A 65,979-nucleotide genomic window follows, 5' to 3' on the forward strand; every position below is an offset into this window, starting at 1 on the left:
TGTCTTTGCTTTGGATTTTAGCCATTATAATAGGTGTGTAGATTGACCTTTTTTTAACTCACTAATTCCATTCCATTTAGAATGATCTTCAAGGCCCACTTCAAAGACTACCTCCCTTGTGAAGTCATCCCTAGTGCTGCCCCCAGCACAGCCCTCGCTGGTCCTGAGGTGCTCTCTTTCTTTTTGAAATCCTCTTTCTGTTCCTTCTGTCTTCTTCGCAGTTTACGTAACTAAGATACTATCTCCACAGCAGAGTCCATCCAGAGCTCCTGCACAATGTCTGAGGGTTCCTGGGCCATTACTGTCTTGTCACCCCCCAACCCCCGCTCTGTCTGGCTCTTGGCCTGTCTTCATCTTCCCTTGAGTCAACCAAGACATGAAACTCAGCTCCTCCTTTCGCAGGAAAGCCGACCATCCCAAAGACTGTGTGAGTGACAGCTTAATGCGGAGGGATCAGAGAGAAATACTCATGACCTCCTGACTAGGTCTCTCCTTTTTTCTCCTCACTCTCTTTCTGCAGGAAGAAATATTTCTCTTTTTTGTCCATGTGTAATTGTTTAACATCCTTTTTTTTTTTAAGCTTTTGGGGTTGCCAACATGCATGTCCCACATGGGTGAACTTATTGTAAGGTGAAATATCTAGACATGTTGGTCACAAAAGCATCTGTCCCTCAGGTAGAGGGAGTTTTTTTCCTACCAACTGCTAAGAAAATACAATTTATCTCATCACATTGTATGTAGTTCTTTTCTTTTCTTTTTTTAAATATATCTTTATTGATTTCAGAGAGAGGAAGGGAGAGGGAGAGAGAGAGAGAAACATCAATGATGAGAGTCATTGATCGGCTGCCTCCTGCACGCCCCCTGCTGGGGATTGAGTCCGCAGCCCGGGCATGTGCCCTGACCAGGAATCGAACCGAGATCTCCTGGATCCTAGGTCGATGCTCAACCGCTGAGCCACGCCCGGCCGGGCTGTATGTAGCTATTTTCACACATGTTCTTTTTCTTTCTGGATAGTAAGGTCCTCAAGAATAAGGCTTAATTCTTCATCTTTCTAATTTACGTGATCCCTGTTTTAGAAGTGGTCAATAAATTTTTATTGAATGAATACACTATATGGCTTCAGTTTCTTTTAAAAAGAAACAAGTGTATTTCTTACAAGTCGGCATTCTTGAACTATAAGCAGTTAACCCATTTTATGTACAAGTAGAGACACTGACCAGGATTTCGTTGCCTAGTATATAACATTTATTAAGAAATGACAGAAGACACTGAATCACAGATATAATTAAATAGCCAACAGGAAAGATCATTATGATCCCCCCCAAAAGGGATAGAATCAGATGTTGAAATATGGAAAAGACTAGTCTACTTCTTAGAAGCTGAATGCTGGTTGAAGAGCTTTCATTCTCTCTGGTGACATCTGAGGAATGTCACTTGGCTATACATGGATGCCTCTAATGTTGGAAAATTTTTTAGGTAAACAGAAGCTAAAAATAGATCACAGTGCAGGAGAAAATAAGTCTTGTGGACAGTTCTCAATGATGAAATCCACAATATGGCAGTAATTTCCAACCCTGCTGGAAAATCAGGAGTAGTATATCCAAAGCAATTTGATGATCAGCAGGGGGGCTCACAGCATTTCTGGGACTGAAGTGGAGAGTCAAGGTGTTCATTGTAGAGTGGAATCAGAGAGAACTCATCTGCTTGGTAGCCCCCATCACAGAAACCCAAATAGAAGTCTAATAACTTGTTAGTGGTTCAGGGGTTGTTGAGGAGATAGATTGTTCAGATACCATGTCCTGAGCAATTGAAAATCAGCAAACTGGCATTTAGCAGGTGGGCTCACAGCAGTAGCAGCAGCAGGCTGGGCGGCAGCAGGACTGTCCACAGTAGGATGGGCGGCAGCAGGAGGCCTGGGCATGGTGCAGCTGGCAGCAGGTTGGGGGGGTGCAGCTCACCACACAGCAGGGGGGCACGCAGGTGTCCTCCACGCGGCAGTCAGGGCGGCACCACCTGGTGCGGCAGCTCACGCCTCCACAGCAGCCACCCTGGCCACAGCCAGTGCCACAGCAGGTCCCACAGCCTGTCCCGCAGCTGGTCCCACAGCAGCTGGTCGGGCAGCAGGTTGGCTGGCAGCAGCTGGGCTGGCAGCAGCTGGAGCCACAGTTCCCAGCAGTGGAGCAGCTGGGAAATCCACAGAAGCTAGTTTGACAGCAGGCCATGGTGTCAGGAGTTGGGTTGCTTGGCAGAGTTTGGGTGGTAGGAACTATGTCGGGCCTTTTATATACTCTGGCCAGCTGCTATTTATACAATTCTTAAGATACCTTCCTTGTTTTTGTTTAAATTCGTTCCTCAGTGAGCCTCTGATTGGCTTATATTGAAAAATGTATGACACATTCTGAGCAACAGTTTAGAAATTACTTTGTTTTATAGTGTCATTTGGACTCCTCATATCAGTCTTCTGCTCTTTGGAATAGGTTTGTGGTTTTCCATGTTCAAAGAGTCCTCCTATTTTTGTCCATGTCAACACATATGCTTTATAGAGGCATTTATTCCACATGACACTGTCCAGACCTCCCAGGCTAAGGATAATTGTGCGCTTTTTTTTAAACTATTATTTTTCCTTCTGGATATATAGACTAAATACTCTAGGACATCAGGACATCCACTGAACTGAAAGAGTACCTTCTGCCATGTATAATTCCCAAGTTATTTACTCCGACATCATGATATCAAATTCCCATTATAGTTCCTTTATTTCAACCAATTTGAAATGTGTAAATGTTACTTGTGTTTCAGGCAAAAAATCCTTTTTTGTGAACCAAATGAGATAGTATATATGAAAGTATCTAGCAGAGTGCTTAACTTCTGGTAGTACCTGAATGTTGACTAAATATGATTTTGAATGGGTGGCATAAAAGGCATGATTCCTGGATGCCTGTACCACTTAATAATGATTTAAGTAGAACTTTCAAGCTGAGCACCTCTCATGAAGGAGTCATTACTGTCAAAAGAGACCAGGAAATGCTGAATTTTTTTTCTGTGCTTGGTACTTGAACCAAGGCTCAGGAAAAACATTTGGGAGTTATGACATTTTGAAGAATACACTGCCTTTTACTTTATTCTGCTACTAATTAGATGATAGAGGTATGTGCTGGGAGCTTGTAAATAACTCAGCAAAGGCTTGTCTTAAAGTATCTGATATCTTGTCATGTTGTATTTTGTATATTGCTCTCAAATACCTAAGAATAATTGAAAAATTAATGGGTAAATGGTATTTTTGGTCTAGATTTGTGCTGACTTCTTTATTTTATTTTATTTTTCTCCTCGCCTGAGGATATTTTTTCCATTGCTTTTTCAGAGAGTGGAAAGGGGGGGGTAGAGAGAAAGAGACAGAAACATTGATGTGAGAAAAAAACATCGATTGGTTGCTTCCTGCACGTTTTCCAACCTGGGCCCAGGATTGAGCTCTGCAACCATAATATGTGCTCTGGACCAGAATCAAACCCAGGACCTTTCAGTCTGCAGGCCGACACTCTAACCACTGAGCCGAACTGGGTAGGGCTATGCTAACTTCTTAAGAGAACATCTTTCAAATTGGATTGCAAAATGCAAAATATATAGTTTCATATTTCTAATGCATTTGTCTGACAAATGGCGATGGAACTCATTGGGCATCTACATAGCTGTCTATTCTAATTCCATTTAGACCAATGATACACCTTATACATACTTATAATAAATGGAGGGGAGTACTGGGAGTTGAAGCTTAGAGATCAATTTGGGGATCAGTAGGAAGACTATAATAGGCTAAGGCATAGGAATTAAAACCTAAATGCTCTTGGAAAATAGTGTCTGATAGACAGTACCTGGTACATATTTTAAAATCCATTTAGTCATTAATACAATTTCTTTAGGTACTGGGCATGCATGAAGGAGAACATCTAGTATATTAAAGGGAAGGAGATTAAAAATGATAGAAGCACATCTAGGTAGAAATCCCCTAGCTTTGATCAACCTGAAAATTTTAGCTGAAATTGGCCTTATTGGTTTAGACCTAATCATAATAGATTGGAGCATGTAAGTATTTGAATAACTAAAAACATTATTTAATGCATGGAACATTTCATCAGCTGTGGATGGAAGCAGAATATATCTATATTTAATCTTTCTGGTTTAGACTTTATGCCTTAGAGTGCAAATTCAGTTTCTTGAATTTCGGCTAAAGGTGGACAAGCTAAATGATAGAAGGAAGAAAATGAATCAGTTTGCTTAACACATTTAAACATTTTATTTGAAATTTACAGAGGATATTCAAGGAGAAAGCAGACCTGAAAATGTATGGGGATCAAGAGGTAGGGAGGAGAACAGAGCCATCACTCGTTTGGCCCTCTGATTGATACACATTTTCAGTGGGCTAATTCAGCAACTCAGGAGGGCCCTCAGACTTATTTCTCAGCGGCTTAGAAACATCCTGATACTTAGCATCCAAGTAAAGTCCACACTTCTTCAGAGATCAAGGCAGTTTTCCTGTGCTTCCCTTTTCATTCTTGAAGTAATCAGCAACCTCCCTTTTAGCAGGTGGGCTCACAGCAGTAGCAGCAGCAGGCTGGGCGGCAGCAGGACTGTCCACAGTAGGATGGGCGGCAGCAGGAGGCCTGGGCATGGTGCAGCTGGCAGCAGGTTGGGGGGGTGCAGCTCACCACACAGCAGGGGGGCACGCAGGTGTCCTCCACGCGGCAGTCAGGGCGGCACCACCTGGTGCGGCAGCTCACGCCTCCACAGCAGCCACCCTGGCCACAGCCAGTGCCACAGCAGCTGGTCTGGCAGCAGGTTGGCTGGCAGCAGCTGGTCTGGCAGCAGGTGGGCTGGCAGCACGTTGGCTGGCAGCAGCTGGAGCCACAGGGCCCACAGGAACAGCTGGGAAATCCACAGAAGCTAGTTTGACAGCAGGCCATGGTATCAGGAGTTGAGTTGAGAGGTGTGTTGTTAGGAGATGTTTTTGAGTTTTGGCTGCACCTTCTACATCTGGCCTTTTATATAGTCCCTTGAGACACCTAATTCCCTAAAATTTAGCATATTTCCTTGACACTATTTGCAGACTCAGTCTCTGATTGGCTAATACCTGAGTTGTTTAGAAAGTTATAAATAGCATTTCAATGGCCTGTTTTGGTCATTGCTCAATTAAGTCTCATTATGTTTCGTCTTTGCCCCGTGGATCAATTGAAGGCTCATTTTGGAAGCCAATCATGGCAGCTCCTCTTTATGTTAGTCACATGAGAGACAAAACTTGAGCCAACCACTGCCCTGGCTTGCTTTGTCGAACCTGTCCTTTGATAACCTTTAGGCAGAGTTTGTTTAAACTGAACGTATCCTTATAGGTGGTCACTCAATTAGGACCATGATTTCATAAACAAGTTGTCTAGACTTGGAATAACTAACAGTAGTGTCATCGTGAGTGCTCACTTGATTCATCAACATAGAAATATGCCTCTCTGTGGTCAGCGCGCACGAGTTATAGGGTCCCCAGGGCTCTCGAGGGCATTTGTCTTTGTTGTCATTGTACATATTCCCAACTGAGACTCTTGATGACTTTAGCTTGTAGGCTGTTTTCTGACTGTACTAAGTAAAAATGTATGCTAGCAGTGAACACACATTTTAACAAGTAAAACAGTACAAAGGCATACATACACATATATCTTCTAATTCAGTAAAGTTGGGGTCTCCTATATATATTTATTTTTAAACAATTTAATTGTAGTAAAAGCCACATAAAATTTACGATCTTAACCATTTTTAAGAGTACAGCTCACCTAGTATTAAGTAAATTCACATTGTGAATCCTTTTTATTTGCAAAGCAGAAACCCTATATCCATTAAACAGCTTTCCCATTCTCCCCTCCCCAAACCCTTGGCAACCACCATTCTACTTTGTGTCTTGATGAACTTCACCACTCTTAATACCTCATACAAGTAGAATCATACAATATTTGTCTTTTTGTGACGGGCTTATTTCACTTAGCATAATATTCTTAAGAGTTATCCATGTTTTAGAATGTGTCAGAATTTCCTTTCTTTCTAAAATTTTATTGTTGACACTATTACAGATGTCCCCTATTCACTCCTGCTTTGCCTACCTCCACCCAGCCCCACCAGCCTTCACCACACTGTTGTCTGTGTCCTTGGGCTACGTATATGTCCTTTGGCGAATCTTTTCACCTTTTTTCATCCAGTCCTGCCCGCCCCCACCCCCTCTGCCATCTGGGATATTCCTTTGTATGTATGCACTATAATTTGTTTATCCATTCATTCATCAACCCACCCTTGTTTTGTTTTCACCTTTGGCTATGTGATTAGTGCTGCTTTTAGTTTGCAAACTGGCCGACATACCCAAAGGGCAAGGAGAGACCAAAGAAAGAGGCAGACCCTTCGGTATTGTTAGGTGGCAGGTTTAAAAAGCAACAAACAACCAGTGCTGGTGAGGGTGTGGAGAAAAGGCCACCCTGGTACACTGCTGGTGGGAATGCAGACACCTCTAGGCCTAAAGCTGTGGCATTGCTCCACCAGATCATTCGTTCCTTAAGGGCACCATCTGCCCGTCTGGCTCACCTCGGTTTCCTAGATAGGACCTTCCGCGCCATCTGCGTGTAGTCCCTCGGTATGTGCTTGTTGAGTTAAAGAAGGAATGAATGGTTAGCAGTGTATGGTAATGAAAACATCCAAATCTGCCTCCTACCAAAGTCACTGTCCATTTGTTTTTCTCAGCTGGAGCTGTTAGGTAGTGATACCTGGAAGTGGTCAGTAGTTAGACTCAAAGGAGTAAGGGGACAAATGTGTCTTCATTTCTGTTCTGTTGTTCCAGGCATGTTTTTGAGATTGGATCAGGTCTCTAGTTACTGCGTCGGGGAGATTCTTTGCTTACACCTTACCCATTATTCATGCTTTCTAATTACTTGATTTTTTATTAACCCTTGAATGAATAAAGCATTGTAATTTTAACCAAAGTAATACTCTTTTTTTTATGCTCACCTAAGGATATGTTTATTGACTTTAGAGAGAGAGAAGGAGAAGAGAGAGAGAAAGAGAAAGAGAAACAATTGGTGTGAGAGAGAAGCACCTATCGGTTGCCTCCCATATGCACCCTGACTAGCAGTCGAACCCTCAACCTAGGTATGTGCCCTGACTGAGAATCGAACCCGCAACCTTTTGGTGTACAGGATGATGCTCCAACCCACTGAGCCACCCGGCCAGAGCCAAAGTAGTATTCTTTTTTTTTTTTTTTTTTAAATATATCTTTATTGATTTCAGAGAGAAGAAGGGAGAGAGAGGAAGGGAGGGAGAGAGAGAGAGACAGAAACATCAATGATGAGAGTCATTGATCGGCTGCCTTCTGCACACGCCCTGCTAGGGATCAAGCCTGCAGCCCGGGCATGTGTCCTGATGGGGAATCAAATCTTGATGTCCTGGATCCTAGGTCGATGCTCAACCCCTGAGCCATGCCAGCTGGGCCAAAGTAATATTCTTAATAAAAAAGAATACCTTCAGTTTTGTTCAGTTCTAATGCCAAGAAACCGGGAATTAATCCTGATCCTTTCCCCAAAAACACCCAAATTTGTGAAGTATTCTGTGATACTTGTGTTTAAATGTGTATAAATTCATCATATATGTGTATTTTATGTAAATGCATGTATATGTATAATAAATATATAGTTCTGTTAAGTATACATTTTAAGCCAAAGTACTTACGTTGATTCTAAAAACAGAGCAAAATCTTTGTTATCCTCACTTTCAGTTTAGAAACTGGGGAAGAAAAGTTTTTGAAGTAAAAATCTACATCTAATTCAAAGCATATTTCCTCAGAGAGGCTTCCCAACTTGTAGTTCTGTTGGTTTACTCTGCAAGACCATGTGCACATGGCACTGAGCATACACTACCAGTGTTTGAAGATTACACAAAAGAGCATCCCTCTAACAGATATGGAAAAGTAACTCATATCCTGGTGCTGGATTCAGAGGTCCTGACTTCTGTAGCTCTCTGGTTGTGAAAGCACTGTGTGAGGTCAGGATATGGTCACAGAGTGGTGCCATCTCTGAGGCCCTTGAACTGCCTTCGCTGGATCTTTTTATGGGGATTAACCTCCATTGGATCTGATCAAATTTCCTAACAGTGTGTAGGAAGAGCAGTGTGCAATAGCAAAACCAAATTAAAATATGTTGCATGATTTTCTATGAAATAAACATCATGAGCACACTCAATGAAGAAAAAGAGATATGTATGCTGCACCAGGTAGATATAGTTTATTAGACCTTGGTATAGCATTCCTCTTTTATGAGAAGTGCAGTTTGCAGGATGGTGGAGTATAGGAGGTGAACATATCTGAGAAGTACAGATAGTCCTTCCACAGCCTTGGCAGCACTGAGGCCTGGAGCGTGGGATTGTGTACTTGCTGAAGGTCAATCGCAACGCAAATTGGTTTTCCCATTTCTTGAGAGTTAAATTTGTATTTTGGTTGCCTCAGTGGGGAGACCAAGGTCTGTGAGGGAGATAGGTCTGTGAGGCTCAAGTATCTGGTAGCCCCACAACGAAAGCCAAATAAAAGTTCGAGAACTTGATCCGGGGGTGTTGAAGAGATAATTAGCTCATGGATTGAGTTGGAAGTTGAAACTTCAAGTTGAAAATCAGCAACTTGGCTTTTTAGCAGGTGGGCTCACAGCAGTAGCAGCAGCAGGCTGGGCGGCAGCAGGACTGTCCACAGTAGGATGGGCGGCAGCAGGAGGCCTGGGCATGGTGCAGCTGGCAGCAGGTTGGGGGGGTGCAGCTCACCACACAGCAGGGGGGCACGCAGGTGTCCTCCACGCGGCAGTCAGGGCGGCACCACCTGGTGCGGCAGCTCACGCCTCCACAGCAGCCACCCTGGCCACAGCCAGTGCCACAGCAGGTCCCACAGCCTGCCCCGCAGCCGGTCCCACAGCAGCTGGTCTGGCAGCAGGTTGGCTGGCAGCAGCTGGGCTGGCAGCAGCTGGGCTGGCAGCAGCTGGAGCCACAGGGCCCACAGGAACAGCTGGGAAATCCACAGAAGCTAGTTTGACAGCAGGCCATGGTGTCAGGAGTTGGATTGAGAGTTGGGTTCCTTGGAGAAATTTTTTAGTTTTGGCGAAGACTTCCACAATGGGCCTTTTATAAGCCTTGGCCAGCTATTATTTACATAATTCCCAAAGTCTCTTCCTTGTTTGTGTTTAAATAACTTGTTTCTAAATTATAATTGCCCTGTCCCTGAGTTATTTGTTCAACCTTCTGAAAGCTTTAAAAGTTGCTTTTATTTGGTCTTCAATTAGGATTCTTTACCGGCCAAGTAGTCATTAGCGTTCAGAGTATGTAAGCCCTAATTTCCCATATTTGTTACAATTTGCCCATTGCCCAAAGAATAATTGACTGATACCTCACCTTTGAGTGTCCGTATTACTCAATGTTGACCCTAATAATTGAGCTCCTGGGTTTCACACGGCAGTTTAATTCTCAGCAATGTGGCCTCCAATGTTGACAGCTGCCCCTCCTCTACTCTTTCTTTTCTTCACTTTGCCAGGGAAGCAAAGTGACTCAGCTGCCCAGAATGGAGTGGTTTCATTCGGGGCTGGGAACTATGGATGTTCCCATTTATGAAGCACTTATGTGTCCAAACAGTTCTGAGTACTTTGCTTGCATCAATGCATTTAATTTTCACAGCAATCCTATGGGGTAGGTATCATTGCTATTCCATCGTCTATATGAGGACACTGAGCCACAAACATTTAAGTCATTCACCCAAGTTCACACTAACAAATGGTGAATCTGAAATGTGAACCCATGCCATCTGAGTCTAGACTGAACCCTTTAAACCATTACAGTCAGTTCCCTCTTTTCCATGTAAGCAGGTGCTCTAGGGAAAATCAAAGAAAATTTGCCCTCTTTCTTACAGACTTTTGGAGAATAGAGGGAGGAAAGATGGAGTTGAGGGTGGGTAATAACATTGGTGATTATAGATTTCTCTGGAGATTTTATTTTTTTAAAAGCTATATAATAAGTATATTTCAAGAAAATCTTAAGTGCTGAACAAATTAACCTACTTGACTTGTGACTTCATCCAGTCTTTGATTTTAGGATACTCTATAGATTTAAATGTTCTTTTCTTAAAATGGAGATACAATTGACATGTAGCATTGTATTAGCGGTGTTTTTAGATTAAAAAAATTTTTTTAAATGTTTTTATTGATTTCAGAGAGAGGAAGAGAGAGGGAAAGAGAGAAAGAAATATCAGTGATGAGAGAGAGTCATTGATCGGCTGCCTCCTGCAAGCCCCCTACTGGGGATCCAGCACGCAACCCAGGCATGTGCCCTGACCAGGAATTGAACCGAGATCTCCTGGTTCCTGGGTGAACGCTCAACCACTGAGCCATGCTGGCTGGGCTAGCAGTGTATTAGTTTTAAGTGTACAACATAAAGTGCACTCAGGTGTGCCACCACCACACTTCTCTCCAGTTTCAGCACCCCAGAGCACTGCCCAATAACCTCTCAGTAATCACCCCTCATTCCCATCCACCTTGAGCTGTTGGCTCACCGCTTTGATTTTAAGACCCCAGTGATTTCATTTGTTTTTAACAGAAGCTCCATTACGTATCTTTCATTTCATTGTTTCATTCTAGAACTCTCTCTGGCGATCAGAATAAAAATGGGGATCGTGTATGCCAACACCACATTGGTTTAAATCCATCCCTGTAATGGACATTTATTTTCTACTTCACAGTACATGAGAGAATTGTATAGCTATTATAAAAACTTCAGTTGAAATTCCCTTTAGTCATCTTGTGAAACATATTTTGAGGAACACTGGCGTTATAGGATGTTAGCTGGTGACAAGTGAATAGAGGTTAAATCAGCCTGGGAGTGATGGTGATAGAGGTTGCTTTTTGCAGGACATCTCAGCCACTTTAATATTCTAATGTGCTTTTTATATATGAAATGGTAACACATACAATAGTTGACCATTGGCTGTCTTTTCTTTTTTGGGCATCTAAACGGATTCATTGTCACCTGTTTAGGAAATGACTTACTACCCTATGCCTGGAAGGGACATTATAAGTAGTAAAACTCCATTCTCTCATTTTCCAGGTTAGACACAGATACCCAGGCAGGTGAAGGGATTGCTCAAGAATTCATAGATTGTTAGTTACAGGGTGGGATCTGGAACTCAGGATGCCTTTACATCTTATGTATTATTGTAAAATCTTGTGTTTACTGTCTTTCCAATTATGCATTACCCCCTTTATACCCTTGCTGATAGAAAGAATTGTACACAGAACCATATATGAATGAAATGAATCGATTTGGCAGTGTTTTCAAGAAGCTAAATGTCATAAAATTCCTTTTTGTAAAATTGACCTTCTGCAACACCTAGCGGCCCAGGGGTGGGGAACATCCCGCCCAAGGACCGTATATGGCCCCCGAAATCATTTGGTCTGGCCCTACCAAGGCCTCACCAAAGAGAAGCAGTTCCAGCCATCACATTAGGGGTGAGTTAATTAAATGTTTGACCAAATATAGCAGGCTAACTTTTTAGTTGATAATTTTGTATGGCCTGGGAATGATGTCATAAATATCCAAATGGCCCTTGGCAGACAAAAGGTTCCCCACCCCTATCAATTGCACATTTGAGGACCTTAAGAAATAGTTCATAAATACTGATGTATTCTTTTAATCATATATTTTGGCTGCAGAATATTGGACCATTTAATACAAAACAAAGGAAATCCACCTTTTAAAAGACCATTATTAAAAGGCACAATAATGAAAAACCATAGTGCTACGGCACATTTATCGAGATTTTGAAAAATCCCAGTACCCTAGTGTTAATAACAAGTTCCAAAGAAAAGAACTATTCAACAATGACCTCATCACTGAAGAATGAAAAATTTTATTAAATCCCAAACCCAATGACCGGTTGAAATATTTCAGGTAATATTTACAGTAATATATTATGCACTCTTTTCACATTGTAGGACTTCTGTTGATATGCAGGTCTATGAAATATTTTTGGTCTTCTACTATAAATTCATTTACATCTTAGGAAAATTATATAGCCATGTGACAAAAGGTCGCAAGCTGAGTTATGGGTATTGGAACTCAGAAGTTTGTTGGAACTCTACATTGGTTAATTTGGATGTGCCATTTTCTTAGGATTCCCATCAGAAGAGGTTTTCAACAGGTGGGCTCACAGCAGTAGCAGCAGCAGGCTGGGCGGCAGCAGGACTGTCCACAGTAGGATGGGCGGCAGCAGGAGGCCTGGGCATGGTGCAGCTGGCAGCAGGTTGGGGGGGTGCAGCTCACCACACAGCAGGGGGGCACGCAGGTGTCCTCCACGCGGCAGTCAGGGCGGCACCACCTGGTGCGGCAGCTCACGCCTCCACAGCAGCCACCCTGGCCACAGCCAGTGCCACAGCAGGTCCCACAGCCTGCCCCGCAGCCGGTCCCACAGCAGCTGGTCTGGCAGCAGGTTGGCTGGCAGCAGCTGGGCTGGCAGCAGCTGGGCTGGCAGCAGCTGGAGCCACAGGGCCCACAGGAACAGCTGGGAAATCCACAGAAGCTAGTTTGACAGCAGGCCATGGTGTCAAGAGTTGGATTGAGAGTTGGGTTGCTTGGAGGAGTTTCTGAGTTAGGGCTGCTTGTTCCACTTGGGCCTTTTATAGGCCTTGGCCAGTTTCTGTGTGGTGGACAGCATTTTTATCTTGTTACTCTTTAAACAAGCTTTCTCTGGGCCCTCTTATTATTATTCAAATACTGAGTTATTTTAAATATATGTCCAAATTGGTTTTTCCTTATTGCTCAGCTAGTAGTACTCACCAAACATGTTCGGTAGTCCTTGGTGGAATTGTTGATCTTTTGTTTCCAAACAATGCTGTAATCGTTACCTGACAAAGTGACTCTCATTCCTGAGGGGATGAGATTTTGGGGTCCATAGTCACCAAAACTCAAGTCTTCAGGAAAAAAAATTAATCATTGACTGTTGTTGCTAACCATTGCCTTTATGCAAGGCTCTTCATACTTTTTTAGATTAATAAAATTATATTCTCTACAATCACCCAGATGGAAGCTCTGATAAACTTCATATTCATAGAAATTTACAAATCTTTCTAGAAATCAGATCTCTCCAATTTCTATGCTCTCTCCTGAACTTTACACATTCAGCCTTGAGGAAATATTTATCACTAGGAGGATGTGGAACGAAACCTGTCCCACTCCAGTTTACTATGGATATTTTGTTATCACAAGTTTAAAATAAGGGCTAAAATTCATATCCAGTAATTAGGAAAAAGATCACAAAAACTTTTAAGTGTAACTTATATTTCTATGAAACATGAAAATCACTGTTGCACAGATGATCAGGGCAGTATTGGTTTCTCAAAGGTGGGAGTCATTTCAGTTTATGTCATTTTATGTAACTGCACCTTGTATCTTATGTAAGGACATCAGACCAAAGAGCACAACCATTTAATTGACAAAGGAGAACCAATAGAAGAAAAAGCAGGAACTTGGAAATACTTTTTCTGGATCACAGTGCTTATAAGGCAGGCTAGGAAATGGATGATCAGATATTGTTCAATAAGAGCGAAGAGATTAAAATAAATTTCAGCAAAGTAAAAATGGAAACGATTCCTGGCGGTTGCTAAAAGAAAATAGGTGATTTTCCACTTTATATTTATGGTTACATGGGGGGAAATGAAAAAACAACAACACACCAGACTTTGTGGCCAAAAGAACATATTATTGCTACCTGGGTAAGCTTATTTCTTCCTTCCAACCATGAAGAGAAGCACGTAGTTAGCTTTTATGAGGCAGAGGTGTTGGTTAGTACAAGAATAGAATTAAAAAGTGATTCATGCTAGTGTCATAAAGCTGTTCATGTCATGTGATAACCATGACTGTAGGTATGAAGGTGAAAAATGGTTAGATGGAATCATTGCATATTGAAGATCAAAACCTTAATAAATCATCTTACCCAACCATTTAATTCTATAGGTACCAAAACTGACATCATTCTTTTTATATATAGCACATGTTTATTAAATCCTATCATGCATGAGGCACTAAAGTGTTATGTAGAAAGCAAGACCTAATCTGTCTGCCCCATATCTTGCTTTAGTACACAAATCAGTATACTATTGATAGGAAGGATCAATCAAGGAAAGGGTCAAATGTAGACCCTTTCAACCCCAAAGTTCTAAAGTGGAACATTGATGTTATGCTATGAATAACTTTTAATTTCCTCTGAGCATCAGTTGATGTTAGAATATGGTTGAGTCTAAGAATGGCTGCATTTTGGAGAGGTTAGTGACTTGCTCCATTCACACAGCCAATACATAGCCAGAAGAGCTGGGTATAAAACTCAATTCTTCACTTCGAAATCTGTTCATTTTATTTTATATGATGCTGTTTTCCAGGATCAGAGTTAGTAAAATTATTTGTCTTCTATTTAAGAAATATTTTATAATAGCTAAAGAATATGAATATTAGTGGAAGGCAGAATACACCATGGAGTGGCGATTTTAAACATACAGTAAATAAGTGTAAGTATGTAAAAATTCTTTCAGGTGCCTACTGACTGGAAGAGTTTCCTCTGGAACTGCAATAAGTCACATTTGCTTCCTAATTGTCTCTTGTTTCTCACATTCAGATTAGTTAATATTCCTTCAGAGTTTCTAGGTCTGCCATGCTCTTTGTGACTTCTTTATTCTATGGCCATCATCTTAGTTCAGCTCTTAATTTGTTTCTGTATAGTCGTTATATCTAGCCTTGGGCCTTCTGTTTTCATAAGCAGCAATCATAGGATTCACTCCAGTGTCCAACTCCTGTCATGCCATTCCCCTGCCTCAAGGCTTTCAAAAGCTCCTTAATGCTTATTGCTTTAAGGGCACACTCATTTGGTTAATATTCAAGCACATAAATTTTCCAAATTTACCTTCCATTATCACTCTACATATACCCAGTGCTCCCAACCAACTGTCCTCTGAACGACCTGTCTGTTCCTTTGTGCATATTGTTTCTATTGTTGAGAATGCCATTTTCCCTCAGATCTGTACCCCCGAAATCTTAACCCTTCTAAAATGCTAGCTTCTCCTTTCAGTATTTGTTCTTCCCAATCAATAGTAACTTCTCTGCTGATACCAAAGAGTGTCTTGTACTTTGATTTTTTTCATATTCTAATTTTTGGTTGAGTTATTGTTAATTTGAATCACCTTCCCGGAAGTTTCTTGAAGAGGAGATAAGTCAATTTTATTTTCTATTATATACCACACTATGTGTAACTTGCAGATGATAGTCAATTAGCACATTTTTGTTACGTTACGTTTTAATGATAAAAATTAGAATGAATAAGTAAAACCAAAGCTGAGTTTGCTAGGCCAAAGAAGAGAAGTTTATTAGAAAACAAACATGCCACAAAGGCCTAAGATCTAAGATGGAAAGAAAGAAGTTGCTACTGTTACAAAGACTTGAGAACAGCCCAAATCTTAATAGATGAGCCTGGATCTTCATGCAACCTCTGGCTAACTTGGGGTCTTAATGGCTCAGGGCTGGAGGTTTGTTGGGTTGAGAAATGGGGGTATGACTTTTTCAGAAGGCTGATTGCTTGCTCTAGATAATCACTGCACTGCTCAGCAGCAGCAGGGGTAGGTCCTGCAGGTGCTGCGGCAGGGGGCGGGCTGGCAGCAGGGGGGCCGGCAGCAGGGGGCCTGCACACAGATGGGCTGGCAGCAGGTGGAGGCCCAGCAGCAGGGGCGGCAGACAATGGCCGTGCAGGATGTGGGGCAGCAGGCGATGGGGCGGCAGCAGCCCTGCTGCAGGCCACAGGGGTCACAGCAGATGGGGCGGCGGCAGGGCTCACAGATGGGGCGCGTGCAGCGGGGCACACAGGTCACAGGGCGGCACACGGTGGTCTGGCAGCAGCAGGGGCGGCAGCAGCAGGGGTCGCGGCAGCAGCAGGGCTGGCAGCAGCAGGGCTGGCAGCAGCCTCCCCCACAGCTTGAGCAGGTGGAGCCACAGCAGGAGCCGGTCATGGTGGTGTCTGGGTCTGGGATGGTTGGACTGGTGAGAGGAGTGGGTGTTCTCAGGTGTGAATGTCTTCCTCCCCGTCTGGGCTCTTTATATACCCTGGCCGGGTGAGGATGACCCCGCTTGTTTCTCTTTTGACCAATTAAGTAGAATTTTGGTTTGACTAATAGTTGCATTGCTCATGGCATACTCATGATCTCATTAAATAACTCTTTTTGTACCCTAAATATGAATATATTCTTGTTGTTTATCATCCAAATCTAAGCACTTACAGTCATTTCAGGCGGTAGCAGCCCCTGATGCTCCTTTTTTAGTAGATAGCACCTGATCAATCCTGACAAAATGGTTCTATAGGAATTGCAATTTTTAAAGGAAATTAAACATAATATAAGGGTTTATAGAACAATGACTAGATCCTTCCTTGCCCCCCAAGAGCTCCTGACAAACCTACATGCTAATCACACAGGTATTAGACATGTCCTTCAGGGTGGACTCCTTGAAACTACATACCACTTGATAAAATGGAATGTATTTATGCCTTAAATAGGACTGCAGCTCATAGACTTGTATGGGAAGCACAAACCTTTATTTTTGTAAACCAAGTAAGTATTGGAATAAAGCATCCAAGACTGCCATCCACTTTTTAAATTTCTTTTCTCCAGTTCATGTTGTGCATGTCTCTCGTCCTTCTGACCACAGAATGCTGATCTGATCTCTGAGACGTGACATTTTTATACTTGTTTTTCTTGTGTGTGTGATAACGAATGATGTCACGAGAAGTTTGTTCTTAATTTACCTGGACACGGTGCTATGACTAAGAAGTGACAAGACAGAGGTTTTTCCACCGGCATTGCAAACATATGCAGCACACTGTGCAGAGGCAACGCTTTGGGAGGCCGCTCAGCTGCTCTGCGATGGCTCCGCTGGAAGTGCGGTGCATGCGTTTCTACGGGAGGTGGAGGCAGAGGCAGCTGAGGAATTCATGGGAACAGCCTCATTGCTTTTCAGCTTTACCCCTCCTGTTATTCTCCAGACAGGGTTTTAGATCACTTCAGGATCTTGCTCATTGTTCGAAAGAATGTGCCTGGGGCGCCAGGAGCTAAAGCTCCCTAAATGGAATTTCAAACATAATTTCAAAACTTTAAAAGGAATGTAAATTGACTAAACAGAGTCACAACTGTGGAAACAGGGGAGGGAGAAATCAAGCACAGTTCTCATCAATGAGGACCTTTGACTCGCTCACATTTTACATTCTTTCTCTTACCCATGGACACACGTGATTTTTTCAAAGCAGTAACCAGAGCCCACATAAAAACCTGTACATTCTACTCTCTCCCCCCCCCCCCAGATTTATTAAGATATAATCGACACATAACATTGAATAAATAAGGTGTGTATTGTGGTGATTTGGCACATATATGTTGCAGAATGTTCACTGCGATAGGGTTAATTAACATATCCTACACCTCACGTAATTACTTTGTTGTTGTTATGGTGGGAACATTAAAGCTCAACTTTCATAGCAACTGTCAAGTATACAATACAGTCTTGTTAACTGTAGTCATCATACTATACATTTAGATCCCCCCCAACTTCCTCATCTTTACAACTGAAAGTTTGTATCCTTTGAGCAACATCTCCCCATTTCTCCTATATCTCAGCCCCCGGCAACCACCTTCCTACGCTGTTTCTATGAGTTCTGTGTTTTTGATGACAGGTATAAGTGAGATCATACAATATCTATCTGTCTCTGTCTGACTTAGTTCACTTAGCCTAATGCCCTAAAGGTCCACCTATGGTTTCAAAAATGGCAGAATTTTCTTCCTTTTTATGGCTGAATAATATTCCACTGTGTGTATATATGTACATGAATAGATACATAGATGTAGATAGATATAGATATATCTCCTACAATTTTTTAATCTATTCATCCGTCATTAGACATTTCGGTTGAGTCCACGTCTTGGCTGTACTAACACGTGAGTGCAGATGCCTCTCTGCTGGACCATGTGGTAGTTCTAGTTCTAATTTTTTAAAGGAACCCGTATGCTTTTCCATAGTGACTGTACCTGTTTCCATTCTCATCAGCCGTGCACCACGGCTTTCTTTCCTTCACATCCTGGACAGCATTTGTTTTCTCTCTCTCTCTTTTTTTAATAACAGCCACTGTGACGTGTGTGAGACCCTATCACCTTGTGGTTTTGATTTGCATTTCCCCCGTGATTAGTCACGCTGAGCAGGTTTTTGTGTACTTGCTGGCCATTTGTAAGTCTTCTTTGGGAAATTGTCTATTCAAGTCATCTGCTCATTTTTACATTTGTTTGGTTCTTTTTTTTTGTTTTTGTTTTGCTATTGAGTTGTAGGTGTTTCTTATTTATTTTGGATATTAACCTCTCATCAGATGTGTGGTTTGCAAAACTTTCTCCCTTTCAGTAGGTTGCCTTTTCATTTTGTGGACTCTTTCTTCTGCTGTGCAGAAGCTTTTTCATTTGATGTAGTGCCGCTTGTTGAGTTTTGCTTTCGTTGCTTGTGCTTTGCTGTTCCAAGGCACATTTGAGCATAATCACCATTTCGTGTTGTGGGGGGATCTTCATGATGATCACATTTTGTGCAAAGGGAGCCTCTTCAGAAGATATGTAAAACCTCAAGTAAAAAAGACAAATTTCTCTACTCTAAGCACTTCTGACCAAAATCTCCTGAATAGATTTTCCCTCCCCTTTGTAAAAGATCCTCAAAGATAGAGTCCACCAGTCCCTCCATAAGCAATTCTAGTATTGATTCAGTCTAAGACACTCATCCTCAACCCATAGCCGAAATTTATTTCCAGGCAGGGAAAATATGGGTCATGTCTTAGTAATTCATGCCCCAGAGCTCTGTGACTTGACACTGGAGGCAAGTCATATGCTGTTCTATGCTGTGCTAATAGGTCAGTGAAAAAACCCTCTGGGAATTTCTAAGCGTCAGCCCATCTTAATGGTCATTTGGAAGATGTTTTGTGTGTCTGGAATAGTGAGTGCAAGTGACTCCATATACGTGATGAAAATCTAGCCATGCCCACCTTCCTTACTGAGCTACTTTGCCCTATGAATGCCATTTACAAGGATAGTAAGGAAACTAACTAGACTTAGATTGTTGCATAAAACAATTTAAAGGTTTATTTGGCATCTTGCTTTGAAGATCTCTGGACAAAACAGAGAGACAGAAATCTACTGAAAGGAAATATCAAAAAGACCATGATTTCTATGCAGAGAGTACGAAGTTTATTAGAAAACAGACAACATGATTTGGAGTTAGACTAGGGCCTTGAGAAGACAGGGCATTCTTCATCAGTAGTTGGCCTGAAAAGGTGTCTTCAGTGTGTACTGTGAGCTATTTGAAGAGATGAGAAATGGGCTTCTCAAGAAAAGGCATGCTGTTCTGCAGTGAAGCTAAGGGACAGCAGGATGGACCCAGCTCTGGGCAACCCTTTGCGATGAGGCACTGCTCAGCAGCAGCAGGGGTAGGTTCTGCAGGTGCTGCGGCAGGGGGCAGGCTGGCAGCAGGGCGGCCGGCAGCAGGGGGCCTGCACACAGATGGGCTGGCAGCAGGTGGAGGCCCAGCAGCAGGGGCGGCAGACAATGGCCGTGCAGGATGTGGGGCAGCAGGCGATGGGGCGGCAGCAGCCCTGCTGCAGGCCACAGGGGTCACAGCAGATGGGGCGGCGGCAGGGCTCACAGATGGGGCGCGTGCAGCGGGGCACACAGGTCACAGGGCGGCACACGGTGGTCTGGCAGCAGCAGGGGCGGCAGCAGCAGGGGTCGCGGCAGCAGCAGGGCTGGCAGCAGCAGGGCTGGCAGCAGCAGGGCTGGCAGCAGCAGGGTTGGCAGCAGCCTCCCCCACAGCTTGAGCAGGTGGAGCCACAGCAGGAGCCGGTCATGGTGGTGTCTGGGTCTGGGATGGTTGGACTGGTGAGAGGAGTGGGTGTTCTCAGGTGTGAATGTGTTCCTCCCCCTCTGGGCTCTTTATATACCCTGGCCAGGTGCTGATAACCTCCAGGAACAGGGCCATTTCCTTGTTTTTGTTTATTTTTTCTGTGTACTGGCAGGTTAGTAAGTTCTCTAGACCCTTTTTTAGGTGCTCCGGTACTCATAAAAGACTAGTTGTCTTCCCTATTTAATGGAGACTCATTATATTTTGCTATTTATGGTTCAAATATGAACTTAATGACCCTGACTTCAAAGTCTCCAATTGTCTTTGTAATTTAGTGATGTTTATACCAATTGGTGTTTTGATAGCACAGAGTAGCTGTCATGCTTTTAGGTCCCTTAAGCGAGTTGAGTGTCCTTTGCACTGCTGAGCCTCCTGGGCAAATCAAGTTCGGAAGAAGAACACAGAATATTTATAAGTTGTGGTGTGTCAGTAAAAGAAGATTTTTTTCAGTCTACTTTTTGGAGCTACAGGAATGCATCTTAGTAAACGTTTATCACCAATGTTTCTTTTTCTTACCATTTTTTAAAATTTTGGCAAAATACACAACGTAAAATTGACTGTCTTAGCCACTTTGTAGCTATAGTTCTGTGGCATTAAATACATTCATATTATTGTGCAATCATCAGCACCATCCATCTCCAGAACTCTTGCCTCTCTCAAAACTAAAACTCTACCCATTAAGCACTAACTCTCCATGATCCCCTCTCTCTAGGTCCTGGAAACCACCATTGTACTTTCTTTTAAAAAAATTACCTTCTCTTTCCCCCAGACCCAGCCTATGGTAACCACCATTCCATTCTATGAATTTGGCTTTTTTTTTGGTCTTAGATTACATGCTCACTAATTTTCATAATTATATTTTTCCATACCAAGGTGAATTTCATTATCTATAACCTTCACGATAGCCAGTGTCACTGAGTTCTAACTCTGTTCCAAGCATTATGCAAAAGAAATAAAGGTATCACTTTATTCTTTGTAAAAATCCTATGGGGTAGGTATTATTATAGTCCTCATTTTACACATAAAGAACCAGATAAGTGACTTGCCTAAGGTCATACACTTTGCAGCATAGGAACCAATACTTATTCCAAAACCATCTGTGGCAACATCATTTGTAAGCCCAAGAAGAATGGAATTATGGGTATCACATTCCTTGTCATTAAGCAGTGTCTGTTTTATTTAGGGATTTTTAACAGTGAATTTATTTTTTTAAATAGTTGTTATTTGTGAAATGGTTAATTTTTAGAGTCACCTGAAAGGACTCTATGTCTTAGCAGTATCCTCAGGAACTGGGAGAATTATCTCCCACACAGCCTTCTCAAAATTCCAGAACATACCACAAGGAGATGGTAATAAAATTGGACATCATGGAGTGGCCATGGGGCACTATGAACAAAGCCATGGTCAAGGTTGCAGTAGACCAGCATGACCAAATCCCCAGGTAGTGATCCCAGCCAGAGGGGGTCTCCAACCTGCCTTGTTCATGCCCCAGCACCTCTTGCTCCACCGTCTCCCTTGGTCCTATGCTTGAGTTTCTTCCTGCCTACAGAACCAACTATGATATTCAATGTCTCAGACTTTTGAAGCCTATTGGAGAATCCTGTCACTCAGCAATTTTGTAGCTTTAGCCTCTGGGTTTGCTTGGTTCTGACCTTTTGCTTTACAATGAAATCGGCTCCAGGTGTGTGGTTGGAGGCTCCAGTTTACGTCTCTTTCTACCAGCACAGTCTCCTGCAGCTTGCCCGGACCTCCACCAGCCACTGTGGCTGACCAGGGCATGGCGTTACTGTGGAAGCAACACAATCCAATAGTAATGATGAGTTTGGGAGAAAACGAAGCATTCTGTAGCTGAGAGAATATTGTAAGATGAGGAAGTCTCTAGAAGGCTAACAAGAAAAATTCTGGGATGGAGGAAACCAGATGAAATTAGAGAATTTTAAAAAATGGTGGTCAAGAACATGTAGAAAGAAATTGGACCTGGGAGTCTATCTATTGGTAAACTATTCAACACTTAGTAAAGAGAAAGCTCCATATGCACGTACTGACAATATTAAGCTTTTAATAAAATGGAATACCTGTTGAGAAACTTTTACCATATTTCAAGAAAAATACATTTCCTCATGAGATGGCTTGTTGTATTATTGTAAGAACGCACGTGTTGAGCGTGAGGAGATAGTCAAAATGGGATAAGCCTCTCTCTTCCAACTCATAGAACTTTTTCAATGATTCAACAAATAATTTCTGATTATATACTATATGCCAAATACTGTGCAAGTCAGTGGGAATTCAGTAGTGAGCAAAGTCAATTAAGATCCAGGCCTTCACAAAGCTTATCTTGCCAGACTGTCCTCGCTGGACAGGTAGATATGCCCAAGCATACAGGTAGCATGTGCCAAAAAGCTCTTATAGATCAGATGTTGGGAACTCAATGCATATTTCTCAGGAAAACAATAATAGTTTCCTGGCCAGCCTAAACGTTTTTACAACAACAACATATCCAATGTGGATTTATGTTATCACCATTTCAACTGCATTAGCATTGTTTTTAATGGTACAGTTACTTGGAGTTCTAAACTGAAATGGTACCAATGAAGGTACATTTCTCTGTCTACACAGCAGCAGTGACTCCACTGAAATTTAAATTGGCCATAGTGGTCTGGTGGGAGCCATGGGAAAAGCTGGGATATGGTCTTTCCAGCATAGGCATTTGGTTGTTAGGGATTCCCAGGTACCTGTTGACTTTAATCACTGTAGAGTTTCTAAATTAGAGAACAAATGGGGTTCTGATTTAGGCTTCCTTCCCTTTACCACATGTGCTGATGACTCATGAGTCAAGTTCATGATCAGAGAGACCAGCTGAAGTCTCTCCATTTCCTCAGCATCACCACAAAACCTGTAGCTTGAAATACGAAGGTACTTAACATAACCTTAACATGTTCTGATTATTTGAATTGCTATTAAAATTACAGACCTTGTACTGGAATTGTTCCTAAAGCTAAAAAATGACTATGGAGCATCCTTCTTCCTTTGCCTCTTCTGATCCTGCATTTCATAACTTAAGCTAAAAATGAGCTTTTGAAGATTAACAAGCAATAAAGAGAAACACATTTGCTTCCCAGAAGTAAAATTTTATTATTTTACCATGCAAAACCCCAGCATAAATGTAATCTTATCCTGGAAAAAGAACCCATCTTGAAATAGTAGAGGCGTGATGATGATGATGTCAGTAGGGTAGGGTTTCATTCAAGAGGAACTTTGATCTTTGTTTACTCATTTTTTCAAGCCAGGGACTTAAATGATGAAAGTTGGAGTTTTTCTAAAGATTCTCAAGGAGGGCCAGGATGAGCTGCATAATTATGTGGAAAACAGATAGTTACTGTTGAGTTAGTTGTTGAAGAGCAGATAAGTTGCGAATGCCCTATCTCTCATCAGATCCATTGGGGTGGGAAGAGTTAGTACGTTTCTGAGCACTTGGCATGTTTCCTGCCGGGCTGCTCAGCAGCAGCAGGGGTAGGTCCTGCAGGTGCTGCGGCAGGGGGCAGGCTGGCAGCAGGGCGGCCGGCAGCAGGGGGCCTGCACACAGATGGGCTGGCAGCAGGTGGAGGCCCAGCAGCAGGGGCGGCAGACAATGGCCGTGCAGGATGTGGGGCAGCAGGTGATGGGACAGCAGCAACCCTCCTGCACGCCACAAGGGTCACAGCAGATACGATGACGGCAGAACACGGCTGTGCAAGATATGGGGCAGCAGGCGATGGGCTGGCAGCAGCCCTGCTGCAGGCCACAGGGGTCACAGCAGATGGGCCGGCGGCAGGGCTCACAGATGGGGCGCGTGCAGCGGGGCACACAGGTCACAGGGCGGCACACGGTGGTCTGGCAGCAGCAGGGGCGGCAGCAGCAGGGGTCGCGGCAGCAGCAGGGCTGGCAGCAGCAGGGCTGGCAGCAGCCTCCCCCACAGCTTGAGCAGGTGGAGCCACAGCAGGAGCCGGTCATGGTGGTGTCTGGGTCTGGGATGGTTGGACTGGTGAGAGGAGTGGGTGTTCTCAGGTGTGAATGTCTTCCTCTCCATCAAGGCCTTTTATATACTCTGGCCAGGATCCTATAACCCCCAGGACACAAGGTCATTTCCTAAAGCTGTGGTTGACCATTGAAATGAGAACTCAAGATTGGTGAATTTAGTTGCTGAGGCAGCAATTCCAACATCACTGAAGGATGCTTTCCTTTCTCCCTGCTTTTCCCCTTGAAATGAATACTTGATGATTTATATCTTCAGAAAAATTACTCATTGAATAGCCAGTTTTCCCAGACCATGTGACAAGTTGAAGAATCCTCTCATTCACCAGCCATGACTGAGTGTGAGACTATAATGGTCACAGGCCTGATTTCTTGTAATGAAGCAATAATTTCTTTTTAAAAAGCCACAAAAAACCTACAATGGCTCATAAAAGGAGATGTGCACCACTTCTGCTATGCAAAGAATGGTGCAGTGCTTCTGTAAAACAACCCATTTCGTCTCCTCGTTTATATGGAAACAACCACCAAACCACAGAGTGATGTTGTTACGGGCCATTAGAGTTGGCCTGTTACTCATAGTGACTGGGAGACACTTGCTATCTAAACAGTGCCGTACTATGTGGGGGGTGGAGAGGGAAAGGAAAGAAAAATAGGTTCTAAGAAGTTTCTGATCATACAATCACACATTTTAGGAAGGCAGGACAAAGGCAGATAAAGCAATTGAAGGGGAAGAATTTTCCATGGGACAATAAGGCCAGACTAAATGTGGATTTTATTGACACTGTGCCTGAGTATGGTCTTAGAAATAAAATTTAAATTGAGGTATTTCTTGCCTTCTAGGTGTGACATAGGCACGTGTTTCGAGTTCTTCAAAATATATTGAAAATATTTATAAAGGAATCAATTATATTTCTGTAATAGATGCATAGGTTTGTTGGCTGAGGGTTTTGGTTCCTTACGAAGAACTAAGTTGGGTTTCTGAAAAAGGCATGGGGAATTCAGTCGCCTGATGACTGATAAGATAGCTTTGTCTGTTTTAGCTACAGCTAAGAAAAATGGGGGTATAGAAAATAAATTTATAGTTGGAAGGTAGGTTAAAGATAACATGGTCCAAGGGTTGCTGATGGCTGTCAGACCGAATCTGTCTACAAAGTATGTTTTGTTTGGTAAAATAATTTTTTAATACACTCTTCGGTCCACCAGAGTCCCAGTCTTTGAAGGCCTTTGACTTTGTGGACCATCGTAGTCCATCACAGTTTTTGGAAGGCCAGATCTGTGAAATGATTTCTTAGAGTCACACAGACAAAAGAGTAGCAAAATTTTAGCAATACCGCAGGTCTTTCGGGTGTAAACACTGGTGGTTGACTCCTAGTCTTTTCCAAACCCTGAGCCACTTCAAAGTAGTGGACATGTACTAGTAGTTATCAAAAATTCTAGCCCATCCAGTGGAATAAAATAAAAACTTGCTTGATTTGTGGTTTAGCATTTTGTTATTTGGCTTAGAATATATACAGAGATCCAAATATTGGGAATGGGGATATATCTGTTATTTTATTCACTGCTTTTTTTTTTTTAACTAACAAAAAAGACATAGTACTAAGAAATCTTGTGTTTTAAAATTACAGACTGTCAGAAACTTTGCTGTCTGAAGTCACCTCTGCAAGGAGGGAATATCCCACCCACTGCTGCCTTGCCAGGGTCTTAGTCGCCTTAACACAGAGAAGCAGCCTCCGTATCCAGCCCAGAGGCAGAGCTTCAGGTAAGAGATCTTCAGACACGACATTCCCAGTTATCTTAGCTGTACAGTATCCGAAGAAAGAGGGCTCTCAAGTCCTTGTCACAGGTCGGTCCTGATGTTAATCCTTTTGCACAAAGCCCTGTTGTGCTTCAGGCCGAGCAAAACATCATTTCATGTAATTTCACCTCAATCCACGATTTCTCAAAATCCTGCAGAAACCTTTTCTCTCCCTCTGTCTGGTGGTGTCCTAAGCTGTGTGGCTTTCTTGGCTGTAGCGCATTAATGGGTGTAAGCTTGTGGGACAAGAGATGTGGCTTCATCACGTGGCTATTTTGTGCCATATCATTCCAATGACAGGTTCTGCAAAAGCATAATTACCAGAGTGGGAGCAAGCAAGTGTTAACGACGGTGGTGATCAATCGCAGGATTTTTGTGGTTGGATCGATGAAGGATGGAGTGCTGATGACTTTTTGCGATGCGGAACCATGCCCTCGTCTTAGTAGCTTCATAAGCTGTGTTTCAGTAGGAACTAGTTTGGGGGCCACTGGATGTTAGGGAATGTTTAAAGTTCTGAAAACAGAATATGCATTCCTTGTTCTCCAAAATGATCTTCAGTAAAATATCCTCCAATCATCAGAGTTAGAAATGGGGATGGGGAAGATTAATGGGAAGGGCTGGGAGGAGAATGGGGAAGACAAGGAAGGATTCAGATCCCTCCTCCACCAGCTAGCAATTGTGTGACTTAGAGCTGGAACTTACACCCTGCCAGCCCCCGTTTCCTCACCTGTGGATGCTAAGAGTCTTCGTTAGCCAGGTTTATTATAAAACCCACAAACGTGAAAGAAGAGAGGAATATCATTAATTGAGAAGAGAAAATATTTTAGTTGGAAAAGACAGAAAACTCTAGATGATCAGGGAACTGGTGGGATTTGTTTCTGGAATTTAAAAAAGAAGTATTTCTTCTAAGCGGTTTCGGTATTAATCTGCCTAAATCCAGGAAGACTAAGCCAGGTTTCCTTTTGGAGTCTCATTGCTTTGAATTGTTTAATTCCTTGGGTGGTTTAGGGTGAGGGGAGAAGTCTGTCAGATGCATTACTTTCCCTGATGCTAAACCCCTACTCATAAAGCCTGCAATCTGGGGCTCTTTCCTGTGGACTGTAGGTCAACTTTTAAAGAGCTCTTTCATTGCAAGACAGTCTCAATCTGATGATGAAGTTTTAGCCTTTTTTGTTATATCTATTAGGAAACTTGTTTCTGCCAGTGGATGTGGACTATCCTGGAAATTTAAAAGCTTTTCCTGAATCTTTTCCCACTGTCAGTGATATGAAATGTAATAAATAGCACACCTTTAGAGCCCATCTGATGCTCCAGTGGGCGACAGGGAATATAAATGAATGGTACTGGGTGCTTAGCGTGTGCCAGGCAGTTTACATACCTAAGAGTCATCTAACTTTCCCAGCAATTTACACTGACGACTGTTAATGTTCCCGTTTTGCAGGTGAGGAAACCTGAGGGTGAGGAAAGTTTAGTTATATGGATGCTGAAGTTTTAGCTTTAAGTATATATCTACCCTTTAGAATTCTCATAATAAAGACAATTCCCTTCTAATTTAGCTCGATTCAACACGTAGAAATTAATTGCCAACTCTTTTCTAAGCATTGAGCTCAGTACTGGGAGCCAGAATGAAGAAACTGTGGTTTGTCCTTGGAGGGAGAGAAATAGGTCATCTCCATGCAGTGTCTGATGGGGAGAGAAGCACAGGCTCACAGGGTGCTGTTGGCTTATGTTAGGGTACCTAGCCCAGCCTGTGTGTGCGTGTGTGCGTGCGTGTGCGTGCGTGTGTGTGTGTGTGGCCCAGGGGTTAGGACAGGACGACTGGAGAACATGAGTTGAACTTGGAAATGACTTGGGCTTAGGTAAGGGAAGAAGGTGAAGGGAAGGGGCAGGTGAAAGGACATTCCAGAAAAATGAAAGAACACAGTAAAAGCAAAGACAAATGGAACTGCAGGGCATGTGTCCGTTACTGCGAGAAGTTTCGTGTTGCTTTAGTGAAACTTAGTGGGGAGTGTTGAGACATGAACCTGGAGATGTGGGCAAAGGACAGGCCACGGGGGACCCGATGTGCATAGACGTCCTACCCACGTGGGCAGCCCGAGCACTGCCTGGCCGCCCCGTGCCCCTGCTCAGGACTCACCCCGGGTTCCCAGCACCTCTCTCTCTCCCTCTCCTGCCTTCCTCAGCTGCTCCGTCTCCTTCCTTCCCCTCCTCACCCTCCCTCCTGCTCAGCGTCTGCTCGTCTTGTACACTAACGTATCTGCGCTAATAAATGAATCCGGTGGCAGGGAGCTTCACAGGGAAAATTAGTTTATTGAGAACAGTGAGCAGCACATTGCCAATGATGATTGGGAGGCTTTGAGCAGCCTCCAGAGTTCAGGGTGGGTTTTCCAAGTCCACTCCAGGGACTTTTAAAGGTGAGCTTGCCGTCCATGGTGACTTCCGCTGATGGGGACACTTGGGAATTTGGCTGAGAGTGGAGATGGAGATCTGCTGTGTGTCCAAATGGTAAGATATAAAAATAATGATTGTCACTTTATGGAAAAAATCTGTTTTTCTTTCAACTTGATTAAAATGCAGAATAGGTGCTTAGGCTCCAGTGTATTGATCTGTGGGGACCATGAAGTTTCAGCAGCAGCAGCAGGGGTAGGTCCTGCAGGTGCTGCGGCAGGGGGCAGGCTGGCAGCAGGGCGGCCGGCAGCAGGGGGCCTGCACACAGATGGGCTGGCAGCAGGTGGAGGCCCAGCAGCAGGGGCGGCAGACAATGGCCGTGCAGGATGTGGGGCAGCAGGCGATGGGGCGGCAGCAGCCCTGCTGCAGGCCACAGGGGTCACAGCAGATGGGGCGGCGGCAGGGCTCACAGATGGGGCGCGTGCAGCGGGGCACACAGGTCACAGGGCGGCACACGGTGGTCTGGCAGCAGCAGGGGCGGCAGCAGCAGGGGTCACGGCAGCAGCAGGGCTGGCAGCAGCAGGGCTGGCAGCAGCCTCCCCCACAGCTTGAGCAGGTGGAGCCACAGCAGGAGCCGGTCATGGTGGTGTCTGGGTCTGGGATGGTTGGACTGGTGAGAGGAGTGGGTGTTCTCAGGTGTGAATGTCTTCCTCTCCATCGGGGTCCTTTATATACCCTGGCCTGGTGCTGATGACCCCACGGCACAGGGCCTTGTTAACTTCTTGGCCAATTAAATGAGGATTTAGGGTTGACTAATGGTGTTTTTGGAAATCCCTCACCTCATACATATACATGCACACACACCACAAATGTTTTCCCTTATTTTGTATTGTTTATTTCTATCAAATCTAGACATTGGATTGGATTTCGATGAATTTGCCTTTAAATATTTCTCATTCATCAGAGAGAAAAGAATGTGTTTAAACTGGTATGGTACCTAATCACTCTGCCCTGTGGTCCTGAAGTATTTTATTCATGGACTTCAAGGACTCTCATAATTACCACCCCAACAGCGACTTGCCTCATTACAGGCATGCACGTGACAGTGACAGGTTAATAGCAGACCAACGTCACTTGCTTCCCAGGTATCTCCTTCCACGACTCACTGAAAGGCAGGTCTGTGGGTTTTCACATGAGGAGAGCCCACAAGCCACTCTGGATCCCCACCCCCTGACTTACTCCCCCCGCCCTGGGCTGTCCTGCCTTGATTGTAATGTCCCCACATTCACCTGGAATGCTGTCTTCAGCCTTCCAGCCAAAATCAACATCTGCCTTGATTGTAAAACCCTCATCGAGGATCTGTTGCAGTTTTTGTCTCTGGAATTTATTTGGGATTAGTCATTGCGTGTGTGGAATCCAGGAAGGGACTGTAGAGGATATGTAGGCCTGTTCCCTCCCTCTACAGGAGGGGCCATGTGTGTTCACCATGGTCGCACAGTGAGGCCCGGGGTCCAGGTCTCGTCATTCCTCAGTAAGCAGCCTCCATGAGATTTCTGTTGACCAGGCTCAGTAGATCCAAGTCTTCAGATGGAAGAGAGACTGGCCTTCAAGTAAGTAGCGCCCCTGAAAGTGATAAGGGAAGAGCATTGGGGAAATGTTTCACCCAGGACAGATCACCTGAAAGGGCCCCAGGGCTTCTGTGCCGGGCCAGACCTGTGCTTGAGCACAGCGGCTTCTCCCTGAGGATCACCAGGGCCGGACTAAGGGGGGGTGCTTCTTTTCTGGGTGTCGGTCTCAACATGCAGCCTGGTTGCCCTTGGGAGCTCATCTCGGCCCTGTGAGAGAGACATGCACTTGTCTAATTTCTTCTATTGTTATTTATTTGTACCTTCACCCTATATCTTACCTTTATGATGAGTCCTATAAATTTACTTCTTATTAGTGAAGTAGATCAACACTTTTCTTTTGATTTGAATAAAAAAATAAAGAAATCTGTCCAGTCAATGCCACTTACTCTCTGTGAGCACTAGACGAAAACGGGAGGGCTAAGAGCTTGCAAACCACCAATCAAATGCATTTAAATAGTCATTTGTCCTAAAATGACCTCCTCTGCTTCAAGGGGGGGCTTTTTGTTGTTGTCATGGGGGAATTGGTTCTATTTTTGCTTTAGCGACACCATGGAAGATATCATAGATATGAATTACACCAAATTCTTTCTCTATATTCCTCATGCCAAGATTTTCTCTTGGCTTCTTTTATAACATTAGTTTATTTATTTTTTCACTGTAGAGACTAAATAATTCTCTGAGATAATGTGGCTAGAATTACATTCAATATTTTAGGCAAAGTCATATTATAAGCTGGTATAAGGATAATATTTTCTGATTTGTTTACAGATAGACTTTTTATTTATGACCAACATTTTGTGGATGTATTTGACCTCAACAGTCCTTTGAACTAATATCTTATATCATAGATTTACAAGGAATTTTCTTTGCTAACTAGGCTCTTACTAGAAGCTTACACCATTTCCCTCTAAGAGCAGTTTATAACACTGTACTCTTTTGTTCACTGGTATTGGGTACCAGCTTCCACTTTTCTTCCCAGCAACTTTAAGTTATGATGTAGGGAGTATTTGGGATGTTCCAGGGACTGCAATAGGTATCTTTACCTATCTTATTAATCACCATAACATTCAATTGAATTAGATATTCTTACCTCCATTTTATAGGTGAAGAATCTGACTCTTACAGATGTTAATAACTTGCCCAAGGTTACACAGCTCTTAAATAACAATGTCTGGATTAAACCTAAGCATGTCCAACCCCTAAACCTGTGCTTTTTAACAAATATGCTTACAAAAATGAATGAGATTCCCCTTCAATATAGCCTGATAGTACTTCGCTTTGTATTATTCATAAAAGCTTACTTTTATCTATAAACCCAGAGATTTATTAACCTGTGCCCTACAGGAAGTTTATTAAAATAAAGCCAACCCTAGCACGAACACTTGGACAATCCTTTATTTTTATTTTCTTTATAGAACACTATCTGCTTAATCTTTGCACACTGGTGGATGTATTAAGCTAGTTTCTCATTGCCACCACAGTTTAATTAGTCAGCTGTTGCTGCATAACAAGCAACCACAAACTCTCATAATATACAATAACAAGTATTTATTTCTTGGCCGTGCGTCTGCAGGTCAGTTCAGTTCTGGCTGTTTAAACTGGCCTTGCCTTCGGGCTATGGGTTGGTTTTGGACTTTCTTCCAAACGAGAGTTGCCAAATTTAGCAAATAAAAATACAGGTAACTCAGTTAAATTTTTATTTCAAATAAACAACAAATAAGTCTTTTAGTAGCATCTTTCCATGTATTCATTGTTCATCTGAAATTCCACTTCAATGAGCTGTGGCCTGTGTTTTCACTCCTGCTGACAGCACAAGCACAGGGAGCAATCCCAGTCATGCAGACACATTTCAGGGCTTTGCGTGGGTCATGCCTTCCAACATCCCATTGGCCAAAGCGAGTCACATAGTGAAGTTCAAACCGTGGGGTGGGAGAGTGGGACAGGATACTTCTAGAGGGCGGGAGGGCGGGGGAAAGAGTAAATATTAATAAAGGAAGACCTAACCTACCCGAGCAGTGAATTCGTTATTTTAATAATCTTCGTTGTGGAGCTTGGATCAAGACTTCTAGAAAGTCAAATGAGATGATGTTCACTGGGCCTCCATTTACGGGGTTCCTTTTACTCCTTGGCCTCCTCCTCTTTTTGGTCAACTGAGAAATGCCATCGATTAAACGAAGACTGTCTGATTTCTCTGTAATAAATTCATGTTGTCAGTCTCCTATTAGCTTATATTTGATGAGATCTTCAAAAGGGAAACACCAAGTTTATGAAAATGGCTTTTGATTTAATCAAATATTTCATTAGAAAATATAGTTCACTGCCTACTGTAAATGCCACTTATTCCAGTGACTAACAGGTGAAATTTTCTCTTGGGAAAAATTAATGAAGGATTTCAGCAACACAGATAATATGAAATGCCCCTTTGACTACCTATATATATAGATTCAGAATACAAGTTTTAAAGTAATACATTTCTGAGTTTAAAAGAAAGAAAACAAAGATCCCCAGGTGCGAGAATGAAGAAGGAACTTAAGACCAGATTGTTCAGTCTGTGATCTGGTGCTGCAGCTTCTTTAGGATATGAGCCAATGACTCGGGGCCGGGGGTTTAATTTCCTCATAGGGCCCAAAAGACTTTATTTTGGGACTATGAAAAACTGAGACTCGAGGGACCTCTCATCTGAGATGGGAGAACTGGAAAATTTGAGATGGGAGAACTGGAAAATTTGAGATGGGAGAACTGGAAAATCTTAGTAAGAGAAGCCCAGTTAATCTTGTTCTTTGGTGAATGTGAATTGAAGAAAAAATAATTCTATATTCAGAACTGAAAGCTTACAATTTAAGTGAGTTTGGATTCCACTTTTAGACTTCTCTGTGGTGTGGGAATCCCAAGCTGAGAATCATTTGTCTCAGGCCGGAGAAACCCCTGGGACTCCCAGCAGTAGCAACCTCAAGACCATCATGAAGATGGAACGAGGGGAGGTTCATCTCCTCGTGTGATGTGTCATTATTTATCATGACTTATTATTCTTCAGGAATTGTTTGTATCTTAAGACTTGTATTTTCCTTGAGTGTGGAAGTTTCCTTATGATTTTATTTTTCATAAACCAACCGATTGTGGGTCTCAGTTATGTCTGAATAGTAGGACTTCTACCCTTCTTAGTTTGCTTAGTGTTACGTTTACAAATCTGACTTTTCTCCGCTTCTTCATCCATCCGATGGCCTACCCCTGGAAACTCGGTTTATCGAGACAACACTGAAATAGTGGCTCCCAAAGCCTTGGCATGACATTCTTTAGTCAAATCCGTTCTTTTGGTGATTTCAACATGGGTTATTCTTTCTACAACTGCCTAGTTACCAAGTAAAATAATCATAAAAAAAAAAGGGAATGATGCCAGTAGATTCTTACGTGCAGAAAAGTTTATTAGAAAGCAGAGAAACAACAAAACATACGAAATTCACTGTAGGAGAAAATACAGGGTGTAATCGGACCCAGGTCTGAGAGTGTCAAATCAGTGCCCCTCAGGGCTGCAGATAGCGCCCACCTTGTTGGAAGGATAATCTGGAGCCCACAATGATAAGGAATAATGAGAAACTTAGAGGATTAGGATAATTTACTTAGCTGGCAGACTGCAGATTTATACACAGTTGGTCACTATCGAAGGGAAAGAGAGCAAGGGAGAGAGTTTAAAATGAACCAGAAGGTGCTCACAGTCAGTGGGGACGGTGGGGAGCTCACTGGAATCATGAAGCCCACCCACTGAATGACATCTGCCAGACTCCGTGGGTCCCAAGGGTCGTTACAAGAAGTGTCTACATCTGTGGGGACAGAAGTAAATGGAGATGATGGTTACAGAGAAGGGGGCTCAGCAGCAAGGGGTGGCACAGCACATGGGGCGGGGGCAGGTGGAGATGACACAGGTGGGGCGATAGCAGTTGCTGTGGCAGGAGACCTGGCCACAGACTGGGCGGAGGCAGCAGCAGGGGCAGCAGCAGGGGCGGCAGCAGCTGGAGCCACAGCAGCTGGAGCCACAGCAGGAGGGGCGGCAGCAGCTGGAAATGCAGCAGGGCTGGCAGCAGGGGCGGCAGCAGCTGGAGCCACAGCAGCTGGAGCCACAGCAAGAGGGGCGGCAGCAGCTGGAAATGCAGCAGGGCTGGCAGCAGGGGCGGCAGCAGCTGGAGCCGCAGCAGGAGCCGCAGCAAGAGGGGCGGCAGCAGCTAGAAATGCAGCAGGAGGGGCGGCAGCAGCAGGAGCCACAGCACCTGGGGCGGCAGCAGGTGGCCCTGCAGCAGCCTTGGCCACAGCCCTGGGCAGAGCAGACGGATCCACAACAGGACATGGTGTCAGAGGGTGGAGGTTCTGGGTGAGTTTCCAGGGAAGTGAGGTTCGTGAGTTTGGGAGTGCCCTTGGCCCACAGCTACCTTTATACCCTGCTGCAGAGCTGCTATCACTATGTCATTATTTCCTTGTTATTATTTACCCTTTTAGAAAACTTAATTATTTAATTTCATAATTGTGCATTTCTAGTTAAATACCTCAAAATGGAGAAAATAGCACATTTCCTTTTTCTGGTAAGTTTCTGTGTTTCCAATTGAAAGACTTGTCACATTTTTTTCTTAGTAGGTGTCACCTTTGTTTCTGGCGGATGCAGTGTCTTTTACAAGCCCTTGTCACATGACTCTGACATTTTGCTTTTGAATGTGACATTTCCTCCTGTCTGTACACTGCTCCATGAAAATCATGGGGTGGTTCTTAAAATGCTAATGAATCTTTTGTTGTGAAAGGTGAGGGGAATGAATGCTGGTCAGGGGAAACGCTGGAAGGAATAAGAATGACCTGTTGGGAAGGAGGGTGTCCCATCTGTAATGAGGATGACTGGTCCTGTGTGGGCCAGATCTTATTTCACTGTCTCAAGCTGAGACACTTAGCAATGACTCACTCTATATAAATAGTGAAAAACATTTTTGTGGTATGTCTTTCAGTATAGGCATTAACAGTGGGAAATTTTTGATTTATCCTTTGGTTGTTAAACCTGCAAAATGGATGTTTCATTGCAGAAGCATTTGTTATATATAAACAATATTTTAAATGATTAGGACTTCAGTACCATGTATCCATGACAAAACTGAGGCTGTCTTACTTCAGGCACACAGTGAGAAGGCAGGGTTCTTTGGAAAAGACAGTAATGCTGGGAAAAATAGAAGGCATCAGGAAAAGAGGAAGACCAAATATGAGATGGATGGGCTCCAAAAAAGAAGCCACAGGCATGAGTCTACAGGAGCTGAGCAGGGCTGTTGAGGACAGGACACTGTGGACATCACTCTTCATAGGGTCGCCGGGCATTGGAGCTGACTCAACAGCATGTAACACACACAGTATCCAAGACATTCTGTTGGGTACTATGAGGGGGGCATGACCAATTTCCCATCATCTCTTTCCTGTATATACTTGAATAAGATATGCATGGGAAGCAGAGTTTGGTAACAATTGAAAGAATGGAAATTATTTTAATTAAATAATTAAAATAAAAATATACAGTATGTGGACAAGTTGCGTATACCCTCCATGAAAGGTGGAGGGAATGTTAACAACTATCATTTGTGAAGTATTCACCATGTACCAGGCATTATGCTGAATATCTAATATTTGTTTTTAATCTTTAATGCAACCCTATAAAGTACTGTTACTCTTCTAGTGGAATAGGCAAAAGAAACATTGAGAAGTTAAGAGAAAAAGACTTGTGTAAGATTAAACAGAAAGTAAGCTCGTCTTAATCTTACAGATAAGCAGCTAAGGAAGGTTCAAAGAATAAAATTTGCAAACGTTGGCCCTGGCCAGTGTGGCTCAGTTGGTTGGGCGTTGTCTCATGCGCCGAGAGGTTGCTGGTTCGATTCCCAGTCAGGGCTCATGCCTGTGTTGTAGGCTCGATCCCCACCCAGTAGGGGGCGTGCAGGAGGCAGCAATCAATGTTTCTCTCTCTCCCTTGCTCTCTAAAAATCAATAAAAATATTAAAAACAAAAAATACAAAAAAACCCTCAAAACTTATAAGCCTTTGCTGAAGCTGTCTCATCTTCCCAGAATGTTCCTTCTTTCTTGTCAGCTCTACAAACTCCCATTCATCTGTCAAAAACCCAGCTGAAATGCTTCCTCTTTAGTGATATCATTTCTGAAAAATTCCCTCATGCATATGTAATTCTTCCCTGCATTGTGCTCCTAATTTAGCACACTCTCCTGTATCATAGTTATTTACTTCTGTCTCTCCCGCAGTTGCAGTGCAGATGCCCTGACAATATGAGCTATGACATTCACTTTGTTCCTCCATGCTCAGGACAGGGGTGGGACAGAGGACACTAGTGATAAGTGTTTGTTGAGTAAATGAAGGCTTTTTGATGACATAGGGGCATAAAATGGTCCTTTAAAAATATTTTTTTTCTTTTTAAAAAATTTATCTTTATTATTTTTTAAATATATCTTTATTGATTTCAGAGAGAGGAAGGGAGAGGGAGAAAGAGAGAGAAACATCAATGATGAGAGAGTCATTGATCGGCTGCCTAGCCCGCAACCCGGGCATGTGCCCTGACCGGGAATCAAACCCCGATCTCCTGGATCCTAGATCAACGCTAAACTGCTGAGCTACGCCTGGCCGGGCTATCTTTATTTTTGAGGTATTACAGATGTTCCCCTTTTTCCCTGATTGATCCCCTCTACCCCACATCTACCCCACCCCCAGGCCTTCCCCGAACCAATGTCTGTGTCTGTGCATATAAGCATGTAAATTCTTTGATTAATCTCTCCCCACCCACACCCACACCCTCGCCTTCCCTCGGAGATCCCTCAGTCTGTTCCATGCTTCTATGTCTCTGGATCTAAAAAAATATATAACTTTTGACTAATGGAGAAAAGAGGGAGAAATATTCCAAAGGTATCACAGCTACACTTGAGGAAAGACATATTTATTTATTTATTTATTTATTTATTTGTTTGTTTGTTTGTTTGTTTATTTATTAGCTGCATTTTATTGGTGAAAAAAGAACCCTGAAAGACGGTGTTTTCAGAGATATGAATTATGTCCAGTCTTTGTAAGACTTTCTCAATATATTCACAGATGCACTATGACTTCAGTTGCATTTCCCCCCACTAAGGACTGGAAAATGATTTCTTGATTTGGCTAAGACTAAAAGGACTTTCTAGAGAAAACTGGTGACCAGTGTCATTTGATCTCTGTTGGAGGTTAACTAATCCATGCTGTCTGTCTAACAGGTGTGCACAAAATACAATTACCCAGGACCCACATATAAAACCTTTTAAAAATGGACTAACAATCACACTTAATTTTCAGAGCCAGTACTAAGAGGTTTATTTGGTATAAGAAAATCCTTGCAAAGGAGTACAAGAAAAGGCTTCATTGGACTTCGATGTCAGGGGAGTTAAAATTTGTGACCCCACAAGTGATGAACACAATCTTCAGATTCCTTAAGCAAGAAGAATGGGTGTCCTGAAGACAAAGGGGGAGATGCTGGGGAAACTGAATTTATTAGGAGATACTGAATGAATTCATTTGAAGGAAGGAAGTTTGGACAGAAGTTAGAATGTGAACAAGAGAATTAGTAGGACTGGGGTTTGCTATGGGATCCAAGAAATCAGTTGCATATTTTTGAAAAGGAGGGTCTGCATCTTTGGGGAGGGAGACTAGGAGGAAGCGGTGTGTTCAAAGCAGAGATTCAGCAGCAAGGGGTGGCACAGCACATGGGGCGGGGGCAGGTGGAGATGACACAGGTGGGGCGATAGCAGTTGCTGTGGCAGGAGACCTGGCCACAGACTGGGCGGAGGCAGCAGCAGGGGCAGCAGCAGGGGCGGCAGCAGCTGGAGCCACAGCAGCTGGAGCCACAGCAGGAGGGGCGGCAGCAGCTAGAAATGCAGCAGGGCTGGCAGCAGGGGCGGCAGCAGCTGGAGCCACAGCAGCTGGAGCCACAGCAAGAGGGGCGGCAGCAGCTGGAAATGCAGCAGGGCTGGCAGCAGGGGCGGCAGCAGCTGGAGCCGCAGCAGGAGCCGCAGCAAGAGGGGCGGCAGCAGCTGGAAATGCAGCAGGAGGGGCGGCAGCAGCAGGAGCCACAGCACCTGGGGCGGCAGCAGGTGGCCCTGCAGCAGCCTTGGCCACAGCCCTGGGCAGAGCAGACGGATCCACAACAGGACATGGTGTCAGAGGGTGGAGGTTCTGGGTGAGTTTCCAGGGAAGTGAGGTTATCGAGTGTGGTCTCTCCTTGCCCTCTGTTGCTTTTATATCCTGCTGAGGGCCGCGGTGACCATGTGCAGGAAACTTCTTGTTGTTGTTTATCCTAATTGAAAATCAGTTAGTTTTAGTAAATTAGATAATTGTGTTTATCTGGTAATTATTCCTATTTATAGGAACGGTGCCATTTCTGTTTCCTGTTGTAGTAGGAGCTACCCAGTTTGGTTCAAGAGAAGTGAATCACTTCCCAGATTTCTTTGTCTGATGTGTCTTCTCAAGTAGACCCATTAATGACATTGTCTCATTGGATTTCACAAGTGTTCATTTTTCATTTCTCTAGTTGACTCCAGAATAATATGTTGAAACTGGCTTTATGATGATAAATCTCCTCTGCTCTCGAAGAGCAAGTCCTACCAAATGCCGGTAGTAAGGCTGGAAGACCCATCTCGGGAGAGGGGACAGTTGTTTGTGTGCAACAAGCAATAGTGTGATTCCTCTGGATTTCCTGGGTTGTCAGTGAGGTACAAAGACCCTAACAAAGTTCCTGTCTGTTTTTACTTATTGAATCTATTGGACTTGAAAGAGTGATAACGCAATGATTCACTACTTTTAAATAGCAAAACCACATTAACATGATGGGTCTTTTTAAAAATTATTATGTCATTATTGACAAGATCTTCAGAGATAGGATATCACAAGGGAGTCTTTTTTATCTTATTTTGATAGGTCAACATACCCAATGGAAATGTGTATAATTGAAGTGTTATTGAAATATATTTTCTTACATTCTGAGCTATTGTTTCTCTGCAGGGTATGTTTGAGATATAAGGGGTTAAGCTTTAATCTCTGTCTCCCAGGCACTTAAGTAAGACAAACATACATAGGCAACTATTTAGAGTAGCGATTTTCAGCCTTTTTCATCTCAGGGCACATAAACTAATTACTAAAATTTGGCAGCACACCAAAAAAATACATTTTATGCCGATCTAACAACAAAAGGTGTATTTTTTATTCATTCGCATTGGGCGGCTATTGTGTTGGCTGTTGTCATTTTTTTATTTGATAGTCGAAGGGGAAAGAGCTCAGTGTCCCTGACTAAATAGCCAGGTATTGCATGTTTTAAAAATTCTTGCAGCACACTGGCTGAAAATCACTGATTTAGAGCCTTGCGTGATTAGTAAATAAAATAACCATTACGTATTTAAATCTACACGCTTCTCAAGAAATGAGATACTACTAATAATTACTATTTCTGAGTGTGCACTGTGTGTCCATAATTCTTTTCTGTAATTGTTATTTTGTTTACAGTTCAGAAGGACTCTGTGAGGTAGAAACGGTTTTTCTTAGTTCCTTAGACATGAGCTGAGTGAAGCTCAGGTAGGTTTAACTTATAGTCATTAGGAAGCGTGGTTATCGCCTCTCCTAGCAGGTATGAAGAGCAACAGCCCTGCATCATTTCTCCTGCTGTTTCCTTGTGTAAATATGCTTTTCCCCCTTGTCACCTCGGCAAACTCCTGCTCATACTTAACTGCTCAGTCCAGTTAGCAGCTCGTCTCTGTCTAAGATCTGCCCTGACATCTACCACATTCAAAATGAATCCTTACCTCCTTTTTGCCCCAAGGTATGCCTGTGGTCCAGGATATCATACTTTATCCTACTTGGTTTATAATTCTTTCCCAATCCTTCTATATACCCCATGACGTCAGAGACTGTCCTATTCAGGTTTATACCTATGGTGCCTGGCTGTTGCCCTGAGTGAGTGTTTGTTGAGCAGATGTGGGATTAATGAAAACGGGAGGCATTTACTCCTTGACCACTGCAGGTGATTTACATGGAGGGAGCAAGAAAGAAAGAGCTTTCAGGCAGCGGGGACACGATTGAATGGGATATGTTTTCGCTTTTGATGGAATAAGTGACTTGTCTGAATAGCATGTGTCGGGGAATAGAGAAAATTAACAGGCCACTGACTGAATGGGGAGAATTTGAGGATATTCTTGAACTATACAGAGAGGACGGATGTCATGGCATCACAAAGTTTGGAGAAAGGTGTGAGCAAATATCCAGGGTTTGTAAATATTTTTTGGCTGGAGATGGGGGGGTGACAGAAAGGGGGGAGGAAGTTAGGTGTAGCTGAAGTATAGGGTGAGAGACAAAGGCCTGTCTAAGTTGGTGGCAATGAGTGTGGTAATGACATTGATGCAATAGACATTCCAAAGCGAGCCATCCAGGACCACTTACAAAACCGGCAGTAGAGATATAGGAAACCTCATCATTAAAGAAGACTCATGATTTAATATTTTTTCCATTTAATTTTTTTAATTGCAACACAGACAATTTGCAATTAAATTATGAAGGCGAAAAGACAATGATTTATAACAAAAAGAATACATAGCTAAAAACCAACTATAAACAAAGTAAAAATATAAATGGCTAAATTTTTTTTAAAACTTGCAATTTATACCAAAGACAAAGGGTTAATGGCCTTAATATACAAAGCACTTCTAAAATTAGATTAGAAAAGACTGAAACTTTGATGGGAAAATAAAATGCAAATCTTTCTTCACCATGAAATGAAAATATGGGATACCACTTCTCACCTGTCAAAAATTCAGAATTTGTTACCATTCTCTAATAGTGAGACTGCATAAAAACAGGCACGCTGACACTTTCCTCATGAAGATCTGACAACAGCTAGCAGCTCCAGGCCATATCCATCTTCAGTAGCATGCCCTGGTACCTCATCCCCACTCCGTGTCTCCTAGTGGTCCACACAAAAAGAGGGTTTTCCCCCCCGAGGAGAGAGGTAAATGGAGATGGCGGTTACGGGGGGGGGGGGGGGGGGGAGGCTCAGCAGCAAGAGGAAGCACAGCACGTGAGGTAGGGGCAGGTGAAGATGACACAGGTGGGGAGATAGTAAGTGGTGGAGCAGGAGACCTGGCCACAGGCTGGGCGGGGGCAGCAGCAGGACTCCTGGCAGCAGCCTTGGCCACAGCCCTGGTCAGATCAGACGGAGCCACAACAGGAGCTGACCACGGTGTCAGAGGGTGGAGGTTTTGATATTGTTAGGAGCGCACACTTAGCGAATTTGGAAGGCCCTCTGCTGTATGTCCTGTTTCGTACTCTGCTGAGGCTGCTGTGCCCAGGCCCTGGATCATTTTCTAGTTTATTTTTAAAAGAAATATTAGTCTAAAATTAGGTCATCATGTTTTTCTGGTTTAAGATTTTAAGATGAAGAAAAATAAGATTTCTTTTTCCTGGTGGGTTAAGATTTTCCAACCTGGTCTTTCCCAGAATCATCTTTCCTACTTTCTTGGTTGTCAAGAGGGCCCATCACATGATTCAATCACTAGTATTTACCTGTGATCTGGGTATCATTCCATGATGCTGTTTGGCTCAATTATTCTCCTCATGCCAAAAGCTCTTTGATGTTAAAAGAGAAGCAGAATTAGAGTAGGGAGTGAGAGGGAAAAGGTTCACCTTTGTGAGTCACCTATGTGCAATGAGGAAGACAGGGCCATCTGGGAGGCGTGGATGCCCATTAGCTAGTGGGCTGTCTGGCTGCCTCAAACTGTGTACTGCTAGTACTGCTAATACTACTTCCTGTATTCCACTGGGAACCGTTGCCAATGACTCACTGTTTTTAAATATTAAAAGTCGCTTGGAGCCACCTCGAAGGCACTCTCACTGGCTCAATATGGAGCAGCTTAAGCACCAAAATGAGTAATGGCAGTAATGGGTTTTAGCTCATTAAATAAAGTGAGAATCCATGAGTCCATACTGAGACTAGTTAAATAAAAAATATTTTTAAAAGGAAGATGAGACAGTTATCTGTGACAGTAGAATGTCAACTGATAAATGCAGAAGAAAAAAACCAGAGCTACCAAATCATCACTTACAGCCCTCATAATAAAACTTGATTCAAGCAAATATTATCAGTGGATGCTATAACTATTGGATGAAAATTTGATGGCTAGTAAGATATTTGCACATTTTCAAAATAGTTCCCCTTCGATTATTTGTTAATTTCAAAGGAAAACACACTAACTTTACTGTAGAGAAACGATAGCATAACCTTAACCATGGGATCAGAGTTAGCATTATTAATACCCGGACAAACTGACCGGCGTCTCCTTAAGTCACACACTGAGAAAAACACTTCACTTATGTAGTACTCCTGTCAGAATGCGTCACCTGAATCTGATGATGAGGAAACTTCAGACAAACACAGACTAGGGAATACTTTACGTAATGACTGACCCGTTCTCTTAAGAGTGAGAATCATCGGATATAAGGATGGACTCAGGAAGTGTTTCAGATTCAAGGAGACTAAAGAGACACAATATCTAAATGCAATTCATGGATATGGTAAACATTTTTCTATCAGACATTATCAGTACAACTGGCAACATTTAGATATTAAACGTATATTAGATAATAGTAATGCATCAATATTTGATTTAATTGATATCTGTACTGTGGTTATGCAAGAAAATGTCCTTAGTGTTAGGATATATGTCTATCTGTATCTCAATCATATTATCTATCTATCTATCATCTATCTATCTATCTATCTATCTGCTTACCTACTTATGTTTCTCTATTGGAGAGAAACAAAATGTGGCAAAAGGTTGAATCTAGATGAAAGATTATATGGTATAAGGATGTTCTTTGGCACCGTTCTGTAAATTTGAATTTTTTTCAAAAAGTTAAAAAACATCAAAAGGGATTGGGATTGAAAAATATATTTCTGCAGTGTTAGTATAGTAAGAGTGAGTAGTTTATGTCTTTGGTGGGAAATACTAAAGTATTAGATAAATTTTACTTTATAGGAGCTTCTACTCTAAAAACCTCTTTTTATATTTCTAACCTTTGCGGTAAATCTTTCATCTTCTTGAGTCCCTGAAAATATAGGACTTCTGGCAACATGGCTGATTAAGTTGATATGGACAGGTCTACCTTCTGGTACAAGCAAATAGAAATGCTTGGAAAATATTTTTTAAATATTCCAGTTATTTCTGGGCTTGTTTTCTTTTAATTTCAATACATGTTGGGGTTTTCCTGGAGATGAGAGAAAGAATTGCAAAACCTGATTCAGTTGTGTATTGCATATAATTTCTCTGGAAATGAAGACAGTCATCGCAAAGTAGCAGACACAAGAACATTGTATTTCTAAGCCAGGAAAATAGAGCTTTATTCAGAAGCAGCAATAAGATACTGAAACATCCCTGTGAAAGGAAATACAAGATAAAAGGTCAACAAAAGGAGAGTCTGGCCTAAGGCCAGGCTGTGGACACACAGTTGAAGGGAAGGGCTCTCCTAAGACATCTGCGGGGTGCACAAGGTCTGCGCCTATGATGAGCAGGATGAAGGAAGAGAGAGGGTTCAGGGAAGGGGCTCAGCAGCAAGGGGTGGCACAGCACATGGGGCGGGGGCAGGTGGAGATGACACAGGTGGGGCGATAGCAGTTGCTGTGGCAGGAGACCTGGCCACAGACTGGGCGGAGGCAGCAGCAGGGGCAGCAGCAGGGGCGGCAGCAGCTGGAGCCACAGCAGCTGGAGCCACAGCAGGAGGGGCGGCAGCAGCTGGAAATGCAGCAGGAGGGGCGGCAGCAGCAGGAGCCACAGCAGCTGGGGCGGCAGCAGCTGGAGCCACAGCAGGAACCACAGCAGCTGGGGCGGCAGCAGCTGGACACACAGCAGCTGGGGCGGCAGCAGCTGGAGCCACAGCAGGAACCACAGCAGCTGGGGCGGCAGCAGCTGGACACACAGCAGCTGGGGCGGCAGCAGCTGGAGCCACAGCAGGAGCCACAGCAGCTGGGGCGGCAGCAGGTGGTCCTGCAGCAGGTGGTCTGACAGCAGCTGGGGCAGCAGCAGGTCTCCTGGCAGCAGCCTTGGCCACAGCCCTGATCAGAGCAGACGGAGCCACAAGAGTTGACCATGGTGACAGAGGGTTGAGAGTCTGGGTGAGTTCAGGAGAGTGAGGTTCTCTAGTTTGGGGGTCTCCTTGTGCCAAGGCCCCTTATATACTGCATGAACCGGGTGAGTTGTCACCATTTCCTTGTTTTTGTTTGCCTAACATTTGAGTAATTATCAAATTATACATTATCTATTTAATGGTTTAAACTTGTTGGAAACAACATTTCGCTTTCCAGATATGATAAAGTCTGTCTGACTTGCTTTTCCTCTGACTCACACCTGCAGGCATCTTCTAGACCACACTCCTCTCCCCCTCCTCCATTTGGCATTTGGGGCTACATCTCTTACTCTCCCCCTGTGTCCCCTCTGCATGGAATCTGGGCAAACACATTCCAGGCTGTGCATTTCTTCCAGTGACTAATGTGGAAGGCATCCCATCTGCACGGTGTGGCATCTGGCATGGGATAAGAGGAAAATGAACCACGTGGGCCTTTGTGAGCAATGAGGAAGGGGACCCCTCTACGCAGGCAATGTTCATGGCTTCTGTGCTACTGGGATGGGTTTCCTTAGGCGTTTCAAACTTTGGTCACGTTCTGTATCCTAAAACCCTGGCAGGCAATTTACCTATATTGTTCCTGTTACTGCAACATCGCATAGTTCATTAAGTTGTTACTTTGCTGCCATGCGTGTTTGCAGCATATCTCTCCAGCTGGTCTCGTAGATTCTGGAAGACAGAGAGATTGCCTCCTTTTCTACTTCTGATTTCATTCTTGATTAAAAATATTTCTTAAATAGAGAAAAAAAAGTTGAATGATCAGAATGTGTCTCTCCTCAGAAACTTACCTACAGAGCAGGGTAATCTAGAGCACAAATTCTGTGGAGTAATTTGAAATGTGAACGAATCTGATTCTATTCAACCTCATTTAATTGCTATTTCTACTTATTTAGTGATAGTCTGATCTGAGCGTGCATCAGAACCACCTGGAGGGTTTATTAAAAATAGCGGGGACTACGCCCAGAGTTCCGATGGCAGGGGGAAGGCTGAGGTTCTGCTTTCTCACAAGTGCCCACATGATGCCCACGCTGAAGGTCCAAGGACCACACTTTCCCACACACACAACTATAATACAGTGTGAAAAACAGCTCATGGTAGTGTAATTTAGCTAAAAGACTTGTACTGAAGGCAAATTAGCCAACATAATTTAGTAAAGACGTAGGTTTATTCATAAATGAATATTTCTAATCACCGTTTTTTCGTTTACCTTTAATGATTTATTTTGCGCTTTAGGTAAAATCTGCATATGTTGAAATGCATAAATCCTGACTGTGCTATTTGATGAGTTTTGATAAATAGATACATTCATGTAACTACACACCCATCAGGATAGAGACCATTTCTGTCCTACCAGCCATTTCCCACCTGTCCCTTCAGTAAACTTTACTCCATCACTGCAGAGGCGTCCACTGTTTTAATATTTTTCACCATAGATTCGTTTAGATCTAGGACTTCAAACAAAAGATATAGTATAATTTCTTTGCTGTCTGGCACCTTTAGCCTGGCTGATGTCTGTGAGAATCACTACGATACTTGTATCATTAGTGCATTCAGAACTGTGCTAATAAAGTACCGAGGATTAATTTCAGCTATTACCACTCAGATTCATGCGAGGATGACCAGTCGTCTCTGTTTCCTCGGGATCGAAGGGCTTCTCAGAACTCAGGATTCCCAGTGTTAAAATCAGGAAAGTCCCAGGCAAACAGAAACAAATTGGTCACCCTCTGATGACATCTTTAAATGTCTTAATTAGGACCATTTGAAGACCAAGCCCCTTGCAATATTTTTATTACAACAACTTGCTTAGCAAAAACTTGACGTACATGTTTTTTTTAATTTTATAGGTTTGCATTTGCAGAGCTAGAGAATGTGAGACAAACAATTATACTGTGAGACAGCATGGTGTCCCGAGGGGAGAGATTTTCACTTGATTTGCTGTCTATGAGATGCTGAGGAAAAAAACAACATAATAAAAAAAGGTTTTTGATTATGAGGGGAGAGTTTTCTGTATAGACTCGGGGAGATTAAGACAGTCCTTCTGCAGTAGCTGCAAAGGCAGAAGTACATCCTCATTACAGAGAAGCGTGTGGAGAATAGTAGCCCCTAGGCCAGTGGTTCACACAGTTGGCTGCGTATGGGAATCACCTGGGGGGGTGATAAAAAATACTGATGCCCGGCTCTTGCCCAGAAATACTCTGATTTAACTGGTAAGGTGTATGGCTTGGGTGTCAGAATTGTTTTAAAACTCTTCAAGTAATCTTAACGAACAGCAAAAGTTTAAGACCCACCTCCTTAAAACTGTCTATATTACATATATTAGTATAATATTACATTAGGAACAGAAGTAACTAAGATATTAACTAAGTAACTAAAATTGGTAGTAGAAAAAATGATCCTGAATTTGAAACACCGAACTTCAAGCAATTTCAGACTGAAACATTGATCATTTCTTTTCTCTTTTAGATCATTCTAACCCTCAAACCTGGTATTCTGCATAATACCTACCTGGATGGGGAGGGCACAGTGGGGCATGGACCACGATGGGAAATTACTATAGACAGCACACTGGATGTTTTTAAAAAACAAAAATGAAAACCAGGAAAGACAGCACTCTCCATGCTCCTTGCTGAAATTTTTACCCATCGTCTGGTGAAGTAGACTTGATAATTAACATCAGGGCCACACACACAAATTATGCATCTAGCATTGTATATCTAAACTGTACCTCTTTTATTACATCGGGTAGATGGAGTGTAATCTTTTTCTTTAGTGTACTTTTTTTGCTTTTAAAACTAATTTCTTTGTTGTCTTTTTAGAATTCCGTAATAAAGGCCTTAGTTAGGTAAACATCAAGGAAGTTTGAATGAAATGGACCCAGGTGACATTTGCCAAATCACTGCTGAAGAACCTGCTCTGTCTCCCAGGGAAACTGGACACATCGTGTTAGTATATGCTTATATTTTTAAAAATATATCTTTATTGATTACAGAGAGACGGAAAGAGAGAGAGAGAGAGAGAGAGAGGGAAACATCAATGATGAGAGTCATTGATTGGCTGCCTCCTGCACGCCCCCCACTGGGGATCAATCCTACAGTCTGGGCATGTGCCCTGACCGGGAATTGAACCTCGATTTCCTGGATCCCAGGCCAATGCTCAACCACTGAGCCACACCAGCCAGGCAGTATATGCTTTAAAGAATGACATGAACAAAAGGCTTTTATTATTAGGTTTGACGTATATTATATTAGTACTCATCATGATTTTTTTTGAAAACCTGGTGTGTATTTTGTTTGTAGCTATGTCATTAATTCACTAATCGAATTATAGTGACTTTGTGATAATTTGGTCTAAATAGAGAAACCTATAATAGGTATAGCTAAATGATAGGGAAATTAACATATTTCCATTCAATTAAAGTTTCTTTATAATAAAATTAAACTCTATTAAAATATTTTAGAATAAACATTAAACAATGTAACCAGTCTTGATATTAAGTAGTGTATGTATAATTAGAACAATATTTAAAATGATATAAATGCCCATATACCATTGGTTGCAGTTTTTTTTGTTCCTTAACTGTATTCAATCACTGCTTAATTTAATCTTTGTTTCCAAATATTAAATAAAGTAAGCATTTCAGCCCGGCCTGGCTTGGCGCAACGGTTGAGCATTGACCTAGGATCGAGGCGATCCCAGTTCGGTTCCCGGTCAGGGCACACGCCCGGGTTGCGGGCTTGATCCCCAGTTGGGGGTATGCAGGAGGCAGCCCATTGATGATGACTCTCTCATCACTGATGTTCCTCTCTCTCTCTCTCCCTCTCCCTTCCTCTCTCTGAAATCAATAAAGATATATGTATTTTTAAAAGTAAGCACTTCAGTTCACCCTGATTTTTTAAAAACTCTTATTATAAAAACTATACATACAGTAGATCCCCTCTTATCAGTGGGGGATATGTTTCAAGACCCCCAGGGGATCCCTGAAACCAAGGGTAGTAAGGAACCCTATATGTACTACTTTTTTTCCCTATACATGCATATCTTTGATAAAGTTTAATTTATAAATTAAGAACAGTAAGAGATAAGCTAGCATAACTAATAATAAAATACAACAATTATAAGGCTATACTGTAATACAGTTACGTGAATGTGGTCTCTCTCAGCAAATTAATATAAATTTCCTTTTCCTTCATCACAATTTATGGGTAGAAGATCCATTCTTACTGTAGATATTAGCAACCTCAACATATGATTTTTTAAAAAACCATTTCTCATTAAGAACTTCCACTTAAAAGAAGCACTTTAGGGCTTCCCTTTGGTATATTGGAATTGCCAGCATCACCACTCTTGCTCTTTGGGGCCATTATTAAGTAAATAAGAGTGATTTGAACACAAGCACTGCAATACCAAGACAGTTGACCTGATACCCGAGACAGCGACTAAGTGACTTAGGGGTGGGTGAGGGTGTGCAGTGTGGATGTGCTGGACCAAGGGGTGATGCACAGCCCAGGGGGATGGAGCAGGACAGCATGAGGTCTCCCCCCACTACTCAGAATGGCATGCAATTTAACACTTATGAATTGTTTATTTCTGGAATTTTCCATTTACTCTTTACGGACCATGGTTGACCGTGGATGACTAAAACTACAGAAAGCAAAACCTCAGATTTGAGGGGGGCACTACTATATACTGAAAAGTACATAAAATATACACATATAATATAATGCAAATAATTATGAAGCAAACATCTATATATCCCAACACCCAAGTCAAGACATAGAACACTGCTGTCACCAGAAGGGCCCTTGATGTGTCTTCTCTTGACCACATCTCTCCCCTTCCCCCCTACAGATAATCACTATCCTGATTCTCTTTACAGTTTTATCACCTAGGTTTGCATCCTAAACAATATAGCTTAGTTTTACATGTCTTTGAGTTTTATATAAGTGGGACGTTCATATATGAATTATGTGTTTTTACTCTCTCACTCAGTACTATGTAAGTTATGGTAGGTAGGCAGCCCCTTGGTGTTCATGGTCTTACCTGTTTCCCTCCCTCTGAGCAACTTGCTTCTAGCCAACGTCAAGTGATTAAGTTACAAAAGACTGTGACTTTCTTCTTGCTGTCAGATTTCTCTCCCCCTCACTGCCTTTGAGGAAGTAAGTGGCTGTGTGGGAGAGAAGTATGTGGCAAAGCACTAAGGACGGTCTCCATTTGACAACCGCAAGGAACCGAGGCTCTGACTCCAGTAGCCCTCAGAGAGCTGAATCCTGTCAACAGTGAATTTGGAAGTGGATTCTTTCTCTGTCAAGACTTCAGGTGGGACCCCAATGCCAGCTAACACCTTGGTTGCCGAGTTGTGAAAGACAGTGATATAGAGAGGTCAGTTGAGCTGCATCTGGATTCTTGATCCACAATAAAAATGACTTAATGAGCAGATTACTGCTAGAGGAAAAGGAAGCTACGGCATTGACCAAAGACCCGTCCCATGGTGCGCAGCATTCCTAGACACATAACCCTTTCTCCTGGCTGCCCAGAGCACGCTCCGTCATCCGGAGGAAGCGCAGGCAGGGAGCTCAAGGTGCTCGCTAGGAGACTATCTTCCTATAACAGTAGGGTGATGTGGGATTGCAGCTAGAGATCCTGAAATCTCCTGCTATACTCTGTTCCCTGCAGAAAACAACAGACAATTGACAGAAGGATAAGATTCGAGAAGGAAAAATGAGACACGATACTCTTGTATTTGTATGCTCGGGAAATTAAGATTTATTTAAGATTTAGGGATATCTCCATATGAGAAAATCTGGCAGGAAAGAAATATATCAATTGGGATGACATGTTGGTTGAAAGAGTTCAGAGAAAATTCAAACTTCGTGTTCATTTGGGAGAAAGATCATAACATGGGGGACAGTGTATCTGGAGGGCAAAGTCAGTTTAAGAATCAGCTGGATCTGAGGTTTTACAACTGGCCTGCATGACTCAGTTCCGTTGGATTACACTACGAAGATTGGTTGACGAAAACAGTTGGGAGCAGGTCAGGACAATCAGCAGCAAGAACCACTAGAGCAGACAGGGCGGCAGCAGGTGGTCTGGCAGCAGGTGGTCGGGCAGCAGGTGGGACGGCAGCAGGTGGTCTGGCAGCAGGTGGTTGGGCAGCAGGTGGGACGGCAGCAGGTGGTCTGGCAGCAGGTGGTCGGGCAGCAGCTAGACACACAGCAAGAGGGACGGCAGCAGCTGGAACCACAGCAGGAGCCACAGCAGCTAGGGCGGCAGCAGGTGGTTCTGCAGCAGGTAGTCTGGCAGCAGCTGGGGCGGCAGCAGCTAGAGGTGCAACAGGTAGGCCTGCAGCAGCTGGAGCCACAGCAAGAGGGGTAGCAGCAGCTGCTACCACAGCAGCTGGGGCGGCAGCAGCTGGACACACAGCAGCTGGGGCGGCAGCAGGTGGTCTGGCAGCAGATGGGGCGGCAGCAGCTGGAGCCACAGCAGGAGCCACAGCAGCTGGGGCGGCAGCAGGTGGTCCTGCAGCAGGTGGTCTGGCAGCAGCTGGGGCGGCAGCAGGTCTCCTGGCCGCAGCCTTGGCCACAGCCCTGGTCGGAGCAGACAGATCCACTACACGAGTTGACCATGGTGGCAGAGGGTGGAGGTTCTGAGTGAGATTCCAGGAAGGTGGATTAGGAAGGTGAGTTTGGAAGGTTTGGAAGTCTGCTTGCCCCAGGGCCCCTTTTATACCCTGCTGAGGGCTGCTGTCATCACATGCAGTGCTCTTTCCTTGTCGTTGTTTGTCCTAATTAACAGGCCATTATCAAATTAGCCAAGTTTGTTTTCCTGGTTAACCTTTTCAAGATGGCTGGAAACATTGCTTCCTTTTCCTGATGTGTTAGGACTCCTCACTTCAGCTCTTCCCGAATCACCTCTTCTGTGCCTCTCCTGCTTCAGCTTCCTCCAAGGGAGCTGTCACGTGACTTGTGCCTTAGGCCGTGTCTGTGTTAGTCTCAGGTTGCACAGCCCAGCATGTCCCCTTGGGTGGTGAAGACTCTAACAGTCACCTTCTCCTTGGTGCCTTGGGAGGGTAAAGCTGCATTTTAGTTTGATTCATGGCTCATTCATCGTGGGTCTGGTGGGCAGGTAAATTTTGAATGTGAAATAGGGCCTCGCTGGCATGAGAATAGACTCTCATGATATTTCCCCTCCTGACTGTGAATCATGGCCCATTTTCTAGACTTTCAGATGGGAACAAAATAATTGTTGTAGCAGAAAGATGAAGTCATGAAATTTTGATGTTTCTTTTCCCTTAGCTTCATCGAGGAATATGTAATATACAAAAAATTGCACATGTCTAATATATACATTTTGATGAATTTGGACATATGCTGCACCATAATACTATTTCCATAATTATGGTAAAACCCTCTTCAGCACCACTAAAGAGTTTTTGTGTCCCCAAGTTTATTGTGTGTGTTAAAAATATTAGCATGAGATCTACCCTCTTAAGTTTTTAAGTGCATCATACTGTTATTGTTAACTATAGACACAATGTTGTACAGCGGATTTCTAAAATTCATTCATTTTGTATATCTTTAACTTTACACCCATTGAACTATCCATTTCCTCCTCCCCCCAGTTCCTAAAACCCATCATTTTATTCTCTACTTCTATGAATTTGACTATTTTAAATATCTTAACAAGTGGAATCATGCAGTATTTGTACTTCTGTGACTAACTTATTTCACTTAGCGTAAGTCTTTCAGGTCCATTTATGTTGTCACACGTGGCAGATTTATTTAAGACTGAATAATATACATTTTCATTGATGTATCAATGTTTGCTTTCAGAGTTTAATGGCAACATTGTTTGGCAGTAAGTGTGACTTATACTGAAGTTAATATCATGTAAACATCTATGTCTTTTTCATTACAAACTGCTTCAACCTTTCTTATAGTTTTGCAGTGGATAGATATAGACCAGCAGTTCTCAATCTCTTCTTCCACCTGACACCAGGAGCACCATGGCTCGTATTAATGATGGTGTACCTGTGGAATAGGTGCTGAGAGGAAATACAGCATTAGGATGTGTGGGTGGTTCAAATCAATTCTTCCCCCAAAGTTTAAATATAGCTCCCCAAACTCATGTACCGTGTTGCATTGATAACTACTCATCTAGATCTAAGAAAGGCTCTGACATTTCATCCTGTGGGATTTAGTGTCTTGGGCAAGGATGTCTAAAGCTTTTCAAATCATAATTCTGTCATTCAACATATTTAACCTCCCCTTACTTGATGGCTTCAAATAGCTTGATGAAAAGACTCTCATGTTATTCCTTGTTTCCATATTTTATGAGAAGACTCTCAACCAAGTTGAGATGTCCTCTGCTCTGTTCTCAGAATGACTCATCCAAGACAGGAATGGCTATCGAGAAACCATCCTAAAGTTGAAACTGATACCTATTTGGCAGCACATAATACAAAAACAGATTTTATAGTAAGTGTCCTTCTTTTTCCTGGGTTTCCATGACTCCAAATGTTTATAAAGAGCCAGCTGAACTGTCAGTGCCCCTCATTTTTTGAAACACTAGTCAGCTAGTCATATGGTTGCTGTATGTGAGAGATTGACTTGCCCCAAATGACTGTAATGGGCTGATAGAGGATAAGTGGGTGTCTCACAGAAACAAATGTGAGTCACCATGGTGAGTGTGGTTCATGGAATGGCTTCCTCCACAGATAGTCAGTGGAGGGCTTGAACTGTAAGCCTGTGTTACAGAGGGACATTCAAGAAGCAGGTGGAGGAGATTGGATGAAATGGGTTTTGAGGATCCCTTTCTACCTTAAGCAACTTAAACATCTAATAAACCAAACTCCTCATGTTGCCTTTTAAATTCTTCACCAATTATCATTTCTGCCATGGCTCCAATTTCCAGGTGGACACAAGCAGGATGGTAACAACCTGGGCTCCTGATTGGACCTCTGCTGGGAGGCGTGGCTGGTGTTCTGAGTCTGTATTGGTCATAACTCTGATGATCCCAGACACAGCATTTTCCTGGAAAAGTCCTGAGCCTCTTCTGTCACAGAAAGGTGAGGGAACATAAGCAGATATCAAGTTGTGGGGGCCAAGGCTCTAGAGAGCCCCATTGTGGAGTCTGAAAAAAAACCTCTTAAGAATTCCATATGACCTCCGCATTTGAGGGAGTGTCCAAAAAAAGTGATAATTTAGTTCTCAGAAGAAGAGTGATTCTTTTGTAAGAAAGACTGAACTCTCAGAACCCTTTAGTCCGAGAAGAAAATAGATAGGTTTATGATGAAATCTTTAAAAGTCCTAAGGAACAGGAGATAGAGGAAATAGATACTTTACTAAATCCAACAGTATTCAAAGTAGATGATGTGTCTCGCAACTGAAAACTGGCATCGTTTGCCTGCAAGTAGGAAGCCTCAGTAAAATTTTTCCACAAAAGTGAATGAATGAGTGGCCAAATAAATGAGTGATGAGTAAAGCTGGACCTGAAACAGTTAAGGTGTCCTTTATAGGTGAACGGTTAAACAAACCGAACTATATATGTCCACAACATAGAACAGCTACTGATACACTGGACAACTTGCATGGTCTCAAAGGAAGGATGCTGAGTGTAAAAAGCCAACCACCGATTCCATTTGTAGAACATGCTTGAAATAAAATGAGAGAGATGGAGAACAGAGTAGTTAGTGGTGGCCAGGGGTTCTGGGCGATGAGCGGGAGGGAGTGGGTGTGGCTACATAGGAGAAGCCTGAGGAAGAAGGACAGTTCTGATCTTAATCATGAGGGTGGGTACACAGATTCATATAGTACCCATGGTAATACTTCATAGAAGTACACACACACACACACGCACACATGCATGCATATAAAACTGGTAAATTCTGGACAAGATCAGTGGTTTGAACTAATCTAAATTTCTAAGTTCGGATATGGACTATAGATAAGATGCGGCCAGTGGCGGCAATTGGGTGAAGGGTATGTGGGACGTTGCTGTGTGTCTATAGTTATTTCAAAGTAAAATGTGAAATGAGGTTAGTTGTCAGTGAAAGGCAATACGCTTTTACTGCATACCATTCACCTACATCACCTTTTAGTAATTATGACCATTTTATTTTATCTTGTACCACACAACACACACATGAGGAGGGAGGCATCAAAAGGTGCAGAGAACTGAATGTGGTCGAGTAGACTTAGTCATACGGCCAGAAAACCCAACTCGCTGTGTTCCCTCAGCGGGGTACACTGTATACTACACAAGCATACTGAGAAGCTCAGGGGTGGCTCTTATCTGAAGCTGGAGCTTGCCATAGGGAATATTGTCACACAACTTTGCTCCATAGGAGTAGGAGGGATGGTAATATGGCCCAAGTAGCCGATGCAGTGAATAGCAACTGTGAAATGACAACCTGGGCAGAGTGATGTGTGACCCACAGTGACCTAGCAATGTGGACCATAGAGCATGGTGGCCCTCAGAATAGAGTATTCACAGCTAACAGGGATATAGTTTTGTATATCTGTGTGTGTGTGTGTATGTATAAAAGCACTTAAGAATAAATGAGCAAAAGGCTGACATCATTGATCCCAATGGAAAATCATGATTCCCTCACCCATTTTCCAGATCTGTGCCAGTTCTCAGACCCACAAACCACTGACACACCAAAAAAGAGGCCAGTTCTCCAAGACAAAGGACCACAGAAGTATATAGTTATCTCTCTAGTCCTTTCCCAAAGGAATCTATAGCCATTTCCTCAGGAAAAATTGGCACATTCAGATGCTTTTGGATACAGGATCTTAGTTTACAATGACAGTTGGATACCGAAAAGGCCAACATGGTCCCTCATTATGTACATTGGTCCAGAAACCCATGGTTGAAGGAGGAGTTGCCCCATTCAACTTCACTCCCAGTGATCCATTTGGGGAAGTGTGCCTCTCTCCCCTATAATCGTAGGCCCTGTGCATCTAGATGTCTTAGCTCTAACAGAAAAGAGTTACCTCTAAAGAGACATAATCAAGGTCTGGTTGGAATTAAAGCTATGGCCATCACATAATTTCTTTGAGCTTCTAGTACCAGGTGATCAGCAGGCAAAGAAAGGAGCAATGGGGTCAAGGAGGAGTTTATTTAGGTGATTTCCTGAGGCATTCTTTGTATTTCTATTTCCAGTTTTAACTGATTTGGGTCAAGTACAAGAGCTGTGGCCATTGTAACAGCTGAGGACATAGGAACCAAGGGCTCAGAATCCCCAGGGACTAGAATTTGGTCCCTCCACCAGGCAGGTCTACTAGACCAGCAGAGGTGCTGCCCACAAACCCTCCTCTTGTAAGTTTCTATAGAAATTGTAACCAACCAGTTGGAGTGACTTTAATGAGAAAAATACATGGACCTAAACGGTGCCCGGGGTAGACTATATAATATACTATCAGATCGCTTTTGCCATGAAGTACCCCATCCTCAAGCTGGTGTGAGTGTGGACTGCTGGTGGCTAACCCTGTTCAACCACATGTTTTCCAGGTCATTGCTCTCACCTGCAGGAGCTTGTGTGGCTCTCCACCCCTTCTCCCCATCAGGAGGGTCCAGAGCTAGTGATAACTGATGTAGGAGCACAAAGCCCCAACCACCTTGCCTCCAAGAGGGACAGGTCTGTGGGGTCAGATTATCATAAAATTCCACTGCAGCCGTGTTTTAGCTTATCTTCTTTTACTACCCTATCCTGCTTCCCTCCGTTTCTTACTGACTTCTCCTGAAAACACTACCTTTCACATCACTTCTGCAAGGATCCTTGTGTTAGGCTCTGCTTTCAATAAATCCAACATAAGACGTCCAGGTTGGGGTGCTTCCCCCATGGATGCAGCCTCCTTTGGGATGAGAGTTGCTAAGGCGGGGAACCCCGTTCCTTGTGGGTGTGTCCTGTCTCTCAGGCATAATGGTCCAAGAAAAACAAGTGAAGGCTACTCATCTAAAAACAATTGTGCAAAACTGGCAAGAAGGAACAAAACGTTCGAAAGATTTAGCGGTTCAGTTGACAGTAATTCAAGACTTGACTGTAACAGCAGGGCGGCCATTCATCATGTATGAAAAATGCTTCAAAGGCGATGGTAATCAGATTTGGGACACTGATGTCTACTCCAAATCAGGGGTTTCCAATCGAATAGTCTATTAGGGGGAGAATGTGAAGAAGCACTGAAGGGAGCCTGGAAAGTGACCCAGGGGATCGACAGAAGCCCATGTAGAATGATGTCATGAGCAGCTCCCTCCCAGAGGCAGCCGGGCGCACCCACTGAGGCCCCCCCGTGACGGGTACAACTTGCCCCACCCGAGGGGAAAGATGCCGGAGCGTTTACCCACCGCTCCCGCCCGCTGGCTGAGCGCTGCTCCTACAGAGGAGCTCCCTGCCGCCCAGAGCCTGCTCCTTCATCTGGAGAAAGTCCGCAGGCAGGGAGGTCAAAGTGTTTGCTGGAAGAAACCATCTTCCTATATTAAAATAGGGATGCTGAGGGCAGAAAGGTGCACACCCTGAAATCACCAGCTATACTCTGCTCGCTGCAGAGGACAACAGGGCAATGGACAACTAAGGAGGAATAATAATCAGACACGATGCTGTTGTATTTGTATGCTCGGGAAATTAAGATTTATTTAAGATTTAGGGATATCTCCATATGAGAAAATCTGGCAGGAAAGAAATATATCAATTGGGATGACATGTTGGTTGAAAGAGTTCAGAGAAAATTCAAACTTCGTGTTCATTTGGGAGAAAGATCATAACATGGGGGACAGTGTATCTGGAGGGCAAAGTCAGTTTAAGAATCAGCTGGATCTGAGGTTTTACAACTGGCCTGCATGACTCAGTTCCGTTGGATTACACTACGAAGATTGGTTGACGAAAACAGTTGGGAGCAGGTCAGGACAATCAGCAGCAAGAACCACTAGAGCAGACAGGGCGGCAGCAGGTGGTCTGGCAGCAGGTGGTCGGGCAGCAGGTGGGACGGCAGCAGGTGGTCTGGCAGCAGGTGGTTGGGCAGCAGGTGGGACGGCAGCAGGTGGTCTGGCAGCAGGTGGTCGGGCAGCAGCTAGACACACAGCAAGAGGGACGGCAGCAGCTGGAACCACAGCAGGAGCCACAGCAGCTAGGGCGGCAGCAGGTGGTTCTGCAGCAGGTAGTCTGGCAGCAGCTGGGGCGGCAGCAGCTAGAGGTGCAACAGGTAGGCCTGCAGCAGCTGGAGCCACAGCAAGAGGGGTAGCAGCAGCTGCTACCACAGCAGCTGGGGCGGCAGCAGCTGGACACACAGCAGCTGGGGCGGCAGCAGGTGGTCTGGCAGCAGATGGGGCGGCAGCAGCTGGAGCCACAGCAGGAGCCACAGCAGCTGGGGCGGCAGCAGGTGGTCCTGCAGCAGGTGGTCTGGCAGCAGCTGGGGCGGCAGCAGGTCTCCTGGCCGCAGCCTTGGCCACAGCCCTGGTCGGAGCAGACAGATCCACTACACGAGTTGACCATGGTGGCAGAGGGTGGAGGTTCTGAGTGAGATTCCAGGAAGGTGGATTAGGAAGGTGAGTTTGGAAGGTTTGGAAGTCTGCTTGCCCCAGGGCCCCTTTTATACCCTGCTGAGGGCTGCTGTCATCACATGCAGTGCTCTTTCCTTGTCGTTGTTTGTCCTAATTAACAGGCCATTATCAAATTAGCCAAGTTTGTTTTCCTGGTTAACCTTTTCAAGATGGCTGGAAACATTGCTTCCTTTTCCTGATGTGTTAGGACTCCTCACTTCAGCTCTTCCCGAATCACCTCTTCTGTGCCTCTCCTGCTTCAGCTTCCTCCAAGGGAGCTGTCACGTGACTTGTGCCTTAGGCCGTGTCTGTGTTAGTCTCAGGTTGCACAGCCCAGCATGTCCCCTTGGGTGGTGAAGACTCTAACAGTCACCTTCTCCTTGGTGCCTTGGGAGGGTAAAGCTGCATTTTAGTTTGATGGCTCATTCATCGTGGGTCTGGTGGGCAGGTAAATTTTGAATGTGAAATAGGGCCTCACTGGCATGAGAATAGACTCTCATGATATTTCCCCTCCTGACTGTGAATCATGGCCCATTTTCTAGACTTTCTGATGGGAAACATTACAGATCTACTCTCTTAACAAGCCTTTACGTGCACCGTAACATACTGTTGTTACAAGCACAATATTATACAGCAGATGACTAAAACTTGTTTCTTTTGGATAACTGAAACTCTCTGCCCATTGAACAACTATCCATTCCCTCCTCCTCCCACCCCTGGAAACCACCATTTCATTCACATCTATGAATTTTACTCTTAGGTATCCTGTGTAAGTGGATTCTTGCAATATTTGTCCTTCTGTGACTGACTTATTTCACTTAACATAATGTCTTCCAGGTCCATCCATGTTATCACACATGGCAGGATTTCTTCTAAGGCCGAATAACACATATTTGTGTTAATGTATCAATGTTAGCATTCAGAGTACAATGGCAACATTGTCTAGCAGCAGATGTGGACTTACAGCTTGTGAAACACCTACGTCTTTTTCATTACAAACTGCTTCAATCTTTCTTATGGATTTGCAGACCAGCAGTTCTCAATCTCTTCTTCCACCTGACACCAGGAACACCATGGCTCGTATTAATGATGGTGTACCTGGGGAAGGGGTGCTGAGAGGAAATACATCATTAGGGTGTTCGAGTGGTTCAAATAAATTCTCCCAAGTAATTCAGATAATATTTAGCCCTTCCTTTACTCATGTGCCATGTTGCATTGATAACTACTCATCTAGATCTAAGAAAGGCTCTGACATTTCATCCTGTGGGATTTAGTGTCTTGGGCAAGGATGTCTAAAGCTTTTCAAATCATAATTCTGTCATTCAACATATTTAACCTCCCCTTACTTGATGGCTTCAAATAGCTTGATGAAAAGACTCTCATTTTATTCCTCATTTCCATATTTTATGAGAAGACTCTCAACCAAGTTGAGATGTCCTCTGCTCTGTTCTCAGAATGACTCATCCAAGACAGGAATGGCTATCGAGAAACCATCCTAAAGTTGAAACTGATACCTATTTGGCAGCACATAATACAAAAACAGATTTTATAGTAAGTGTCCTTCTTTTTCCTGGGTTTCCATGACTCCAAAGGGGGGAATGTTTATAAAGAGCCAACTGAACTGTCAGTGCCCCTCATTTTTTGAAACACTAGTCAGCTAGTCATATGGTTGCTGTATGTGAGAGATTGACTTGCCCCAAATGACTGTAATGGGCTGATAGAGGATAAGTGGGTGTCTCACAGAAACAAATGTGAGTCACCATGGTGAGTGTGGTTCATGGAATGGCTTCCTCCACAGATAGTCAGTGGAGGGCTTGAACTGTAAGCCTGTGTTACAGAGGGACATTCAAGAAGCAGGTGGAGGAGATTGGATGAAATGGGTTTTGAGGATCCCTTTCTACCTTAAGCAACTTAAACATCTAATAAACCATACTCCTCATGTTGCCTTTTAAATTCTTGAGCAATTATCACTTTTGCCGTGGGTCCAATTTCCAGGTGGACACAAGCAGGATGGTAACAACCTGGGCTCCTGATTGGACCTCTGCTGGGAGGCGTGGCTGGTGTTCTGAGTCTGCATTGGTCATAAGTCTGATGAGCCCAGACACAGCATTTTCCTGGAAAAGTCCTGACCTTGTTCTGTCACAGAAAGGTGAGGGAACATAAGCAGATATCAAGTTGTTGTGGGGTAAAGGCTCTAGAGAACCCCATTGTGGAGTCGAAGACGATTCTAAGATTGCTATATGACCTTGAATTTTGGGAAAAGTGTCTCCAGGAGTGCTGATGACTGATCTACTGATGACTCAGTTGAGATAATGTTTGTTTATGTTAATTGGCTATATTTTTTCCCTTCAGGGTGTGTGCGTGTGCGTGGTGTTTTGTTGTTCTCGTTGCTTAACATAAGTTTAAGACTGTGCTTGGAAATCCTTCCTGATTTCTTTTAGAACTTTACCAATTTTGTTTTATATTGAATTTTCACTCTAATGAAGTTTGTTTTGGTTTAATGAATGAAGTAGTAGCTCTCCTTTGTTTCCTCCTTTCTTTATCCTGAAGTTCACTAGCTGACCTATACCTTTTAAAAAATAATTCTCCCCATACAGGGTGATTTTAAACTACAATTTTCTTTGTGCTTAATTCCTATAGGCTTTTGGGTCTGTTTCTGGACTCTGTTCAATGGCACAGCTCACTGTTTGAAAGTCACTGGGTAGGAGGGTATCCAATGTGACTTGCAGTTCTGAAGTCCTTACATTTACGACCTTTTCAAAATTCTCTTTTACTTGACTACGCCTAGGTCTCCTTTTCCCCCCCATTTATATTCATGTTTTTACTTTAGAATTTGTAATTGTTCTCAGACTTAAGTCATGTGAAATCACATTTTTAAGCGTGACAAGCAGTGTCAGGTTGAGAGGGTTTAAGTAACATGTTTAAGTTCATAGTCAGTATACAGTTCATTCTGATGTTATAGTCAGAAAACTAACCTAACATTAATTCCCAAGTCCAGGGGTGATCCTCTATATTGAGCTGCCTCTATTTAATTGGTTTTAAATCAATGCATGGATTATAGATTACTAAGGATTATTTTTTTTGGTAGCTGTCATATTACATGTATTAAATGCAAGGTGCCTCTCTTTAAACCTTTTTAAAATTTCTGCTGTGAGACTGAATTCTGGCCTGGATAAAAATCTCATTGATTAGTGCAAACTTAAATTTCTATTGTAGGTTACCCTGAGAAATCTTGTGTTGTGCAGAAAAGAGACAGCAATATCCATCAAACATTTCATGAATAAGAAATAATGAGAGATGAGCAATTTTTAGTGCCTTTGCATGCCAAAAGTTTTATTGGAGAATATCAAGCAATTCCACATGGAAATGGATTCCATAGAAAAACATTAGAATGAAGTATCTATAAGGGGGACATTTGAAAACTCCTGCATTTTGAATCAAAACTACAAAACATTTTTATGCAGAATCTGACTGTAAATTCTGATTAACTAGTAATAAGATGTTTCTACAAAAAAGAATAAAATAATTTAGAGGCCAGAGGTTTTCAAACCAGTTCATGGGTCTGTTTGTAAGTTCATGACATCAGGAAATGCCACATGTTTTGTTAAATGGGATGCTCTCTCTATGGACTAATGGATTGGGTCAAGGAAGTTCAAGCTCAGAGCCGGAGCCTCAGCAACAAGAACCACCACAGCAGCTGGGGCGGCAGCAGGTTGTTCTACAGCAGGTGGTCTGGCAGCAGACTGGACGGCAGCAGCTGGACACACAGCAGCTGGGGCAGCAGCAGGTGGGCTGGCAGCACGCAGTCTGGTAGCACTGGGGTCTGCAGCAGGTGGACACGCAGCAGCTGGGGCGGCAGCAGGTGGTCCTGCAGCAGGTGGTCTGACAGCAGCTGGGTCTGCAACAGCTGGACCCACAGCAGCTGGGACGGCAGCAGGTGGTCCTGCAGCAGGTGGTCTGACAACAGCTGGGTCTGCAGCAGCTGGACCCACAGCAGCTGGGGCAGCAGCAGGTAGTCTGGCAGCAGCTGGGACAGCAGCAAGTCTCCTGGCAGAGGCCTGGGCCACAGCCCTGGTCAGAGTAGACAGAGCCACAACAGGAATTGACCATGGTATCAGAAGGGGTAGGTTCTGGGTGGGTTTCCAGAAGAGTGTTATTTCTTGAATCTGAAGTCTTCTTGCACCAGCTTCCCTTTTATACCCTGCTAAGGGAGCTCTTCCCTTGCTATTGTTTACCCTACTAAGTAAGCAATTGTTCGACTGGGAAATTATGTTTTCTAAATTGGATGGAAAGCATTGTCTCATTTTCCTGATAGATTAGGATTTATCCCGTTGACTCTTCCTACATCATATCTTGGTTGTTTTCCTTGGTGTGCATCACCTTGGTTCAGATGCTGGTAAATATTGTAAGCTGAATGTGTTGACTTGGACTCCATCTGCTCTTTCCTCCTGAATCATCTCCTGTCATTCTTTCCTTGTAGGCATCTTCTATGTTTACAGATATTACAGTTCCTTCCATAGAGCAGTTGTCCTGTGGACCTCGACATGAAATAGTCTGTGTGTCACTCTTACCCATCTGTGAGTCTTAGCATGCCCACAATTTTGCAGCATTACTTATGGAAAAAGATTTAGTCACAGGTCCAATACAGATATAAGGAAATCTCAGAAGGATGGAATCTTAATAAGGTAAAATTCATCAGTGTGGTCAGTTGTAAGCAAAAAATGGTCACTTAGGAGGTCAGGAGAATCTCCAAGACACCTAGACTATGTTCTTGTCCCATTTCCTGGGCTTGAAAATATTGGCAGATCTCCTCTTTATATAGAACAAATTGTATCTGGAATGGATATAGCCCTTCAGGAATCTCCACTGGAATTGGTACAGTGCTTATGTTACTGAAAATATTTATATTTCTACACAAAATAGAATATACAGTGTAACCTCAATTAGGTAAAAAAATATGTAGAAAAATATTGACGTAATTACCAGAAGCATTAACAGTAATTGTCTCTGGTTGATGGGCTTATGGAAACTTAATTTTCTTCTGAAACCTTTTTAAAAATAAATCCTCACCTGAGGATATGTTTTTATTGATTTGAGAGAGAGAGAAAAGGAGAGAGAGGGAGACAGAGAAAGAGAGAAACATTGATGTGAGAGAAGAAACATCTGTCAGTTGCCTTTCATACGGGCCCCAACTAAGGGTGGAACCCGCAACCTGGGTATGTGCCCTGACTGGGAATCAGACTCCCAGTCTTTTGGTGTACAGACGACTCTCTGACCTTGCCACCCAGCCAAGGCTCTTCTGAACACTTTTATCTTCTAGTTTTTCTTTAATGACTTGTTTTTCTTTTATAAACAGAAAAAAAAATTAAAAGGAACTTTGTCATGCTCCTGCATTACTTTTAGAAATCTTCTGAGGGAGGAAGAAATTTTCCTGTACCCTCCTTGGTTCTTTCAGCTGTTCTAATAACTAAATTTACATGAGATAGATTTACAAAAGAAAATAACCAAATTTAGTTACATATGTGTGTTACATACATGAAAGGTTCGGGGAGAGAAAGTTAAAATGAGGTACACATGGCATTGAGTTTAGGGTGAAGTAAGATGCCCTGTGGCTTTAGAGGGGTGGAAGGTCATTTGCAGAACAATAAGAGGAGCAGATGTTCAGTAATTAGAAGTTTTCCCTGCGCTATAGATAGGTCATGAAAACTTATTTCTGATAATAACTCTTATTGTGGGCAAGGCCCCTAATTTAAATTCTTTTAGGTAGTTAAGTTCCCCTTGACCCCACAGGGTCTAAGTTGCCTTTAGGTCAAAATAATCTGCATACCACAGAGACACATTTTGGGGTGAGTCATTCTGAACCCCTATGATATGTACCATGACCCTCTGGGGTGATGGTTGGGGGCATCCCAGACCAGCATGATGCTCAGACAGTAGCACCAGTTCAGCTTTACTGATTGTTAAGATATTAAAAGTCTGTTTGTAAACAGCGACTGCCCTGGGCTCTCTGAGTGTCCGTCTCCCTCCATATACCTTTAAATTGCTTAGTAGGCAAGAAAGAAATGCCTCCCTGGAGGGAAGGACATTGTTCTAAAACACAGTAAATGATAATGTGTCATCCAAATAATGAATTATTGCCCCAATACATAACATTCCCAGGGATGTATAATGCCCTTAAAATAGAATTACTGTCCTGTGAGTGAAAGTGAGTGTCTGATCCCACTGTCTTCAATGTTCAGAATGTGCACAGGGTCCTGTAGGGGTTGTGTTGGGGCCTAAAATAACCCCAAGTGACTCATAATTGGGATCACAATAGCAGGCCCATGTTTGCAGGCATGCTGCATGTTGGTCAGAAACGTTGATTTGAAAAAGTCTTTGTTGCATTTGATAGAATCATAAAACTGGAGTCCTATAGAGCTATGGATTGTCACTCACTGACCTATTCAGCAAACAGTGATTGAGAGCTCCCCTATTCTGTTCCAGGTACATGCATGAACCTCCATACTACTTGTTCAGTAAGATTTAGGGGTGGTTACCTCCTGTAGCAAGCCCTTCCTGACACCCTTCACCCAAGCTGCCCCTCCCTTAGGTAGCCCACTTCTAATGTTTTGAGAGCATGCTCCCTATGTGTTTCACATGGTGTTGTTTTCTTTTTAACTTTATTTTTCAATTAAGTTTACATTCAATATTATTTTATATTAATTTAAGGTGTACAGCATAGTGGTTAGACAATCATATACTTTAAAAAGTAGTCCCCCCAATATTTCATGTACCCACCTGGCACTGTACATAGTTATTACAATATTACTGACTATATTCTCTATGCTGTACTTTACATCCCAGTGACTATTTTGTGACTACCAATTTGTACTTAATCCCTTCATCTTTTCCACCCAGTTCCCCAGCCACCTTCCTCTCTGGCAACCATCAGTCTGATCTCTGTATCTATGAGTCTGTTTCTGCTTTATTTGTTTATTTTGCTCTTTAGATTCCACATATAAGTGAAATCATATGGCATTTGTCTTTCTCTGTCTGACTTATTTCACTTTGCATAATACTCTCTAGGTTCATCCATGCTGTCACAAATGGTAAGATTTCATTCTTATTTATGGCCAAGTAATATTCCATTGGATATATGTATGACAGCTTTTTTATCCACTCATGTATTGATGGGCACTTGGGTTGCTTCCATATCTTGGCTATCATAAATAATGCTTCATTGAACATAGAGGTGTATATATTATTTCAAATTAATGTTTGGGATTTTTAAAAAAATATATATACCTAGACGTGGTATTGCTAGGTCATAAGGCAGTTCCATTTTCATCACCTTTCCTGAGCTTCCTAAGAAAATATACTAATGGATCTTTTTTATAACCTGTATGCCTAGCTCATAGCATGGCCAGGAACTGGCTCTGTATACATGGTTGTTGAATAAATTATATAGTCCCCGCCTTTGAAAAACTCAGAGTGGAGAGGTAGAGAGAGGAACAAATAAATAGTAACAATACAAAGAATAATCCTATGTGCTATGGACTCCCTCATGGTTGGAGGAATGACTAATTGTCTAAAAGTGATGGTGCAAAAAAGGAACATTAGACATGGACCTTAAAGAATTAGAAGGGGACCGGTGGAGAGTGACTTGTGCCAGAGATGCCAACACATGCAGAGGCACAGAGGCATGGAGAGCGTCCTTGCGGGTGGTGAGTGACTCTGGAGAGCTAGAGTTGGCAGTGGCTCTACAGCATTAGTGTACTTAAAAATCACCCTGGGAATTTGATAATAATGCCAGATTCCCAGCCTATTCCCCAGAGATTCTGATGTAGAAAGTTTTAGGTCACAGAGATTTTCATTTTATATAATAATAATGTATCTAATTATTCTGATACAGGCGGCCCCTGCATATCGGTCAGGACTTGAGTGGAGAAGTGGTATCAGAAAGATCCATTTGCGTGAGATTTAATGCTCACTTCAGCAGAATTAAATGAAAATTCATAGACCAGGGAAGAGTTGGAGAATTTTGCCAGTTTGGTGGGTGTGGTTTGTGGGGGTTTTTGTTACTAGTACTTTAAATACAACATTTCTCATACGTTTTTCCACTATGCCACCTCCTTAGTATTTTATTCACATTATTCATATTGATGTGAATTTCTTGTTTTAATTTAATGATTTCCAAACCTTTTAAAGCCTTTTAAAAACGCTTTCTCACGTGGAAGCTCATTATATATGTATAAATCAGGTAAAATGGAGCCACAACAGTTGGAGGGAGATGGCCCAGCTCCCAGTCCACAAGCTAGCAGCATATGAGACAGTGGTGTGTGTTTTTTTTTGTTTTTTGGTAATTTTAAAATAAAGATTGCCTTCATAAGAA

At 43.1% G+C, this 65,979-nt stretch overlaps 10 protein-coding genes across 10 annotated transcripts; all 10 read right to left on the reverse strand.

The window, feature by feature from the left end:
- Positions 1-1,829: 1,829 nt before the first annotated feature.
- Positions 1,830-2,222, reverse strand: LOC308568417 (keratin-associated protein 1-4-like; the record flags this gene model as incomplete). The annotated part of the gene is made up of 1 exon (XM_081161348.1): positions 1,830-2,222. The coding sequence occupies one exon, from the start codon at positions 2,220-2,222 to the stop codon at positions 1,830-1,832; it is 393 nt and encodes a 130-aa protein (XP_081017474.1).
- Positions 2,223-4,574: 2,352 nt separating this feature from the next.
- LOC308568409 (uncharacterized protein) lies at positions 4,575-9,099 on the reverse strand (the record flags this gene model as incomplete). Its single annotated transcript, XM_081161340.1, has 2 exons — positions 4,575-4,893; positions 8,702-9,099. 2 exons carry the CDS (start codon positions 9,097-9,099, stop codon positions 4,575-4,577), a joined length of 717 nt encoding a protein of 238 aa, XP_081017466.1.
- Positions 9,100-12,231: 3,132 nt separating this feature from the next.
- LOC308568415 (keratin-associated protein 9-3-like) lies at positions 12,232-12,636 on the reverse strand (the record flags this gene model as incomplete). The annotated part of the gene is made up of 1 exon (XM_081161346.1): positions 12,232-12,636. The coding sequence occupies one exon, from the start codon at positions 12,634-12,636 to the stop codon at positions 12,232-12,234; it is 405 nt and encodes a 134-aa protein (XP_081017472.1).
- Positions 12,637-15,683: 3,047 nt separating this feature from the next.
- Positions 15,684-16,085, reverse strand: LOC308568416 (keratin-associated protein 2-2-like; the record flags this gene model as incomplete). Its single annotated transcript, XM_081161347.1, has 1 exon — positions 15,684-16,085. One exon carries the CDS (start codon positions 16,083-16,085, stop codon positions 15,684-15,686), a length of 402 nt encoding a protein of 133 aa, XP_081017473.1.
- Positions 16,086-19,564: 3,479 nt separating this feature from the next.
- LOC308568413 (uncharacterized protein) lies at positions 19,565-19,996 on the reverse strand (the record flags this gene model as incomplete). The annotated part of the gene is made up of 1 exon (XM_081161344.1): positions 19,565-19,996. The coding sequence occupies one exon, from the start codon at positions 19,994-19,996 to the stop codon at positions 19,565-19,567; it is 432 nt and encodes a 143-aa protein (XP_081017470.1).
- A 3,548-nt stretch (positions 19,997-23,544) lies between these two features.
- Positions 23,545-24,039, reverse strand: LOC308568797 (keratin-associated protein 2-2-like; the record flags this gene model as incomplete). Its single annotated transcript, XM_081162007.1, has 1 exon — positions 23,545-24,039. The coding sequence occupies one exon, from the start codon at positions 24,037-24,039 to the stop codon at positions 23,545-23,547; it is 495 nt and encodes a 164-aa protein (XP_081018133.1).
- A 4,441-nt stretch (positions 24,040-28,480) lies between these two features.
- LOC308568414 (keratin-associated protein 2-2-like) lies at positions 28,481-28,885 on the reverse strand (the record flags this gene model as incomplete). The annotated part of the gene is made up of 1 exon (XM_081161345.1): positions 28,481-28,885. One exon carries the CDS (start codon positions 28,883-28,885, stop codon positions 28,481-28,483), a length of 405 nt encoding a protein of 134 aa, XP_081017471.1.
- A 14,612-nt stretch (positions 28,886-43,497) lies between these two features.
- On the reverse strand, positions 43,498-44,040 carry LOC308568406 (uncharacterized protein; the record flags this gene model as incomplete). Its single annotated transcript, XM_081161337.1, has 1 exon — positions 43,498-44,040. One exon carries the CDS (start codon positions 44,038-44,040, stop codon positions 43,498-43,500), a length of 543 nt encoding a protein of 180 aa, XP_081017463.1.
- Positions 44,041-50,113: 6,073 nt separating this feature from the next.
- On the reverse strand, positions 50,114-57,561 carry LOC308568798 (uncharacterized protein; the record flags this gene model as incomplete). Its single annotated transcript, XM_081162008.1, is given in 6 exon segments — positions 50,114-50,203; position 50,458; positions 50,460-50,715; positions 56,418-56,487; positions 56,605-56,612; positions 56,985-57,561. Coding segments are annotated over 6 exon segments (1,002 nt in total).
- Positions 57,562-61,280: 3,719 nt separating this feature from the next.
- On the reverse strand, positions 61,281-61,718 carry LOC308568412 (uncharacterized protein; the record flags this gene model as incomplete). The annotated part of the gene is made up of 1 exon (XM_081161343.1): positions 61,281-61,718. The coding sequence occupies one exon, from the start codon at positions 61,716-61,718 to the stop codon at positions 61,281-61,283; it is 438 nt and encodes a 145-aa protein (XP_081017469.1).
- Between the last annotated feature and the right edge of the window lie 4,261 nt (positions 61,719-65,979).

This window comes from Miniopterus schreibersii (assembly GCF_964146895.1).
Source record: "Miniopterus schreibersii genome assembly, chromosome: 16".
Taxonomy (NCBI): domain Eukaryota; kingdom Metazoa; phylum Chordata; class Mammalia; order Chiroptera; family Miniopteridae; genus Miniopterus; species Miniopterus schreibersii.